Source organism: Nannobrachium achirus, assembly GCF_963921795.1.
Source record: "Nannobrachium achirus genome assembly, chromosome: 22".
Lineage (NCBI taxonomy): Eukaryota > Metazoa > Chordata > Actinopteri > Myctophiformes > Myctophidae > Nannobrachium > Nannobrachium achirus.
The window spans coordinates 47,859,111-47,931,199 of record NC_137829.1 but is presented as its reverse complement, the minus strand read 5'-3'; the positions used below and the strand labels follow the sequence as shown (position 1 = coordinate 47,931,199).

At 42.6% G+C, this 72,089-nt stretch overlaps 1 protein-coding gene across 1 annotated transcript; it reads left to right on the top strand.

Moving 5' to 3' along the window:
- Positions 1 to 47,748: 47,748 nt before the first annotated feature.
- LOC308307665 (protein mono-ADP-ribosyltransferase PARP14-like) lies at positions 47,749 to 67,418 on the top strand (the record flags this gene model as incomplete). The annotated part of the gene is made up of 9 exons (XM_080752930.1): positions 47,749 to 47,851; positions 50,374 to 50,436; positions 50,732 to 50,908; positions 54,205 to 54,381; positions 63,390 to 63,601; positions 64,050 to 64,416; positions 66,513 to 66,604; positions 66,836 to 67,010; positions 67,123 to 67,418. 9 exons carry the CDS (start codon positions 47,749 to 47,751, stop codon positions 67,416 to 67,418), a joined length of 1,662 nt encoding a protein of 553 aa, XP_080609056.1.
- Between the last annotated feature and the right edge of the window lie 4,671 nt (positions 67,419 to 72,089).

Here is a 72,089-nt window from a genome sequence, read left to right as displayed (position 1 = left end):
CCAACAATAGAAACTTGAGTGTCATTTGATAGTTAGATGTATTTATTAATGTGTCATTGTTTCATCCACCATCCTACCACTTTTTCTAGTCACGTGTTCAAATACTGGATTGTGATTGGCTTAAAACAGTGGTAAATCAGCCAACTTTAGTCGTCTGTGTGAAATACCCGGATGCAAATGAGACACATTTCCCAAATCAATGCGCCTCACAACACATCCGGGGACTTGAGAGACTTGAGAGTCCCCGGATAAGAGTCGGAACACCTTTCCCCAACGAAAACAATGACAGACTTACTGTAGAAAGAGCGGGCGTCCTATGTTTACTAGCGAACGTACTATCGTCATTTTTTGCCGATATATAAATCGGCATCCGATGCAATCCGCCCCTTTCTCTGAACCTATGCTTTTCTGAAAGAGACCAGCCTCTATTAGCGGCCGAAACTGTGCTTCTAACTAGTGTTAGCCTAGCTGTTAGCTCTGGTCCATGCGTTACCTGACCAGAAGTCATGCACCTCAGCAGGAGTTGGCGCCATCTGGTGGTGGCATTGTTGTGTTTATGGGACTATTTGCTGTGGTGCAGGAAGTGTATTCTGAAACAATTATTGTAACTAAAGATCCTTGCAAGTTACAACTGTGTTTTCTTTCATGTATATGGAAAAAGTGGTAGAAAAGCATTTTACCATTCAAGGTCGTGGGTTGTTTGTCACTCGCCTTCGGCTCGTGGCACAACCCTGAAACAGTGGTAAATCAGCCAACAACCCACTCCCTCTCATGGTAAATGGCTTACCTCTACACTTTCCCCTCTCAGACATGGAGAAGGTCTGTGCCAAGAGGTTCCATGACCATGGGATATCTGTGGCCGTCTACGATGAACAGTCTACCGAGAGCCACCTTGATCCCAGACGCTTTGTCCTGAGTGGGTTCGATGACGGCTGCATCTGCAGCCATGTGTCCGTGTACGTTGGGAGCTGCAGCCACAGGGCTCAACACATCTGGGAGACCCTTGATGATGGAGACAGAATAGTGGTCACCTTCAAACAAGACATTGGTAGGCATTCGTAATAAGTTTTATACCTAAAATAGGGTGGCTTAAGTTAAAGATGGGGTACCCAGCTAAAACACGATCAACAGGTATTATGATTATACTCTGAGCAAGATCTTTTTTCAAAAAAGTGTGTTCAAATTATGTTTTTATGTGGCCACCCCCACCTGTTCATTATGAAGAAAATGCCCATAGCTGTTATTTGATAATAAGGGGAGGGGATGATTTTATTGTGTCACTAAAGCAGTGTATTTCAAATTTTCGATTGGTCCTTTTGACTCAGGGCCTTTCAGGAAGAAACCAAAAAAGCACAGAGAAGACATATTTCCATGGGACAGTGTTTTTTGCTGGTCGTTCAGTCCGAGTGTACAATAAAAGCAACTGGGTTAAGGCAGTGAAAGCTTGTGATTGGCGGCGCGGAGGTGATGACATTTGGGGGGACGGAGATACACCTAAATCTAACCTTAGTCCTTTACCCTAACCCTAACCTCAGTAAAACTAACGCTGGTGAATGCTAACCTGGTGAAATGCTAACTGGCCGACGCTTGTGAATGCTAACCTGGTGAAAAGCTAACCTGCCGATGCCGGTGAATGCTAACCTGGTGAATGTTAACCTGGTCGGACCAACGGGAGGTTGTCTCCACCTTAACCGAGGTGCTTTTTTGATACACTTGCGATCGGACTGAGAGACCTGCAAAAAAGACTGTCCCATATTTGCATATTATAACCACACCGGGGGGTATTAATAGAGCAGTGGTTCTCAACCTTTTCAGGCTGTGAGCATTAAAACCATTAAAGACAGGGTAGCAGAATAACTACTACTTTGTCCCAATTTAAGTGTTTGGTAGTTGTGAAAATATTTGCCAATGCAACCATATAGTTGTTATGTCTCACTGACTAGTGTTCCAGTGAGTGTTCTGTTATGCATAATGATCCTCAGTTTGATCGTGCAGCCTGTTGTTGTGATGTGCGGGAATTATCTGGGCTTGATTGATAATGTACAGTTGTAGCCAGTTGACTTTGTCCCCTTTGCCAAACTGGTTACCATAGGTACCTATAGGTACCTAAATTAGGAACGCCTCCCAGATTCCTTAATAATGTATTTATTTCAAGGTGTAGTGTTTCCATTCAGCCACGGGGAGGCGTTTTTTCATAGTGAGCAGGGGTTCATGTGTTTACTCAGCAGCCAGATACCATGTGTAACTTTTCTGTTAAACTAAACTGTTTAAGTCTAGTATTTCTACATTTCAGTATTCTATATATATTGAAGTCACAAATGTGAGTACTTTTTCCCCCTCTGATAAAAAGGGATATACACTGTTAAAAAAGCAATACACATGATCTAGTATATAAAACTATGGCAACTATTTACACTAAATTTTATTGAATAAATATTATTGGATTGTAATTAAGTAAATGTAACTCATATTATATCATTAAATGTAATGCATTTAGAATGGGTTATTTAAATTGAAACGAACTAAATTAATTAACACTTAAAAACAAATATTGAGTTCATACTAATTGACTAATTGAGTTGGCATAGTTCTCTGTATAGTACTAATGCAATTTAAGTTGGTTCAACACATTTAATATGACTAAATTCAAACTGAAGCTAAGTTGCCAAAATTGGAGCGATACAGACATGATTTGCATGGTCTAGTAGATGACCATGCTAATATTATCTGACATTAAAATAAGAACAGATTGTTTTCAGGTTTTACTTCCCGGATCATACTGATCTATATGAATTGCTCCAAGTTTAGCAATATCAACATTATGGAACATATGTTCGATATGTATGCATTACTGCTGAGAATACTATAATTTAAACAGTTTGGAGAAAATTAACATGGCAATCTCAGAGTTAACATGAATTATTCTCTTTACAGTTTACAGTTTAGGCATTTAGCAGACGCTTTTAATCCAAAGCGACTTACAATAAGCAAATAAACATCACAATAATAAACAAGATTACGTGTCAGTACATCAACAGCAATATAACAAATGTGAATGAATATATATCTAGAAAAAGAAACTATATAATCCGTAAAAAAGGTTTCTAAAACCTAAAAACAAATGCTAATTAGCTTCACGTATGGTCATTGATTTTTCCAGTTGTGCTAAGGGTTTAGGTGGAGTCTGAAAAGGTGAGTCTTCAGTCCTCGGCGAAAGCTAGCAAGTGAGTCCGTTGTTAAGTGCGACAGGGAGTTTATTCCACAGCTTGGGGGCCAGGAGGGCAAACTGTCTCGGACGAGTGGATTTTTGCCCTGGGGTTTTTAGCGAGGGTTCTGTCAACATCCCTGTGTTGGTTGATCTAAGTGCACGGGTGGGGGTGTAGGGGTTGATCAGGTTTTGGAGGTATGGAGGAGCCATACCTTTGGCTGCTTTGAAGGTCAGTATCAGAGTTTTGTATTCCGTGCGGGCCGCAACCGGAAGCCAGTGGAGGCTGCGGAGAAGGGGAGAGACATGTGAGAACTTAGGCTGGTTGAAGACCAGTCGTGCCGCGGCATTTTGGATCAGTTGGAGAGGTTTAAGTGCACATGCCGGGAGACCAGTGAGGAGAGAGTTACAATAGTCAAGTTTTGATATGACAGATGTCTGTCTTTCAGACCAATTGGGGGAGGGAGCTCAACCCTAACCTAGCAGCCTAGCAGTTAGGGTTATGGTTTAGGCTCAAATACTGACAAATCAAATTCTGACATATGACAGTCAGTTTGCCATATGGATATGACACAGTTTGCATTTTTAGCTCCCGAAAGCTTAGAAAATGCCCCTGGAAACATTTTCATTGCCACAAATGGGTCCCGTCCCACTGTTGAGTCAGAACTCAGCAGATCTAAGAGAACTGCACTTCCCAGAGTGCAGCAGCAAAATGGCCGCCCACCTGATTGGAAGCACCTGAAAAGGAATGGAGGTTCTGAATTCACTAAAGCAAACCATCTCCAGGGAGCAGAAGCTCCAGAAGGGAGAAGCTTCATGAAAGAAAATCAAAGTTCCACTCAAACAAGTTCAGCCCAAAGACGCCAATGGTCGGTGAATGTTTTGATTTACTTTGCAGGTTTGCAATGCTTACATTTGTTAATGTTTAGCTGCTTAATTTAATTAAGAAACATGTTGCAGCATAAGTTCATTTTGAGGTGAAAATACCGTTAACTTAAAGGTATAAAATGTTACAATACAAATGTACAAAAATACAAATGTTATTAAGCTAATCATCTGTGGACCCCACAAAATAATTTGGGGACCCCACAGTTTGAGAACCACTGGGATAAAGTAATTAAGTATACTTATACTCTACTTAAATAGGCCTATAATTTTGAGGTATTTGTTATTTACTTAGTATTTCCAGTTTCCAATACTTTTACTCCATTACACAGTAAGCTTGTAGATCTGGTATTTTCAAAGTAATATTTTATACATTTTGAAAACATGAGATGCCTACTTCATGAGTAGGCATACTTTTACTATTTTTACTTTAAGTACATTTTGATGGAAATCTGGTTCTGAATACCAGACATTTACTAGTAACAAATATTTCTGCATTATATTATTAGTACTTTTCCCACCACTACTCTCTTCACCCTGCATAAGGGGATTATTATTAGGGTAGAATCCATGGCCTATTGCATTCAAATGTAGCCAATATTAAAGGAGTAGTTCACCCCGAAATAGTTTTTTCCCCCTATTGATTAGTCACACCATGGAGACTTGAGTTCAATAATATATATTTTTTTGTATTTGTCGCATTCCTAAGACAGTCTTGGGAATGCCATGTCAGCTAATTATAAGCGACTCTGGGCTTGATTTCCATAACGTTGCTTGTATAGCCTATATTGATAGTTGCTGGTTGCGTTTTATTTGTTGTGAGCTTGTAGTTCGGCTGTCTGTCTCAGTCACTGCATAAATAAATATTTTATAATGTAGCAGCGGTTTGCACTGACTGGACTTTTTAATCTCCATGTTATTGTCTTGAACTGAAGCACTGAAATGGCAATAAAGTATTGAATCTCTCTCTCTCTCTAAGCAAGGTAATACACCAATACATCAAAAACATAGATAATAATCTAAGAATAAAAAAAACTCGTACCCTTTTGAAGTAGCAAAAACACTTGAGACATTAAGACAAAATCAGTCTCTCAGTTTACATTACATGTGGTGGAAAGAGTTGCAGCCCTAGCCTTGAAACCTCAAAAGTCTAGTATCTCCCTCGCTCTATAAAGATATCCCTATTGGAGTGATGGTTAAGATATTGGACTTTAACGCGGGAGGCCCGGGTTCAAAGCCCAGGTGGGGAGGTTCGCATCACCTCTCTTACAATGGTGCCTTGACCCAGATGCGGGCTTCCACATAGGAGGAGGTCTAAAGGGGGGTCAGTGTGCCGGAGAGAGTTGCAGCCCTAGCCTTGAAACTAGTATCTCCCTCACCCCATAAAGATATCCCTATTGGAATGATAGTTAAGAGCCAAAGCCTGGGTGGGGAGGTTCGCATCACCTCTGTTACATACACACACTAAATCCACAGATTGTTATTTATACCTTTGAAGCTGGGAGCCACCCCTGTGTCTCATTAGTATTTGCTATACATATAAAACATAGTTTATTTTACATTTTTTAAGAGTATTTGAAGGTTTTCTGAAACCTTAAGTTTGGTTTTAGAAAGCAAATTAGAATTGCCTACAGTGAGTGTAAAGAAATAGACATTAATCTATTAAAATGTTTAATAAAATAAAAAATAAAATAGCTGATTATTTCAAGTGAGCACACTATCAAACTTATCTAAACTTATCAAGCAATCTCAACACAATGCAATTTAACGTCATCTCTAGAGGCAGCCAGCCAGTAAATAGTTGATCAGCCCTGACACTTAGTGTCCACCAATCTTATGACACAATGGGAGGCCTCCAGAGGTGTGTTTTAGCCTAAACTCCACCCTTTGAAATAACAAAGGGGTGGAGTAAAAAACAGAACTTCTAGCAAAACAAAACCTATAGGTACCTCAGAGGACAAACTCAACTGGCTACCACGGTACGTTGTCACACTGCACTTCCTTTTTTGTTGTTGCTGCTGCTACACACTTTGAAAAGTCAAGTAAAGTTTATTAGAAAAGTCTGCAATGGTCTGATCCTTTACCGACATAATATTGGCGACAAGGATGGCTGTGTTTTATCTTCCACCACCTTCCCCCTTCCTGGAATTGCCGGGCGAGCCTCCAGTGCCCTGGACTCGCTGGATACAGTCCTTTGAAACATGGATGGTAGCTATGGGACTAACCAGCGTCAGCGCGGCTCGCAAGAAGGCGCTGCTACAGCACTGTCTGGGAACGGAGGGTCAACGCGTGCTCGGGACGCTGGAAAATGGAGCCGATACCAGCTATGATGCGGCCGTGGAGCTTCTAAAAGGACACTTTGGATGAAATGATCCGTGACCAGTTGATTGAACACACAAGCAATGTTAAAGTGCGTGAGAGACTGTTACTTAAAAAAGATGAACTGTTGCTGTCCGAGGCAGTCGCTATTGCTTTTAAAGTGGAAAGTGCTGCTGAATGTGCAGCTACACTGACTGCTCGTCTGGCTAGGCAGCCTCGTCCGACCACTCTCTCAACACACCACCGCCGCCGCTGCCTCACAGCAACTCGCCGCCACCACCGGATCCTGACTCCGCAGCCGTGATGCAACTGGGACGACGTCAGCGCCCTCGGCCCCAGACACAACAGCCCTGCGGTAACTGCGGGTCCCGGTCCCATGCCTCAAGAGCCCAAACCTGCCCTGCCCGTGGCCAGTCATGCCATAACTGTCGTAAGCTAAACCATTTTGCCACTGTTTGCCGCTCTACTCCGGCCAACCCAGGGTACCACCAGGACTCTCAGTTTGGTCCCACCATTATACACAATGTGACTGCAGGCGCTGTGCCGTTTAAGTCATGTTCAGTTTACTTAAATGATGTGTGCAGCCGTCTGCTTGTGGATATTGGCGCGGGCTGGTCTCTCCTGAACATGGATACTTACAATCAGTTTTTCCGTTCACTGCCCCTCTCTGCGCCCTCTACTGCCCTGTACGGTTATGGAGGGTCGGGAATCGACCTGGTGGGGTCCCTCCAGCTGTCTGTGCGCTACGGGACTAAGACTGTGCCAAGTTTAGTTTTTCAAGTCGCCCGCCGTGGGGTTCACAGCTCTGGGGTTCTCCCTCCTGGACACAGGAGGATCGGCCATTATGACTGTTACCACGCCATGGCAGCAGAAGTGGCCTTCACTGTTTCATGGTCTGGGCTGCCTCTCTGCTTTCGCCCACCTAACCCTAATCAACCCTGCTGTCAAGCCTGGCCCTTCGTGACGGGGTCTCAGCCGAGCTACAGCAGCTGCTGGAAGCGGGTATTATTGAACCAGTGGATTCGTCGCCCTGGGTCTCAAACCTGGTGGTGGCCAAGAAGAAGTCTGGGGCCCTGCGTGTCTGTGTGGACCTGCGTGCAGTAAATAAGGCAGTGGTCCCTGATCAGTACCCCCTACCCACATCTGAGGAGCTCACGGCCCAGTTCTATGGCTCTACAGTGTTCTCCAAGCTCGACCTCAGACAGGGGTACCTGCAGGTGCCTCTTCACCCCAGCAGTAGGAACCTCACAGCCTTTGTGACACATGTCGGCGTGTTTCGCAACACCCGGATGCCGTTCGGCCTCTGCTCCGCTCCTAGCTGCTTCCAGAAGGTGATGGTCTCTGTGCTAGCTGGCATACCAGGCGTGGCCATCTACCTGGACGATATTGTCGTGCACGGGCCCACAACTGAAGTGCATGACGAACGGCTCAACAAGGTGTTTGCAGCCCTGGCCAAACGCACCCTGACTCTCAATACCGAGAAGTGTGTCCTCGCTGTTCCGGAAATTGAGTTTGTGGGGTTCCGGCTGTCTGCAGGCGGCATAACCCCGCTTCAGTCCAACGTCGATGCGATTCAGGCCATCCCAGACCCCAGCACAGCTGCTCAGGTGACCTCACTCTTGGGAATGACTGGCTACTACTTAAAATTCCTCCCACAGTATTCTGACACCACAGCCCCCCTGCGCCAGCTGCTGCGTAAAGATGAGCCGTGGGTGTGGTCTCGGGCGTGCAGTGACGCTGTACGCGCCCTCAAAACTCAACTTACTTCTCCCCCAGTGTTAGCCCACTTCGACATCGCCAGCCCCACCCTCGTGACCTGTGACGCGTCATCTGTAGCGATAGGAGCTGTGCTGTCTCAAGTTCAGAATGGGGTCGAGAGACCCATTGCCTTCGCTTCCCGAGCTCTCAACCAGACTGAGCAGCGGTACTCTGTGGGCGAGCGTGAGGCATTGGCTTGCATCTGGGCGTGTGAGAGGTGGCACCTCTATCTCTACGGCCGCCCTTTCACTCTCAGAACGGACCACCAGGCTCTTACGGCGCTGCTTTCCACATCTGGGACAGGCCACAGGCCACTCAGGCTGCACCGCTGGTATGACCGCCTCCACCAGTACAATTTTGATCTCAAGTTCACCCCAGGTAGAGATAATGTTGTGGCTGACCTGCTGTCTCGAGCTGTCCCCGCCTCAGCCCCAGCCCTGAATGTCGGCACTGACCAGTTTGAGCAGGACATTATTAACATGTTGCACAGGACCCCATCCTTTCCACACTCTGCACCTACATCCATGATGGCTGGCCTCGTGTGGTCCTCGATAAACTGGCCGCATTCTCCCGCGTGCGACGGGAGCTCTCCTGCTGGAACGACACCTGCGTGGCACGAGGGCTGTGCACAGTGATCCCTGGTGCCTTGCTTGCGCGTGTCTTATCCATGGCGCACGAGGGCCACCTGGGCATTGTGAAGCTGAAACAACGCTGCAGAGAACGAGTGTGGTGGCCAAGCATCGATAGAGACGTCGAGGCCTTGGTCAAGGACTGCGCTGCCTGCCTCGTTAGTGGCAAAACTGGCCACCAGCCGCCTCCGTCCCTGCAGCCTCTCCCCTGGCCCTCTCAGCCCTGGGATCACCTACAGCTGGACGTCTGTGGTGAGATCCATGGGGTTCCGCACCATCAGCGCTTCCTGGTGGTTGCCTACGACCTACACTCCAAGTGGCCAGAGGTCGCACCTTCCGGTTCCGTGACCTCTCAGGTCATCATTGACTTCCTGGACTCTCTGTTCTCTCGCTGGGGCCTTCCTCGGACCGTCACAATGGACAACAGTCCTCAGATGGTCTCGGCAGAGTTCACCGACTACCTCCGTAGCAAAGGTATCCGCCATGTGCGCACAGCATACTATAACCCCCAGGCCAACGGTGGCATGGAACGCTTCAATCAGTCTCTGTAGAATGGCCTCAGGGCACACATGGCCCAAGGGTGCTCTTTCTCGCTTGCCCTCCGTCACACTCTACTGCACTACAGGGCCACCAAGCACTCGGCCACGGGTGTCTCCCCTGCCTCCCTCATGCTGGGCCAGGAGCTCACCCTGCCCCTTGACTGGCTCCGTTGCCCTACGCCCCTTTCTCCGCCCCTTTCCCCGTCACCTGTTGTCAGGGCCTCAGTCACCCAGAAGCAGGCTCAGATGAAGCGCCGTTTTGACCTGTCAAAGCGGGCCAAAGTGCCTGTCATCGCCGCCTCCGACTGGGTCCGTCGGCCTCACCGGGACAATAAAATGGCCTCGTTCTGGTCCTCTCCACTTCAAGTTGCCCGCCAGCTGGGTCCTGCCACCTTCCTCCTCAGCGATGGCTCTCGTTGGCACTCCAGCCGTCTTAGGAAGGTCCCTGCCCCGCCACACGCGGCTGTTGACACGCCCCTCACTGTTCATTACCCGGTGCCCTTAGCTGCCCCTGCACAGGTCATGGACATTCCTCCACCTGCTCAGTTTCTGCCCTCTGCCTCCCCAAGCCCTACCCGAGTGCGTTCGCGCCCGGCCCACTTACAGGACTTTGTGTCAGCTATGTATGCTTGATTTTTGCCGGGGGGGGGGGGGGGGGGGATGACTAGTGTTCCAGTGAGTGTTCTGTTATGCATAATGATCCTCAGTTTGATCGTGCAGCGCTTGACTGTTTTACCTGCCCTGTTGTTGTGATGTGCGGGAATTATCTGGGCTTGATTGATAATGTATGTTGTCACACTGCACTTCCTTTTTTGTTGTTGCTGCTGCTACACGCTTTGAAAAGTCAAGTAAAGTTTATTAGAAAAGTCTGCAATGGTCTGATCCTTTACCGACATAATAATAGTTATCTTGCCTGTTTACGGAGTTGTATTCAGACGGAGATTCCAACATCCTACTTTCTCAAAACTCCTCCTCCACCAGCTCAGGAATGGCCGAGCAAAATCATGACGACTAAGCACTGATCTACATCACGTGGTTCTATAAAATCCCATTGAAATGAGTGGGGAACATTACAATATTTTACAGTATTTATAATAAAGTGAACTCATAACTTTCTTAATTGACATGACCAACAACGCCTCTGCCATACACTTGCAATTTTTTTTTAAGAATCAGTCAGCCGCTTTTTCCGTATCCATTATATAGTGAAGCATGCACCTATTTTACTAGTCTGGGGGGCGTGTCTCTTCGCGACCCTGTTCTCTAGCGAGGCACTGAGAAACAGCAAGCCCAAATGAGCGCTCGTTTCGGCCAAATGCTGGAGTTGCCTACTTTACACATGATGCGGTGATGCGGACATGTCCGTGCGTGCAACGAGCCGCGAGCACAAACAGTCACGCAATCAAACAGTCTGCATCTCTGCTACTACTGAAGTAGGCTAAAGTACACACAATCAGAACATTAAACAATTATTTCACTAATCGTTCACTCTCAGTGCAGACTGTCTATCTGTCTGCCTGTCTCACTGACTGAAACGAGCCAAGGCATTATCAGCGCTGTGATGGAACGGAACGTCACGGAGGCACCCAGGAGGCAGCACCCAGGAGGCAGCCCAGCTCCTCATTCAGACATCTGTCATATCAAAACTTGACTATTGTAACTCTCTCCTCACTGGTCTCCCGGCATGTGCACTTAAACCTCTCCAACTGATCCAAAATGCCGCGGCACGACTGGTCTTCAACCAGCCTAAGTTCTCACATGTCTCTCCCCTTCTCCGCAGCCTCCACTGGCTCCCGGTTGCGGCCCGCACTGAATACAAAACACTGATGCTGACCTTCAAAGCAGCCAAAGGTATGGCTCCTCCATACCTCCAAAACCTGATCAACCCCTACACCCCCACCCGTTCACTTAGATCAGCCAACACAGGGATGCTGACAGAACCCTCGCTAAAAACTCCAGGGCAAAAATCCACTCGTCCAAGACAGTTTGCCCTCCTGGCCCCCAAGTTGTGGAACAAACTCCCTGTCGCACTTAGAACAACGGACTCACTCGCTAGCTTTCGCCGTGGACTGAAGACTCACCTTTTCAGACTCCACCTAAACCCTTAGCCAGGGGCGTAACTACCGCTGACGCAGCCGACGCATGCGCATTAGGGCCCGTGACGTCCAGGGGCACACGCAGGTGGAGGAGAAAAAATAAATAATCTAATAATAACAATGTATACGGAGCCGCTTCTGTCCTGATCTGTTGCATCTATTTCCTGTAGTAGGCTGCTACCATTTCAAAATAAAACATGTGTTGAATGATCACTTTACAAATATCCAATACAATGACTCTTGTTTTGAAATGTCCACTGGTATGACAGGAAGCTATGACAGGGCCCCTTAGTGCTGCTGACAGAACACAGGCTGAAGAGACGTTCTGAACTTATGAAGTAAAAACAACACTCTCGGGCATTATGGAATATAAAGTTTCAACACACGACTTTGGGGAACAGTTAATATTTGCCATGCTCTCTAAAACCAAGACACTGTGGAATATGGAACAAAACGTGCCCAACTGGTCTTGTTGTTGTCATCCACCTTACTTTAGCAGGTGAGTTAAGTAATTAATATAAATAATGCTGGTTTGCAGTGATGCATCACTGTCAATTAAGCTGTGTGCTGTCATTAATGTAGGCCTAGTTGTCTTAATGGATGATATTTATAATGCTGTTTTGGAAAAACGGCGTGGTGATGTTTGTAGTGTGAAGACTAATGTCAGAGTTGTTGTGTTGGAGTGCCATAGGGAAGAGTTCATTAGCACCAGAGAGAGATGGAGACAGTGAGACACTACTTGGTTGGGCTACATATTGTCATGAATTAGATGGCGAGTGTGTAGATGTCTTCTGTTGGAGCCTGGTGTCCCGCATTTGCGCTGTCTGCATTTGCGCTGTAGAAAAAAGGTGGTTGTTGTTGTTGTTGTTGTTGTTGTTGTTGTTGTTGTTGTTGTTGTTGTGGGGCACTTGGTGAAAATCTCGCATCGGGGCACACCGGGGGCTAGTTTCGCCACTGCCCTTAGCACTACAAAAAATCAATGACCATACATGAAGCTAGTTAGCATTTGTTTTGTTTTTAGTTTTTTTTTTAGAACTTTGATTATACTGTGTTTTTTCTAGATAGATATCCACTTGCTGTACTGACATATTATCTTGTTTATTATTGTGATGTTATCTGCTTATTGTAAGTCTCTTTGGATTAAAAGCGTCTGCTAAATGCCTAAACTGTAAACTGTAAACTGTAAACGGAAGAGGCGTGGTCCCGAAGTCGAGGGAAGCAGAAGGAAGTAGAGGGTGTAGAGGGAGACACTGATTATAACTTCAAATGTGCCTATGTCTTTTGTGTATTTATTTATTTTAAATTTATTTGGACATCCTTAGGGGATCTTTGAGAGATATGCGTCATTATTTAGATAAAGAAAGATTCCTGCTCCCCCTCCTTTAAACGGGGCTTACATGAAAATGTATTTCCTTAGTAAATCTGCACAAATAAAATATATTTACCCGGTCAGATCTCTTAGCTATATCAATATTATTCATGTGAAGTAGTTTGTTTAAGCTTATTTGTTGAAATGATTTAAATCGCTATGGATTACCACCCCACTGACCACGACCCGTATCAAGATATTTGCAAATGATATTGTAACAATTGTTATGTTTCGTAATAATAATACCATTCTGTTAATGGCCGTCAATGAAGGGGTCAATAATATCAGAATGAAAGGGATCTTTTCTGTGTCTGCAGACGTGAATGACTTCATGAGGAAGTGTTCCTCAAAGAAGTTCCAGGACAAAGAGATCGAAGCCCATCGATTGGAGAAGACAGACTCTGTGTTTGTCCAAGGAGACACGAGCACAATGTCAGAAGAGGTCCTCGAACTCTACTTCTCCAGCAAGAAAAGTGGAGGTGGTGACATCAAGTCCATTCGCTGGGTCAGCAAAGACAAGAGTGCCATTATAACATTCCAGGACGGTGATGGTAAGCTGATGAAAATGATGATGGTATTATTGCTATTGTATGATGTTGTGTGTGTCCAATGCTGATCCCAATTTGATGATCCTCCATTTTGTTTAATGAAATCAGACGATTCTAAAAGTACAGTTTTGTTGCTATATACAGTAGGCCTATACACTGTCTGATAGAAAAAATTAAAACTAAAAAGGCAAGATTTTCTTAAAACTATACTGTGTAAGTTGCTAAACTAGTGGTCAGTAGCGGTATTGCTTTTTTCGGCCCACCGCCGCGGACCACCGGAGCGGCGCCGCAAACCACCGCGACGATACGAATCCGTGGAGGGGTAGAATGTAATTTTCTGGCCAGGATTTGGGGATTAAGAGGTTAAGAATCCTTCACCATGGTAAACACTGTAGCTGAGGGAAGCTACTTCCTGAAGATACGGCAGATACGCTGTGATTGGCCGGTAGTGTATCATGTGTGTATGATCCGCGATGCGATTGGCCAACGTATACACAACGTATACAGATGATGCAGATGACTTAATTTTTCGTTTTTTAATCGTCCTCAGGTCTAAATGGGTTAACCGATTAAGCCCAGGATGTGGGTTTTAGAAAATTGTGGATCATTTTTTTTAAACCTTTTGAAAATGTTCACCTAGACGTGCCCAAAATAGGGCCTGAAGTTTGAAAGTGGTTAAAACTGTTGTAATTGCTGATACTGATATAAGATCAGTTATTGTCACAGAAAGAGTCAAATAATTGCCCACGTGTTTCAATCTAAAATTAAGTGCTTCATTTTGTATCAATGAAAGGTTTCATGCAAAATATATTATGTTGTTAATCTCTACTATGTCACTCGATTACTGATCAACAGCAACTACTGTACATAAGGTTGTAATTATTTATAAATCTGATAGTATAATAGCAGCAATAATCATGTAGTCATTCCTCCACTTCAGTTACATTTATGATACTGTACTGTATTTATTCATAGTTTTGCTATGCGTTTTGTTTACCTTTGTCATTCTTTGCAGTTGCTTACAGGGTGGCAGAGCAGAAGCACTCCTATTCTTCCAAGGAGCTCAAAGCTCAGCTATACTACTGTAGCCTGCAGAAGGCTTTGACGGGAGAAATGTCCATCCAAACAAACATCACAACACACACAATCGTCCCTGTCGGTGCAGAACTCCTCAGCTTCATCAGTCGCAACGAGTCCCAAAAACAGACCTTCATGTCTGCACTTGAGAAGGTCCATGCCAGTGTCTCCATCACTATGGACACGGAGACGCCTCAGATGGAACTCAGCATGACTCTGGACGCAGACACGTTGGGCATGCTACGACATGGCCCCACCTGGGAAATGAACGCTCTGAGGGAGGCTCAGGTCCAGTTGAATAGATACTCAGAGGAACATCTGCCTGCTGAGGTTGAGGTCTGGCAAGAAATAGAAAACGGTTGCATTGAGCTCACCACTACTAGATCCTGCGTCTCTTTTAAGAGGAGCACCTCTGAGATAGTGGTCGTGGGCACGCAAGACCACATGAAGACGGTGGCAGAGAAGGTTAGAAACATGGTGAAGAAGACCGGTGATGACCTCCAAATCAAAAGAGACACCGTGGAAAGAGAGATCCACTTGGACACAAAGGAAAAACTTGACCTCATCTGGGACCTCGTCTCTGGCAAAATGGAAACCGACGTGGTGCCGTCCAAAGATGAGGAGAGTCTGTCCATTCACATTAAGGGACAGAGGAATGCGGTGAACACTGCTGAAGGAATCTTGAACAAAGTTCTGGAGAGTGTCGATTCCATAAGCCTTGACATGTCCCCTCACATGATGAACTTCATTAAGTCACTCGACTTGAAGAAGTTCCAAAGGGATCACTTTGCTCAGAACAACATAACGGCCATATTGATCCCCGGCGACAAGTCTTTTCAAATCCTTGGATTTCGTGGTGACATCATCAAAGCTGAAGACAAACTGCGCGAAGTCTTACAAAACAAAGGAATTGAAATCACTGTCAGAGGTGAACACTGGGAACAGTTTCTAGAATATATTGAAGATATTGAATCCAGACAGAACTTTAACAATATTAGCATCAAACGCACAGGGAAGAGGATTGAGGTGTGTGGATTCTCCGGCGTGGTGACAGATGTTCTGAGCAAGATAAATGACTACCTGGAGGACAAGAAGACAGTGACAAAAGACGTCCCGTTGAAATCACTGCAGGAGTTGGAGTTTGTCCAGATGATGTTCTCTGATGACACTGACCTCAAGGCTTTGGGAGCGACTATAGTGCCCTCTAAAAGCCAAGCGTCACCTTGCTTGAAAGTCGAAGCTGCAAGTGACAAAATCAATCAAGCCACGGATGTGGTGACTCGTTTAATCAGTACGATAGTACCAGAGAAGCTTATGTACTCCAAAGCGGGCGAGGCCAAGATCCTGGAGAAAAATAAGCTGATATTGATTGATCAAGCGAAACGTTTGCAGTGTAAACTCTCTCTGTCACAAGCAGCTACAAATGCCAAAGGTAATTCAATTTCTATAACATTATTAATATTATTGTTATGGAAGGCCTGTTGACGATGCTAACCAAAACTTGAAAATATTGTTCCTTCGAAACAATTGTGGGCTCGCTTCAAGCCAGAAAACAATGGCTATAAAAGTACAAAATGTCAAGATCGCAGGCAGTGCTCTCTTTGACGTTACTGACGCAATTGGATACTGCATGCATGATTTCAGGCATTTTGTTCCAAAAATGTGTTATGCAAAAGTTGACCCGCTGGTGGCTCTATAACAGGCCAATGTGAGAAGGTTGGCATCTGTTCCTTGACCTAGTGGGAATGTGCTTGAAAGTTTTCACGCACATCGCAGGCTGTGTTCATGATTTGAGGTGTTTTTAGCCACTTTATCGCTGCTTGCAGCTATATTCATTATTATTATTTTTTGTGTGCACTTCATAGGCATGTTAGATAAAGGTCCTAAGATTGTGTGTAGAATGTTTCATGCAAATTGCTAAAAAACATCCTAGAATAAAAACAGGTTTAAGTGTTTCACAAACTGCTCAAAAGGATATAGCGCCCCCCTTTGGCCAATTGGGGTAAGATGGTTTCAGTGATATTTTGACTAACACTCTACATCTTTGCCAAATGCCATGAACATGTTACTTTGCATGTATGATTTAGAGGCAGAAGAATAATTTGCATAACACTGCAATATTAATTGAATTATTAAAAAAAGCATGTTTCAATTTAAAAATAAATCCGATCCGACAGATCTTTAGATATTGGTCCAAAGTTCATGTAAAAAAAGTTTTGTGCACGTGATGCGAAGATTCCAGAATAAAAGCAGGTTTAAGCGTTTTACAAACTGCTCAAAATGGCGGAAAATCTAAGGGCGGAGCTTACTTAACAAAGACACAGATGTCTTCCGCTTGAGTCAAAGCACGCGTGTAAGAAAGTTGCATGTCTTCAAACGAAACGAGTTATGACTTATGCCCGTTTGAAGTTTGAATTTTCAAGCGCTTCATGGCTGTACCTCAAACAGAGCATGAGCTATACCTGTTCAAAGTTTGCACTTTCGAAGGCTTCCTACAGTGCCACCATTTGGCCGATTGCTGTAAAAAGTAATAGCACCTTTCAGGCGAGCCCACAATAATGACAATATCTAAAGTGTGCTCGCCTTTCAGGCGAGCCCACAACTACACTCTCGCCATTAATATTAATGGAAGAATATGGACTTTGTCCCACTGCATAACTCCGCCCCCGGTAGCAAAAGATAATGATTTTTCTGGTTGGTCAGTCAGGGACCAATCAGAAGGCTGACAAAGGGTGAATTGTCATGTCATGTCATAATGGTGACAGCCCTATCCATGTGTTCTCTGTAACAGCCCTCAACATGAGCTTCCAGATACTGCTCGGGGTGGTGATCATTTTCATGGGCCTGCTGTCCTTGGCCTTCCTGAGCAAATTGATTGGCATCCTCATCGCCCTGGGCCTGGTGCTGGTGGGCGTGGCCTACTTCTTCAGCGGCAAAAAGGACGACACGCACAAACTCAGCGACGTCATCACCGGTAAAGTGTGTGTGTTTGTGTATGTGTGTGGTGGGTTCACGTGGTTTCATCACGTGGGAATACCATCCTGGACTACTGTACTTTGAAGGTTCTCAAACCTTTTCCATGTCAGGGAACCCCAAATTTATATATATATCTGGCTGCAGTCCCCGATCTGAAAGTGCCAGGAACACCCAGAAGAGAAGATTTGTGTTTAAAGAAATAAATAAAAGTTGCAATCCTATTGGGGCAGCATCTAGATGCATGTTGAAATCACACTTTCTACCACTTTTTGTGGTCACATGTTCAGATACTGGATTCTGATTGGCTTAAAACAGTGGTAAATCAGGCTCATGGACCCCGCCCACTGTTGTGTTGCAGTTGATTGTAACTAAATAACCTGGCAAGTTACAACTGTGTTTTCTTTCATTTATATGGTAGAAGTGGTAGAAAAGCAATTTACCATTCGAGGGTTGTGGCTCCGCCTCGTGCCACAACCCTGAAACAGTGGTAAATCAGCCAACAACCCACTCCCTCGCATGGTAAATGGCTTACATATATCAGGTTTCTTGTATCATTATCTATATTACTTCTCTCCAAATCTTCACTGTACTTCAAAACAAAAACTGAAATATCTTTTGCTCTTTTTTTCTTTTTTTACTTAGACATGGGTGCTGACTGTGATGCTCTCTGAACAAACAAAAATAGCAACTTTCTTGAGGATCAAGAATAATGTCTTTTTCACAGACCCTTGAAAACCATTCAAATATCCTTGGCCATAAATGTAAGAGTGGACAGAGCCAAACAATATGTATTAATCATGTAACCCAGGGGTGCCCAAAAGATAGATCGTGATCTACCAGTAGATCACCAAGGGTGTGCAGGTACACCACATGACATGCCTCTAAAAATATATAATTTGAAATAAAAAGAAAATGTCAATATGACATCAAGAAGGGCCTGTCAGCTCCCTTCATGGCTTCTATTAGGCAAACCTCCAATGCAATACTTTGTTCAAGTGTCAGTGGCATTACAAAGAACCCCAAAACCTACCAATTCCATACAGAATGGAATGAAGACATTTCCCCCAGTATTTCCCATTTATTTCCCCCCTTACAGTAAGTGTGTTTGTCTAAAATGTAACGCCAGTGCTGCTATTCCAAAGCCCACCTCAGGCCCTCAGCCAAAACATTTTGGATGGGTAGATCATGTTGAGCCAGTCATTTTAAAAGTAGATCTCACGTCAAAAAAGTGTGGGCAACCCTGATGTAACCTCTTCTGCCTTACATCTATCACACAGAGGAGAAATTGTAGAAACATTTTTGTTTCCTTCTGTCGTGGAAACAATGGCTATAAAAGTACAAAATGTCAAGATCGCAGGCAGTGCTCTCTTTGACGTTACTGACGTAATCGGACGTTGCATGCATGATTCGAGGCATTTTGTTCCAAAAATGTGTTATGCAAAAGTTGACCCGCTGGTGGCGCTATAACAGGCCAATGTGAGAAGGGTGGCATCTGTTCCTTGACCTAGTGGGAATGTGCTTGCAAGATTTCACGCACATGGCAGGCTGTGTTCATGATTTGAGGTGTTTTTGGCCACTTTATCGCTGCTTGCAGCTATATTTATTATTATTAATATTATTTTAAAAAATTGTGCACTTCATAGGCATGTTAGATAAAGGTCTTTAGATTGTGTGTAGAATGTTTCATGCAAATTGCTAAAAAGTCCCAGGCTAAAAACAGGTTTAAGCATTTTACAAACTGCTCAAAATTATATAGCGCCCCCCTTTGGCCATTTGGGGTAAGATTGGTTTCAGTGGTATTTGAACTAACCCTCTACACTATTTTGTCATGAAAATGTGACTTAGTGTGTATGTTTTAGAGGTAGAAGAACAATTTGCATAAAACTGCAATATTCATTGAATTATTAAAAAGAATGTTTCAATTTAAAATAAATCGATCAGACAATTCTTTAGATATCGGTCCAAAATGTATGTAAAAAAAGTGCAGAGCACCTGACGCAAAAATCCCAGGCTAAAAACGGGTTTAAGCGTTTTACAAACTGCTCAAAATGGCGGAGAATCTAAGGGCGGAGCTTACTTAACAAAGACACAGATGTCTTCCGCTTGAGTCAAAGCACGCGTGTAAGCAAGTTGCATGTCTTCAAACGAAATAAGTCATGACTTATGCCCGTTTAAAGTTTGAATTTTCAAGCGCTTCGTATAGCGCCCCCCCCCCCCCCCCTTGGGCCAATTGGAATAAGATTGGTTTCAGTGATATTTTGACTATCCCTCTACATCTTTGCCAAATGCCATGAACGTGTAACTTTGCATGTATGATTTAGAGGCAGAAGAATAATTTGCATAAAACTGCAATATTCAGTGAATTATTAAAAAATAAAGTTTCACTTTAAAAAAAATCTGGTTGATCAGTTTGACCGTATTGGTCCAAAGTTCATGTAAAAAAAAGGTTTGTGGGCGTAATGCAAAAATCCCAGGAGGAGATAGATTTTTACTTTTTTTCATATAATTCAAAATGGTGGGGGATCTAAAGGTCAGAGGTCAAAAGTCAGCGTGTAAAAGTTGTTCGGCATGAGGAGACTCATAAGTGTATAGGTTTCATGGCTGTACCTCAAACAGTGCATGAGCTATACCTGTTCAAAGTTTGCACTTTCGAAGGCTTCCTACAGCGCCACCATTTGGCCGATTGCTGTAAAAAGTAATAGCACACCTTTCAGGCGAGCCCACAATAATGACAATATCTAAAGTGTGCTCACCTTTCAGGCGAGCCCACAATAATGACAATATCTAAAGTGTGCTCGCCTTTCAGGCGAGCCCACAACTACACTCTCGCCATTAATATTAATGGAAGAATATGGACTTTGTCCCACTGCATAACTCCGCCCCTGGTAGCAAAAGATAATGATTTTTCTGGTTGGTCAGTCAGGGACCAATCAGAAGGCTGACAAAGGGTGAATTGTCATGTCATGTCATGTCATGTCATGTCATGTCATGTCATGTCATAATGGTGACAGCCCTATCCATGTGTTCTCTGTAACAGTCCTCAACATGACAAGTGCCTCCAGCTTCGAGATGCTGCTCGTGATCATCTTCACGGGCCTGCTGTCCGTGGTCTTCCTGGGCGAGTGGACTGGCATCATCATCACCACCCTGGGCCTGGTGGGCATGGCCGAATTCAGCGGCAAAAAGGACGACACGCACAAACTCAGTGACGTCATCACCGGTAAAGTGTGTGTGTTTGTGTATGTGTGTGGTGGGTTCACATGGTTTCATCACGTGGGAATACCATCCTGGACTACTGTACTTCAGAGGTTCTCAAACCTTTTCCATGTCAAGGAACCCCAAATGTATACAGTATATATCTGGCTGCAGTCCCCGATCTGAAAGTGCCAGGAACACCCAGAAGAGAACATTTGTGTTTAAAGAAATAAATAAAAGTTGCAATCCTATTGGGGCAGCATCTAGATGCATGTTGAAATCACACTTTCTACCACTTTTTGTAGTCACATGTTCAGATACTGGATTCTGATTGGCTTAAAACAGTGGTAAAGCAGTCAACAACCTTGAGTTGGCTCATGGACCCCGCCCACTGTTGTGTTGCAGTTGATTGTAACTAAATAACCTGGCAAGTTACAACTGTGTTTTCTTTCATTTATATGGTAGAAGTGGTAGAAAAGCAATTTACCATTCGAGGGTCGTGGCTCCGCCTCGTGACACAACCCTGAAACAGTGGTAAATCAGCCAACAACCCACTCCCTCTCATGGTAAATGGCTTACATCAGGTTTCTTGTATCTATATCTATATTATTTCTCTCCAAATCTTCGCTGTACTTCAAAACAAAAACTGAAATATCTTTTGCTCTTTTTTTCTTTTGTTACTTAGACATGGGTGCTGACTGTGATGCTCTCTGAACAAACAAAAATAGCAACTTTCTTGAGGATCAAGAATAATGTCTTTTTCACAGACCCTTGAAAACCATTCAAATATCCTTGGCCATAAATGTAAGAGTGGACAGAGCCAAACAATATGTATTAATCATGTAACCCAGGGGTGCCCAAAAGATAGATCGTGATCTACCAGTAGATCGCCAAGGGTGTGCAGGTAGACCACATGACATGCCTCTAAAAAGATATAATTTTAAATAAAAAGAAAATGTCAATATGACATCAAGAAGGGCCTTTTAGCTCCCTTCATGGCTTCTAAAGCAGGCAAACCTCCAATGCAATAATTTGTTCAAGTGTCAGTGGCATTACAAAGAACCCAAAAACCTACCAATTCCATACATAATGGGATGAAGACATTTCCCCCAGTATTTCCCATTTATTTCCCCCTTACAGTAAGTGTGTTTGTCTAAAATGTAACGCCAGTGCTGCTATTCCAAAGCCCACCTCAGGCTCTCAGCCAAAACATTTTGGATGGGTAGATCATGTTGAGCTAGTCATTTTAAAAGTAGATCTCACGTCAAAAAAGTGTGGGCAACCCTGATGTAACCTCTTCTGCCTTACATCTATCACACAGAGGAGAAATTGTAGAAACATTTTTGTTTCCTTCTGTCGTGGAATAATGGATCCTATGCATAACTTTATGTTTTCACTAGAAAATATTGTTCCTTCGAAACAATTGTGGGCTCGCTTCAAGCCAGAAAACAATGGCTATAAAAGTGCAAAATGTCAAGATCGCAGGCAGAGCTCTCTTTGACGTTACTAACGCAATCGGACGCTGCATGCATGATTCGAGACATTTTGTTCCAAAAATGTGTTATGCAAAAGTTGAACCGCTGGTGACGCTATAACAGGCCAATGTGAGAAGGGTGGCATCTGTTCCTTGACCTAGTGGGAATGTGCTTGAAAGATTTCACGCACATCGCAGGTGTGTTCATGATTTGAGGTGTTTTTAGCCACTTTATCGCTGCTTGCAGCTATAGTCTTTATTATTAATATTATTTAAAAAAAATTGTGCACTTCATAGGCATGTTAGATAAAGGTCTTCAGATTGCATGTAGAATGTTTCATGCAAATTGTTAAAAAATCCCAGGCTAAAAACAGGTTTAAGCTTTTTACAAACTGCTCAAAATTATATAGCTACCCCCTTTGGCCATTTGGGGTAAGATTGGTTTCAGTGATATTTGAACTAACCCTCTACACTATTCTGTCATGAAAATGTGACTTTGTGTGTATGTTTTAGAGGTAGAAGAATAATTTGCATAAAACTGCAATATTCATTGAATTATTAAAAAAAGAATGTTTCATTTAAAAAAAAATCAATCAGATAGATCTTTAGATATCGGTCCAAGGTTCATGTAAAAAAAGTGCAGAGCACGTGACGCAAAAATCCCAGGATAAAAACGGGTTTAAGCGTTTTACAAACTGCTCAAAATGGTGGAGAATCTAAGGGCGGAGCTTACTTAACAAAGACACAGATGTCTTCCGCTTGAGTCAAAGCACGCGTGTAAGCAAGTTGCATGTCTTCAAACAAAACAAGTCTTGACTTATGCCCGTTTGAAATTTGAATTTTCAAGCGCTTCGTATAGCGCCCCTCTTGGACCAATTGGAATAAGATTGGTTTCAGTGATATTTTGACTATCCCTCTACATATTTGCCATGTATGATTTAGAGGCAGAAGAATAATTTGCATAAAACTGCAATATTGGGTGAATTATTACAAAATAATGTTTCACTTTAAAAAAAAATCTGGTTTATCAGTTTGACCGTATTGGTCCAAAGTTCATGTAAAAAAAGGTTTGTGGGCGTAAGGCAAAAATCCCAGGAGGAGATAGATTTGTACTTTTTTTCATATAATTCAAAATAGTGGGGGATCTAAAGGTCAGAGGTCAAAAGTCAGAGCGTAAAAGTTGTTCGGCATGAGGAGACGTGTATACAGGTTTCATGGCTGTACCTCAAACAGTGCATGAGCTATACCTGTTCAAAGTTTGCACTTTCGAAGGCTTCCTACAGCGCCACCATTTGGCCGATTGCTGTAAAAAGTAATAGCACACCTTTCAGGCGAGCCCACAATAATGACAACTAGAAAAAAGCCCCCTGCGGGGGCCTGGCTCCTTTCCTATGTGAAAGTCCCCTGTACCCAGAGATGTCTACAGTCCAGTGGGCAGCTAAGCAATACAAATTTAGGATGGCTCAACATTAAATATTAAGTTTTTTCCAAAATGCAAAATAGTGTAAATGGCAATCCATCCACATCCATCCATCCATCCATCCATCCATCCATCCATCCACATACATCCATCCATCCATCCATCCACATCCATCCATCCATCCATCCATCCATCCACATCCATCCACATCCATCCATCCATCCATCCATCCATCCATCCATCCATCCATCCACATCCATCCATCCATCCATCCATCCATCCATCCATCCATCCATCCATTCATCCACATCCATCCACATCCATCCATCCATCCACATCCATCCATTCATCCATCCATCCATCCATCCATGCATCCATCCATCCATCCACATCCATCCATCCACATCCATCCATCCACATCCATCCATCCATCCACATCCATCCATCCATCCATCCATCCATCCATCCATCCATCCATGCATCCATCCATCCACATCCATCCATCCATGCATGCATCCATCCATCCACATCCATCCATCCATCCATCCACATCCATCCATCCATCCATCCATCCACATCCATCCATCCATCCATCCATCCATCCATCCATCCATCCATCCATCTACATCCATCCATCCATCCATACTCTACTGTACTTTACTGTACCTTACTGTACCTTACTGTACTGTAATCTACTTTACCTTACTGTACTGTACTTTGCTGTACTCTACTGTACCTTGCTGTACTGTATCTTACTGTACTGTACTCTACTGTACCTTACTGTACACTACTGTATTGTTCCTTACCATACTGTACTGTACTCTACTGTACCTAACTGTACTGTACTGTACATATTCTGTGTTCTAGATCTATGTTTTTTATTCTTGTTCAAGATCCCCCCCCTCTCTCTCTCTCTCTCTCTCTGTGTGTGTGTGTGTGTGTGTGTGTGTGTGTGTGTGTGTGTGTGTGTGTGTGTGTGTGTGTGTGTGTGTGTGTGTGTGTGTGTGTGTGTGTGTGTGTGTGTGTGTGTGTGTGTGTGTGTGCGCATCTGACCCCCCCCCCCCCCCCCCCCTTCCCTCTTGTAACCTGAGACGTTGGTGATGATAATGACACTTCACTCCCAACTATGGATTGCGCAATATGCCGCCTACAGGCCAAAATTTGAGAAAAAAATCGAAACATTCTGTTATTATGAAAAGTAGAGACGCATTTGAAGGTGGAAAAGTTGATGGTCATCAAGGCATATGCGTTATTGTTTTTTGTATTATGTTTTTTAGACAACTGAACAACTGCTGAACGTGGAGTTGCAGATGCACAGATTGCGCACACACACACACTACCCCATTCCGATTAGGTTGTGAGGATATCTAAAGTGAGCTCAACTTTTAGGCGAGCCCACAATAATGACAATATCTAAAGTGTGCTCGCCTTTCAGGCGAGCCCACAACTACACTCTCGCCATTAATATTAATGGAAGAATATGGACTTTATCCCACTGCATAACTCCGCCCCTGGAAGCAAAAAAGATAATGATTTTTCTGGTTGATCAGTCAGGGACCAATCAGAAGGCTGACAAAGGGTGAATTGTCATGTCATGTCATGTCATGTCATGTCATGTCATGTCATGTCCATAATGGTGACAGCCCTATCCATGTGTTCTCTGTAACAGCCCTCAACATGACAAGTGCCTCCAGCTTCCAGATAATGCTCGTGGCGGTGATCATCTTCACGGGCTGGCTGTCCGTGGTCTTCCTGGGCAAGTGGATTGGCATCATCATCACCATCCTCATCACGCACAAACTCAGCGACGTCATCACAGGTAAAGTGTGTGTGTTTGTGTATGTGTGTGGTGGGTTCACGTGGTTTCATCACGTGGGAATACCATCCTGGACTACTGTACTTCAGAGGTTCTCAAACCTTTTCCATGTCAAGGAACCCCAAATTTATATATATCTGGCTGCAGTCCCCAATCTGAAAGTGCCAGGAACACCCAGAAGAGAAGATTTATGTTTAAAGAAATAAATAAAAGTTGCAATCCTATTGGGGCAGCATCTAGATGCATGTTGAAATCACACTTTCTACCACTTTTTGTGGTCACATGTTCAGATACTGGATTCTTGATTGGCTTAAAACAGTGGTAAATCAGTCAACAACCTTGAGTTGGCTCATGGACCCCACCCACTGTTGTGTTGCAGTTGATTGTAACTAAATAACCTGGCAAGTTACAACTGTGTTTTCTTTCATTTATATGGTAGAAGTGGTAGAAAAGCAATTTACCATTCGAGGGTCGTGGCCCCGCCTCATGTCACAACCCTGAAACAGTGGTAAATCAGCCAACAACCCACTCCCTCTCATGGTAAATGGCTAATACATATATCAGGTTTCTTGTATCTATATCTATATTATTTCTCTCCAAATCTTCACTGTACTTCAAAACAAAAAACTGAAATATCTTTTGCTCTTTTTTTCTTTTGTTACTTAGACATGGGTGCTGACTGTGATGCTCTCTGAACAAACAAAAAGAGCAACTTTCTTGAGGATCAAGAATATTGTCTTTTTCACAGACCCTTGAAAACCATTCAAATATCCTTGGCCATAAATGTAAGAGTGGACAGAGCCAAACAATATGTATTAATCATGTAACCCAGGGGTGCCCAAAAGATAGATCGTGATCTACCAGTAGATCACCAAGGGTGTAGAGGTAGACCACATGACATGCCTCTAAAAATATATAATTTTAAATAAAAAGAAAATGTCAATATGACATCAAGAAGGGCATGTCAGCTCCCTTCATGGCTTCTAAAGAAGGCAAACCTCCAATGCAATACTTTGTTCAAGTGTCAGTGGCTTTACAAAGAACCCCAAAACCTACCAATTCCATACAGAATGGGATGAAGACATTTCCCCCAGTATTTCCCATTTATTTCCCCCTTACAGTAAGTGTGTTTGTCTAAAATGTAACGCCAGTGCTGCTATTCCAAAGCCCACCTCAGGCCCTCAGCCAAAACATTTTGGATGGGTAGATCATGTTGAGCCAGTCATTTTAAAAGTAGATCTCACGTCAAAAAAGTGTGGGCACCCCTGATGTAACCTCTTCTGCCTTACATCTATCACACAGAGGAGAAATTGTAGAACATTTTTTGTTTCCTTCTGTCGTGGAATAATGGATCCTATGCATAACTTTATGTTTTCACTAGAAAATATTGTTCCTTCGAAACAATTGTGGGCTCGCTTCAAGCCAGAAAACAATGGCTATAAAAGTACAAAATGTCAAGATCGCAGGCAGTGCTCTCTTTGACGTTACTGACGTAATCGGACGTTGCATGCATGATTCGAGGCATTTTGTTCCAAAAATGTGTTATGCAAAAGTTGACCTGCTGGTGGCGCTATAACAGGCCAATGTGAGAATGGTGGCATCTGTTCCTTGACCTAGTGGGAATGTGCTTGCAAGATTTCACGCACATGGCAGGCTGTATTCATGATTTGAGGTGTTTTTGGCCACTTTATCGCTGCTTGCAGCTATATTTATTATTATTAATATTATTTAAAGAAATTGTGCACTTCATAGGCATGTTAGATAAAGGTCTTTAGATTGCGTGTAGAATGTTTCATGCAAATTGTTAAAAAATCCCCTGCTAAAAACAGGTTTAAGCATTTTACAAACTGCTCAAAATTATATAGCGCCCCCCTTTGGCCATTTGGGGTAAGATTGGTTTCAGTGATATTTGAACTAACCCTCTACACTATTTTGTCATGATAATGTGACTTTGTGTGTATGTTTTAGAGGTAGAAGAATAATTTGCATAAAACTGCAATATTCATTGAATTATAAAAAAAAAGAATGTTTAAATTAACGCTTCCAGTGCCAGCCCCTAGATGGCGCCGTTGGAATGCCAGACTTTCTCCCGTAGGCGAGCGCTTCAGCATCCAGGGGCTCACGTTGCAGTGACGCGCGTGCTCACGTTCGTGCACATCATGGAAAGGTCCCGGATGTTAATGCTAACAGAATAGCTATTCCCATCTAGTCATTTTAAAGATCATTTTTAGGCGATTTCGCCGTAAATAAACCTCGGCGCGCATCCCTAAAAACACAATCCAGAGATATGGGCCTCCAAAGATGTGGTTTTTCATTGGATTCGGCGGCGATTCGCGGCCACGTTCGCGGCTCACGGCCGGCATGGCTTCCCCAGGATTTGGACCACTGGATTTTCAATTTAGGCCGAGGCTTCAGAAGGCCTCGGATCATTTTATTCATTTAATTAAATATCCCGAACTTGTTCGGGATAGGCACACTGGATTACGTTCCGGAAGCGGCACTGAACATTTGGTGAACATTGGGGGTCTCAAAAATGTATTTTAAACCATTTTTAATGGAATATATCGTCGGACCATGTAAAATGGCTAGCTGGCTAGCGTAGGACGAGCCAGGACCACCCACGACTATACAAGCAGCTCAGGGTAAGTCAATTAATAAAAAAAAAATTGTATTGGACTGGAAAATATCCCGAACATGTTCGGGATAGGCACAGAATGAGTTAAAAAAAAAAAATCAGACAGATCTTTAGATATCGGTCCAAAGTTCATGTAAAAAAAAGTGCAGAGCATGTGACACAAAAATCCCAGGATAAAAACGGGTTTAAGCGTTTTACAAACTGCTCAAAATGGCGGAGAATCTAAGGGCGGAGCTTACTTAACAAAGACACAGATGTCTTCCGCTTGAGTCAAAGCACGCGTGTAAGCAAGTTGCATGTCTTCAAACGAAACGAGTCATGACTTATGCCCGTTTGAAGTTTGAATTTTCAAGCGCTTCGTATAGCGCCCCCTTGGGCCAATTGGAATAAGATTGGTTTCAGTGATATTTTGACTATCCCTCTACATCTTTGCCAAATGCCATGAACGTGTAACTTTGCATGTATGATTTAGAGGCAGAAGAATCATTTGCATAAAACTGCAATATTCAGTGAATTATTAAAAAATAATGTTTCACTTTAAAAGAAATCTGGTTGATCAGTTTGACCGTATTGGTCCAAAGTTCATGTAAAAAAAGGTTTGTGGGCGTAATGCAAAAATCCCAGGAGGACATAGATTTTTACTTTTTTTCATATAATTCAAAATGGTGGGGGATCTAAAGGTCAGAGGTCATAAGTCAGCGTGTAAAAGTTGTTCGGCATGAGGAGACGCATAAGTGTATACAGGTTTCATGGCTGTACCTCAAACAGTGCATGAGCTATACCTGTTCAAAGTTTGCACTTTCGAAGGCTTCCTACAGCGCCACCATTTGGCCGATTGCTGTAAAAAGTAATAGCACACATTTCAGGCGAGCCCACAATAATGACAATATCTAAAGTGTGCTCGCCTTTCAGGCGAGCCCACAACACTCTCGCCATTAATATTAATGGAAGAATATGGACTTCGTCCCACTACATAACTCCGCCCCTGGTAGCAAAAGATAATGATTTTTCTGGTTGGTCAGTCAGGGACCAATCAGAAGGCTGACAAAGGGTGAATTGTCATGTCATGTCATAATGGTGACAGCCCTATCCATGTGTTCTCTGTAACAGCCCTCAACATGACAAGTGCCTTCAGCTTCCAGGCGGTGATCATCTTCACGGGCCTGCTGTCCGTGGCCTTCCAGGGCCAGAGGATCCTCATCACCCTGGGCCTGGTGCTGGTGGGCGTGGCCGTCTTCAGCGGCAAAAAGGACGACATGCACAAACTCAGCAACGTCATCACCGGTAAAGTGTGTGTGTTTGTGTATGTGTGTGGTGGGTTCACATGGTTTCATCACGTGGGAATACCATCCTGGACTACTGTACTTCGGAGGTTCTCAAACCTTTTCCATGTCAAGGAACCCCAAATGTATACAGTATATATCTGGCTGTAGTCCCCAATCTGAAAGTGTCAGGAACACCCAGAAGAGAAGATTTGTGTTTAAAGAAATAAAAAAAAGTTGCAATCCTATTGGGGCAGCTCTAGATGCATGTTGAAATCACACTTTCTACCACTTTTTGTGGTCACATGTTCAGATACTGGATTCTAAAACAGTGGTAAATCAGTCAACAACCGTGAGTTGGCTCATGGACCCCGCCCACTGTTGTGTTGCAGTTGATTGTAACTAAATAACCTGGCAAGTTACAACTGTGTTTTCTTTCATTTATATGGTAGAAGTGGTAGAAAAGCAATTTACCATTCGAGGGTCGTGGCTCCGCCTCGTGACACAACCCTGAAACAGTGGTAAATCAGCCAACAACCCACTCCCTCTCATGGTAAATGGCTTACACATATCAGGTTTCTTGTATCTATATCTATATTATTTCTCTCCAAATAATCACTGTACTTCAAAACAAAAACTGAAATATCTTTTGCTCTTTTTTTTCTTTTGTTACTTAGACATGGGTGTTGACTGTGATGCTCTCTGAACAAACAAAAAGAGCAACTTTCTTGAGGATCAAGAATAATGTCTTTTTCACAGACCCTTGAAAACCATTCAAATATCCTTGGCCATAAATGTAAGAGTGGACAGAGCCAAACAATATGTATTAATCATGTAACCCATGGGTGCCCAAAAGGTAGAGGGTGATCTACCAGTAGATCACCAAGGGTGTGCAGGTAGACCACATGACATGCCTCTAAAAATATATAATTTTAAATAAAAAGAAAATGTCAATATGACATCAAGAAGGGCCTGTCAGCTCCCTTCATGGCTTCTAAAGTAGGCAAACCTCCAATGCAATACTTTGTTCAAGTGTCAGTGACATTACAAAGAACCCCAAAACCTACCAATTCCATACAGAATGGGATGAAGACATTTCCCCCAGTATTTCCCATTTATTTCCCCCTTACAGTAAGTGTGTTTGTCTAAAATGTAACGCCAGTGCTGCTATTCCAAAGCCCACCTCAGGCTCTCAGCCAAAACATTTTGGATGGGTAGATCATGTTGAGCCAGTCATTTTAAAAGTAGATCTCACGTCAAAAAAGTGTGGGCAGGGTTAGGGTTAGGGTTGATGTAACCTCTTCTGCCTTACATCTATCACACAGAGGAGAAATTGTAGAAACATTTTTGTTTCCTTCTGTCGTGGAATAATGGATCCTATGCATAACCTTATGTTTTCACTAGAAAATATTGTTCCTTCGAAACAATTGTGGGCTCGCTTCAAGCCAGAAAACCGGCCTCATTCATCAATCTGGTCGTAAATAGGGTGTATTTTTTTCCTTAAATTTCATCTTAAATTTCAGTAAGTCCAAACGTCAGTCAAATTCATCAAGCAGTGTGTATATCCCATTTTGTGCTTATCCACAGTTGTATGTCATGATGAATTTGGACGTAAATCTAAGTGCAAAAACAAGGGTAAAAACGAGAGAGCAGCTTCCATAGTACTTATGGCTGGACCATATATGGTAGAGAGAGTAAGCACTTTCTGCTCTGGGAACCCATTCACACCATAGGCTACTAGAAATTAATCACAACTTAAACTTGGTTATGCTGTTGAACTTAATTGTGTCTTGTCAAAAAAAAAAAAAAAAAAAGAGAGAGAAAAAAAAAAGAATAGGCTGCCTATTTTTTCTTCTCTATAGATCGGCACATTTACAAGGCTACGATTAGTCCTCAATCACAAAATAATAAACATGGGATGGATATTATAATCCTTTTCTACTGAACATTGCCAAAAAGATAATGTTGGAGGAATATACAGTATGAGCTGTGACACAGGCTGCTTTCCGATATGGACCAGACCAGGTCGCGAGCTTTATTATTTATTTATATTATACTGAGGGGAATTTTTTTCTTTGAATTAATATTTCAACACTGTCCTGTAAAGCCACCAGTATCCTTATCAGACCGAAGGTAAGAGTTATTTTGCTTTTGTGTGTAGCGTTATGTGTCGATGTGATCAATAGGCCAACAGTAGCCTAGTCTATTATAAATTAAAGCCTAATCAGTGGAGGGTCGCGACGCCCCCCATCTTCTCGCCGGCAGACGGAACTTGAACTTGGACTTGCTGCATATAAAAACTTCAACTTGTCTCGTCAAAAAACAGAGGAAAAAAAGGAAAGAAAAACATATCGGTGTCACATTGACAACATAGGATATGAATTAAAACTGTTCTGATCCCGCATATTGCAAAATGGATGCTGAACGTAATGTCGACTATAATAGAATAAAGTAGTTTACAAGGTTCAATCCATCACTGAATAATAGGCTACACTAAAAATGATGTGGAAATATCCACAAAGTGAAACGCTGCTATTCTTCATCAGAGGTAAGAATATAGGCTAGTGGCAAATACAGTAGGCCTAGGTAGTGCAGTGGGTCTCAACCAGTGGTCCAGGGACCACAGTGCTGTGCTGGGGGTTACAAGTGGTCTGGTGGTCTCCTGCTAAATGAAGGAGATTTGGTAACCAAACAGACACTTGGGCCTTTATAGATCCTTAACTCTTTAAAATGAAACCAAATGGACGAGTGCGGGTAGTCATCATGCGGTGCATGAGTGGTCCCCCATCGGCGGGTCCATTTGGTTACAAACTCAGTGACAGCTAATCCACGACTGAATATGTCATTTTTTGACAATTGACATATTCTTTAATTTTTTAAATACATGTGTTGGCACATGTTGGGCAGAATGGACTAATAAATATTTTATTTGATGTTTGGCACAATTTAAAATTGATTTTGCATGAAGAAAAAAGCATTCTAAATATGCACCGTGGGCTGATGGCTTATTTCCCAACCGAAAAAAGCATCCTAAATATATGCAAAGATTTACACCATGGTCGGAGGTGGTGTATTTTCCATCGTATTTCCAGCACAAATCCAAGACCAAAACACATTGATGAATTTGACCCCCTCTTGAGAATCGTCCTAAATGCCGGTAAGAACAAAATATCATCTTATTTTGATCTTAACTCTATCAACGCTTTGAACGTTCCCGTTCGCCCCATTTTTGACGGCGGCGCAACGCCAATTGTACGTTCTTTGGCTCGTTCTTTTGTACCTTGGTTTGATGTCTGTAAACTGATGAGGGGTCGCGCGGGTGTGTACCGTTGAAACAGCTCCCGTAAAAGTACTCTCAAAAACCCACTGGACGTTAGCATCAATGGAGTAACAAAACACTTCCATGTGATTTCCTCTGGATCTATTGCTCTGTAGCGACTGAGCAGCCTTGAGCAGCCTTGACAAACGAGAGCCTATACTGAGACCATTTTCACATTAATTCTTGCATGAGGCTGCCCCCTACTGCTGGTAGAGCCACAGTACACCTCTTTAAGGAGAAAATTTAAAAAAAATCGAACCTCTGTTCGAAGTGGAGCTGTGTGTGTGTGTGTGTGTGTGTGTGTGTGTGTGTGTGTGTGTGTGTGTGTGTGTGTGTGTGTGTGTGTGTGTGTGTGTGTGTGTGTGTGTGTGTATTGCAGTTGATGCTCAGGGCAGGCTAGACTCAACAGCACCTCTCTGGTCACCCAGGATCATGTGTACCGATTTTTGTGACATTTGAAGAAAATATGTAGGAAAAGGAGCAAAAAGTGTGTTTTGGAGAAAATTCAAGATGGCGGAAAGTCTATCCTGGCGCAAATGGGCGTGGCCTATATGGGGAGATGCGTCTTGACCCAAGGAATCCAGGGAAAAAAGAATTTGAATTTTCCGATCTACGGTTCAAGAGTTACGGGGCCGTTATAGCGCCACCATGAGGCCGAGTGATGTAATTATTTTTCGATTCATTCTTAAAATCATTATGAATCTCCTCTCCGAGATTTGAAACTGTAGCTCCTATGCTTTGCGAGAGAAAAATACTTGAATGTGATGTCTTGCATTGTCCCATTATAAGTCAATGGGGACAATTCAGCGTAGTTTTTTGCCGATTATGTCGCCATTGTAAGGCGGATCGTAAAGAAAGTTACTAGCACACCATTCCCGGCCGAGCCGCACGTTTTGATGTATATATTGCGGGGGTGGCGTAAATGGTGCGGGACTAGTAGCGTGCCGAAGTTTAGGCTACATACAGACACGGACGGACGGACGGACGGACGGACGGACGGAGACCCCCACACACGGCCACGTATAGGGAGCTTGTGTTCCACACAGCTCCAAAAAAATAATACATCTTTGTCTATAACATCGCAAAGGTAAGGTGCTTTTGCTGGCACAAAACCCAATAATAAATAACAACATCTGGCAGGGAAAAAGTTAAGTGCTTGATGAATGAGGCCCATATGACTATAAAAGTACAAAATGTCAAGATCCCAGGCAGTGCGCTCTTTGACGTTACTGACGCAATCGGATGCTGCATGCATGATTCGAGGCATTTTGTTCCAAAAAATGTGTTATGCAAAAGTTGACCCGCTGGTGGCGCTATAACAGGCCAATGTGAGAAGGGTGGCATTTGTTCCTTGACCTAGTGGGAATGTGCTTGCAAGATTTCACACACATGGCAGGCTGTGTTCATGATTTGAGATGTTTTGGCTACTTTAGCTGCTTGCAGCTATATTTATTATTATTAATATTATTTAAAAAAAAAATTGAACCTCTGTTCGAAGTGGAGCTGTGTGTGTGTGTGTGTGTGTGTGTGTGTGTGTGTGTGTGTGTGTGTGTGTGTGTGTGTGTGTGTGTGTGTGTGTGTGTGTGTGTGTGTGTGTGTGTGTGTGTGTGTGTGTGTGTGTGTGTGTGTAGCACCTCTCTGGTCACTCAGGATCATGTGTACCGATTTTTGTGACATTTGAAGAAAATATGTAGGAAAAGGTGCAAAAGTGTGTTTTGGAGAAAATTCAAGATGGCGGAAAATCTATCCTGGCGCAAATGGGCGTGGCCTATATGGGGAGATGCGTCTTGACCCAAGGAATCCAGGGAATTTTAATTTTCCGATCTACGGTTCAAGAGTTACGGGGCAAAACGCAAAGTGGGCCGTTATAGCGCCACCATGAGGCCGAGTGATGTAATTATTTTTGGATTCATTCTTAAAATCATTATGAATCTCCTCTCCGAGGTTTGAAACTGTAGCTCCTATGGTTTACGAGAGAAAAATACTTGAATGTGAGTTTTTGCAATTCCCATTATAAGTCAATGGGGAAAATTAATTCACTAATAAATTAATATCAATTAAACTATAGAACCTTTCTCTTAGCAAGTTACTAGCACACGATTCCCGAGTAAGCCGGTCGAAAAAACAAGGGTAAAAACGAGAGAGCAGCTTCCATAGTACTTATGGCAGGACCATATATGGTAGAGAGCATGACTAAGCACTTTATGATCTGGGAACCTATTCACACCATAGGCTACTAGAAATGAATCACAACTTAAACTTGGCTATGCAGTTGAACTTAATTGTCTTGTCAAAAAAAAAAAGAAAAAAAAAGAGAGGGAGAAAGAAAGAAAAAAAGAATAGGCTGCCTATTTTTTCTTCTCTATAGATCGGCACATTTACAAGGCTACAATTAGTCCTCAATCACAAAATAATAAACATGGGATGGATATTATAATCCTTTTCTACTGAACATTGCCAAAAAGATAATGTTGAAGGAATATACAGTATGAGCTGTGACACGCACTGCTTTCCGATATGGACCAGAGTCACCAGACCAGCAGGTTGCGAGCTTTATTGATTATTTATCCTATACGTATATACTGAGGGGAAATTCTTTTTTTGGATTAATATTTCAACACTATCCTGTAAAGCCACATGTATCCTTATCAGACCGAAGGTAAGACTTATTTTGCTTTTGTGTCGTTATGTGTTGATGTGATCAATAGGCCTACAGTAGCCTAGTCTATTATAAATTAAAGCCTAATCAGTGGAGGGTCGCGACGCCCCCCACCTTCTCGCCGGCAGATGGAACTTGAAATTGCTGCATATAAAAACGTCAACTTGTCTCGTCAAAAAACAGAGGAAAAAAAGGAAAGAAAAACATATCGGCGACACATTGACAACATAGGATATGAAATACAACTGTTCTGATCCCGCAGATTTCAACATGGATGCTGAACGTAATGCTCTAATGTATAGAATGTAATAGAATAAAGTGGTTTACAAGGTTCAATCCATCACGGAATAATACACAAAACAATTACTGTATGTGGAAATATCCACGAAGTGAAACGCTGCTTCATCAGAGGTAAGAATATAGGCTAGTGGCAAATACAGTAGGCCTAGGTAGTGCAGTGGGTCTCAACCAGTGGTCCAGGGACCACAGTGATGTGCTGGGTTTTTCTGGTGGTCTCTTGCCAAATAGACCTTTGGGCCTTTATAGATCCTTAACTCTTTAAAATGAAACCAAATGGACGAGTGCGGGCAGTCATCATGCGGTGCGTGAATGGTCCCCCATTGGCGGGTCCATTTGGTTACAAACTCAGTGGCAGCTAATCCACCACTGAATATGTAATTGTTTGACAATTGACATATTATTTTATTTTTTAAATACATGTGTTGGCACATGTTGGGCAGAATGGACTAATACATATTTTATTTGATGTTTGGCACAATTTAAAATTGATTTAGCATGAAGAAAAAAGCATTCTAAATATACACCGTGGGCTGATGGCTTATTTCCCGACCGAAAAAAGCATCCTAAATATAAGCAAAGATTTACACCATGGTCGGAGGTGGTGTATTTTCCATCGTATTTCCAGCACAAATCCAAGACCAAAATACAATGATGAATTTAAACCCCAACTTGAGAATCATCCTAAATGCCGGTAAGAACAAAATATGATCGTATTTTTGGTCTTAAGTGCTTGATGAATGAGGCCCCTTGTGTTCCACACAGCTCCAAAAATCGTGCACTTCATAGGCATGTTAGATAAAGGTCTTTAGATTGCGTGTAGAATGTTTCATGCAAATTGTTAAAAAATCCCAGGCTAAAAACAGGTTTAAGCATTTTACAAACTGCTCAAAATTATATAGCGCCCCCCTTTGGCCATTTGGGGTAAGATTGGTTTCAGTGATATTTGAACTAACCCTCTACACTATTTTGTCATGAAAATGTGACTTTGTGTGTATGTTTTAGAGGTAGAAGAATACTTTGCATAAAACTGCAATATTCATTGAATTATTAAAAAAGAATGTTTCAATTTAAAATCGGACAGATCTTTAGATATTGGTCCAAAGTTCATGTAAAAAAAGTTCAGAGCACGTGACGCAAAAATCCCAGGATAAAAACGGGTTTAAGCGTTTTACAAACTGCTCAAAATGGCAGAGAATCTAAGGGCGGAGCTTATTGAACAAAGACACAGATGTCTTCCGCTTGAGTCAAAACACGCGTGTAAGCAAGTTGCATGTCTTCAAACACAACGAGTCATGCCCGTTTGAAGTTTGAATTTTCAAGCGCTTCGTATAGTGCCCCCCTGGGCCAATTGGAATAAGATTGGTTTCAGTGATATTTTGACTATCCCTCTACATCTTTGCCAAATGCCATGAATGTGTAACTTTGCATGTATGATTTAGAGGCAGAAGAATAATTTGCATAAAACTGCAATATTCGGTGAATTATTACAAAATAATGTTTCACTTTAAAAAAAATCTGGTTTATCAGTTTGACCGTATTGGTCCAAAGTTGTAAATGTAAAAAAAAGGTTTGTGGGCGTAATGCAAAAATCCCAGGAGGAGATAGATTTTTACTTTTTTTCATATAATTCAAAATGGTGGGGGATCTAAAGGTCAGAGGTCAAAAGTCAGAGCGTAAAAGTTGTTCGGCATGAGGAGACGTGTATACAGGTTTCATGGCTGTACCTCAAACAGTGCATGAGCTATACCTGTTCAAAGTTTGCACTTTCGAAGGCTTCCTACAGCGCCACCATTTGGCCGATTGCTGTAAAAAGTAATAGCACACCTTTCAGGCGAGCCCACAATAATGACAATATCTAAAGTGTGCTCACCTTTCAGGCGAGCCCACAATAATGACAATATCTAAAGTGTGCTCGCCTTTCAGGCGAGCCCACAACTACACTCTCGCCCAGTGGCGGTTCTACGCGGAAGCTTTTGGTGTATTTTCCTGACTAGCACCAGTATTTTCCGGATCCAGTATTTTCCTGATCGGGGCTTGCAAAATCGGGAGAGAGACGAGACGGTCAGACGGAGAAAAGTGTGATAACCAAGTGCAGTACTACTCCTAAACAACAGGAGGCGTCGGCATGCCCCGAGGCAATAAAAAGCAGAGAAGAATATTTCAAGTCCCTTGAAGCGTCAACACGACTCGCACACAACACAACACACACACAGACAGATACATACATACCAGCCGGGCGGCATCGAGGCATGGAAAGATTCTTTGGGAAGCCCTCAACTCGGACAAAATCTGCACATACACATACAACAGACCACTGAGATGAATGTCATTTAGACAGACATCTCAACTACTCTACTCACTATATACTAGTCTAGGCTCATAACAGCAGTGGGATGAGGAGCTTAGTGACTATAGTGCAGTGGTGGGGAGGGGATTGATGGCTAACTTAAGTATAGTATTTGACATGTGGTGATATTATAGTGTATATATATTGTTGCTTTAACCACAACGTAGTGAACCATGTTAATATGTAAAAGAAATCAAATAGTGTATAAACCTGTTATATTTTAAATGAGTTATTATGACTGACTAAGGCATAATCTGAGCAGTGAACTCTGCTGATAAGTTAGAAAAGCAGCAACCATCCAAAAGCGAGTGTCACTCACTCACTGCATACCTGATTCCCTGCTCTCAGTTGGGGCAAAATTTACCTAAAGCGAGTGGGCGGGTTTATGAGCAACAACAGGAAGTGAACTGGTCTGGGACCACTGCATGCAACATGTTTGTGTTGTTAACTCATTTGCTGCGATGGCCGTGAATCCCGTAAAAATCCCGCTGTACGTCCCTGCCACGCCCGTGAATCCCGCCAATGTGCTTTTAAATTATGTAATGCTAAATTAGACTCTCCCACAGCTCCTCAAAAAGTTTTAGCCTTCTATCTTATAAGGAAACCAAAATATCACACATCAAAGTGAGTGTGTTTGAAAACAAGAGTGTAATAAATGTATAAATCTCAATAAAATCAACAGAGAAGGAACAGTGCTGGCAACCGCTGCAGCCTCCAGCACACAGAATGCGTCTTTTTTTTTCCAGGCTCTTTTTTTTTTTTTTTTTTTTTCCTCACTCCAACATGCATCCATTCACACACACCCCCATTCCAACACCAATGCCCTTGCCCTACAATGGAAGTGTTGCCAGAAGTCAATCTGAATGGCACCATGTAGGAAGCCCCCCAAGCGGAGGCTAGCCAGCCTAGCCTATAGCAACAACTAAACAGTTCAGCTCGATGAGACCGTTCTTCATAAATCAAACAAAATCCTGTGACATTTTCACTTCAAAAACCATAATCTGCTATGGGCCTCCACAACCCACAGCTTCATAACCCCACACACCACACTATTGTCCAGATTTGCAGCCAACTAGAGAGAGTTGGAAGCATCTCTGCCTCATGACTGCCTGAACCAAAATAAACCATCACAACAAATAGATAACACATCTGCACCTCACCTCACGTCAGCGGGGGTCCCCTCGACTACATCCCGATCACAAGGCACTGCTCGCGGCAGAGTATATGTCCCCCCGTGTCCTGGACTCCTGGTCAAGCAACCATGTCGTGTCCGGAGGCTGATTTGACCACAAACAACATCTCTATTCGCGTCGGTAAAACTTATAAGACATCCTCGTCGAGCGTTAGCCTTGTCTTCTCCGTGTCTGCACGCTAACAGATGGATCCCATCGGGAACAGTGGAGTAAGCAATCGCGACGATTCATTGAAAGTAAGTTGCTTTGTTTTCATCCAAAGTTTCTGTGCTTCCCGTGTCGGTGTCCCGTTCCCTGCACGCAACGTGCAGACTGAAAAGAAAGTGAATATCGATCCATCGTGGCGCTCCTGCATCTCCCCCTGAGTGTGATCAGCTGCAGCATGTGTATCGCACACAGCATTGTAATGTTGTAATGCGTTCTTCTTGATGTGATCAATAACTCTATGCTTGTGATCCGTTCTAATATCCGGTTATTTACACAATCACATACATAAACGTTTCCGCATCCGGTATAGAAACGGACCTGATCAGCAACTACATATGGCAACTGTACAGGGGCGTCAATTGGGTATGGCAGGGGTATGCAGCTGCCATGCCTTGGCTACAGGGGGAAATAATAAAATGTACTTTTCATTGTGCCTGTTGCTAAGGTATGGCAACATGTCATGTTGCCATACCTTACCTTTTTCTGAACTGACGCCACTGCAACTGCACACTAACGGATCCCAACAGATTCAATTCGGTGGAGCTTTATTGACATGAGAAAACGCAAGTGGTTTGTACTCGCCAAAGCAAGTGTCACAAATAAAATAAAAACATTTGAAAATGGGTAACATAATACAGTTGGAGGGGGTACCATTCCCACCTGCTTAGCAATATATATTTATATATATATATATAGATCTGCTATTATGTACATGTATGTGTATAGCCTACAGTATAGTTAGTGTGAGTGTGTGTGTGTGTGTGTGTGTGTGTGTGTGTGTGTGTGTGTGTGTGCGTGCGTGTGCGTGTGCGTGTGTGTGCATGTGTGTGTGAGGAGGTACTGCAGACCATCGTGGGCCAGTCCAATATAAAAAGCGTATTTCTCTTTGTGTGAAGTAAGACGCCCTAAGGGCAAGATGTGGCCTATTACAGCACTATTACACAATTCCAGTTATACACAATTACACTTATTACACTAGTACACTCATCTGATAAGTGCCTGAAGCCATAAAGACAGATATCAAGTGAGTTATTTCCTTGAAAAGAGAACATTCACAAAAACTTAAATAACTCCTTTTCATTTGATTTTCAAGCTCGGAAAATCAAAAAACAAGGTTTTTGAAATGGCTATAACTATAGAATGGTACATCGTAAATGCAAGATTATATTTTTTTCGTGAAACTACAGCTTGTCCTCTTCCATTTCCAGTAATGTATGACATGGTCGTGCAAACACAGAATTTAGGAAAAATCTAAATATAAAAAAAAATATTCATTATACAAAATGGCAGTAAAGCCATACAGTGCAATGTTAAAATGGCAGCAAATGAGTTAAGAGAGAGGGGCTTTGTTTTCATCAATCTTTTTCCAAAAACTGGGACAAAAAAATGGATAAACAGGATAAAATATGCTACTCTGCTGTTGATTGTTGCTTCTGGTTTTGGAATCTAATTCTTCTGAATGGTGAGTACACTTGACTGCTGCTGCAGCTTGCCTAACTCTTTTCTTGATGTCAAAAGTTGTCCGCTGAGACAAATGTTACTTAAATCATCAGTTGTTTTGCTTAACCTAAGGGGTGGGTGGGGACTGGGAGAGGTGAATAGGGCAAAATGGCTGCAAAACTTAAAAAATAAATTAATAAAACTGCGGTATAGTATAGACTATCTTGCTGGCTGGTGCATGTGGAGACTGAGAGGCAAAGGGAAAGTGTAGTGTCCCGTTCCCGATTGTTTAGCAAAGAAATAAACCGCGGAAATCCGAATAAAACGCGTTCAAATCCGCGAAAAACCGCCAATTACAGCGCGCGCGCGAGACGTGCACGCGCGGGCGCATAAAGCTCCCTGTAGCACCCCCTACTGCTCAGGGCTAGAACCGCGCCTGCTCTCGCCATTAATATTAATGGAAGAATATGGACTTTGTCCCACTGCATAACTCCGCCCCCGGTAGCAAAAGATAATGATTTTTCTGGTTGGTCAGTCAGGGACCAATCAGAAGGCTGACAAAGGGTGAATTGTCATGTCATGTCATAATGGTGACAGCCCTATCCATGTGTTCTCTGTAACAGCCCTCAACATGACAAGTGCCTCCAGATCCCAGATGCTGCTCGTGGCGGTGATCATCTTCACGGGCCTGCTGTCCGTGGTCTTCCTGGGCAAGTGGATTGGCATCATCATCACCATCCTCATCATGCACAAACTCAGCAACGTCATCACCGGTAAAGTGTGTGTGTTTGTGTATGTGTGTGGTGGGTTCACGTGGTTTCATCACGTGGGAATACCATCCTGGACTACTGTACTTCGGAGGTTCTCAAACCTTTTCCATGTCAAGGAACCCCAAATGTATACAGTATATATCTGGCTGCAGTCCCCGATCTGAAAGTGCCAGGAACACCCAGAAGAGAAGATTTGTGTTTAAAGAAATAAATAAAAGTTGCAATCCTATTGGGGCAGCATCTAGATGCATGTTGAAATCACACTTTCTACCACTTTTTGTGGTCACATGTTCAGATACTGGATTAGGATTGGCTTAAAACAGTGGTAAATCAGTCAACAACCTTGAGTTGGCTCATGGACCCCGCCCACTGTTGTGTTGCAGTTGATTGTAACTAAATAACCTGGCAATTTATAACTGTGTTTTATAACTTTTTTTTTTTTGTGTCTTTCATTTATATGGTAGAAGTGGTAGAAAAGCAATTTACCATTCAAGGGTCGTGGCTCCGCCTCGTGCCACAACCCTGAAACAGTGGTAAATCAGCCAACAACCCACTCCCTCTCATGGTAAATGGCTTACTTCTAAAACGGCTAGTTCCATTCCTTGATTCTGATTGGCTGGTTGCCATGGTATACCTGAGACTGTAACCCATACCTTGAATCAGTTTATATCAAAGCCAGGTGCGTTATTTCTTTCCACTGTGCCGTGAGGCTGAACTAAAGAAGCGAGCGTTTGATTTCCTCTCAAATCCTGCCGTGCGGGTGCTTCTAAGCACCGCCCGCATGCATAGGACAGTGACTGAATGGCTCCGGGCGGGGCTTGTAAAGGCAACAAGCGCCCTCTATTCTCCAGGCACCACTCGGCTGTTTAGCTTAGGTTGCTATGCTAGCGTTTTGATGTGATGTTCACCCACATAGCAGCTAAATCTGGATGAAAATAAACATGTCTATGGATTGAATATGGTTCTTAACTTCTTAACATGAGACTGATCTAACATAAGTGTTGTTTCCCTATTTCTTTTGGCAAAAAGAATGACGTGACTTTGTAAACACTGGCTTCCGTAAGTCCCTTTCCTGTATGTGGCTGGTAAACGCAAGGAAATGTCTCTTCCTGGTGGCGGAGAAGTGTACTTCTTTCTTTAAATGATGCAATGCTATGATTTTCATGTTGCAATATTGTGACCGTTTTAGAAAAGCAATAAGCCACGCGAGGCTTGTGGTTACCGGGGGAGTATACACCGGCTGAGAGGGTCGGAAACACTCGGCTGCGCCTCGTGTTTCCCAACGCCTCTCAGCCGGTGTATACTCCCCCGGTAACCACTCGCCTCTTGTGGCTTATTGCTTTAATATATCAGGTTTCTTGTATCTATATCTATATTATTTCTCTCCAAATCTTCACTGTACTTCAAAACAAAAACTGAAATATCTTTTGCTCTTTTTTTCTTTTGTTACTTAGACATGGGTGCTGACTGTGATGCTCTCTGAACAAACAAAAATAGCAACTTTCTTGAGGATCAAGAATAATGTCTTTTTCACAGACCCTTGAAAACCATTCAAATATCCTTGGCCATAAATGTAAGAGTGGACAGAGCCAAACAATATGTATTAATCATGTAACCTCTTCTGCCTTACATCTATCACACAGAGGATAAATTGTAGACACATTTTTGTTTCCTCCTGTCGTGGAATAATGGATCCTATGCATAACCTTATGTTTTCACTAGAAAATATCGTTCCTTCCAGGCCAGTTCAGATCAATAACACACAACGAGACACAAAACCATCTAAGAACACTGCAGAGGAGAATTGCTGCAGTGTGGAGTAGACTGTCTCTTAAACACAGACAGCCTACCAAGGTCGCCTCTGCTTGGCCCCATCCTTTTTTCCCTCCACACAAAATCTCTTAATAGCAGCCGTTCTACAGCTGTAGAGGTGTATGGCAGGTAGACCAAGCAAGAGAGCAGAGTTAACTTCTAGTTCTTATTCTTTACTTTTTATTTCTCCTATCTTTCCACTACTGTATGTAATTTCAATTCCAGCCACCAACACGGAAGCCATGGTGGGACCGGTGAAGGTCAAGGTGTTCAGTGGTGACATCACTCGGGAGAAGACGGATGCTGTCGTCAGCAGCACCAACGACTCCCTCGATCACAGTTCAGGTACAGTGATGCAGCTTTATGGTGAGGCCAGGACTCGGAAGACACAATGGTTTTATAATATCTTAATTTCTTTTACATAAATTATTTGATCATAGTCAATCCAACAAGTGTTGGATTCAAATAAAAATTATCATCATACATGACGGTTCTACGAAATATGCTACTCGTTAGGTTCACATTAAGTTACAGTTACAGATTGCTGAGTGCAATCTTTCTAGTTCTGTTGTGGGTATAATACTAGTAAGACACCTCAGGGTGACTTGCGACGCGCCAATTCTTGGCCATCTGGCCAACCACAGCGTGTCTCTGACGATTCTAGTTGTTGTCATTCTGGAGGGAGTTTGTTCATGTTTTTGTGAAGGTATCAACCCTAGGAGACACGGGGAGAACATGCAAATTCCACACAGAAAGGCCCTATCGCCAACCCCACCTACTGTAGGGTGTGGGCACTGATGATGCGGAGGGAGGAACACGCCGCCCATACATGTCCTTAATATTGATAACATAATATCCTTAATAATGTCCTTAATATTGACAATATATGAATCTCCATATATGGGCATAAAACGTACATAAGTAATGCCAAGCAGGGCCTTGGTGAGTTAGGGCCTTGGTTTGATGCCTGTGGATCTCCATATATGGGCATAAGGGGGTACCCTAACATTCTCATTTTCGGCCTGGGATTTATGACATCAGAAATCTCCATGTATGGGCATAAAAGGTTTTTTCTGGGAATGACCATATATGGATTAATTATAATTAATAATAATATGTATCCATATAAATACAATATATGTTATGCCCATACATGGAGACGGGCATAAAAAACGTATGTTAATTAGTAATGCCAAGCAGGGCCTTGGTGAGTTAGGGCCTTGTTTTGATGCCTGTGGATCTCCATATATGGGCCATATATGGTACCCTAACATTCTCATTTTCAACCTGGAATTTATGACATCAGGGATCTCCATATACCTGTATATATGGCATAACAGGGATTCTGTTAGAGTGGTTCCCATGACATCACAACATACAATATATTATATGCCCATACATGGAGATCCCTATCTGAACCAGCCACACAGATATATGCCATGTCTTGGCCATCTGGCCAGTGATATATACCGATGACATCAGGGATCTTCATATATGGGCACAAAAGGGATTCTGGGGAATACCCATATATGGACTTTTACATAGGTGATGTCACCTGTGCTATCACCTGTGATGTCACAGTGATGTCTCAAGGGAACCACAGTGTCAAGATGTGCTGGCCATCACAGTGACATCAGAGCATGATGTCAGAGCAGCAAACCCATGACTGTAAAAATGTGTACAAATCTACACACGGACAAGGTGTGATGTTTCTCATAGTAAACAAATAAATACAGTAAGCCTGTTGGGCAGATTCGCTTTTGTGATGAAAAATCACCATCTACCATTCTCATTGAGGGTGATGTACTGTACTGTATGCCAGAGATGAGTGGGGAAATGATTGTGAAGATGGATTTTTGACTTTGTAACATTCTACCGTATGTTTCTGTGTGTAGGTGTGTCAGGAGCCATTCTGAAAGCTGCTGGGAAGAGCGTGGTTGATGAATGCACCGCTCTAGGTAAGATGTTTAACAGGAATTATAGGATTCATCGCAATACGATTTCTAGGCCCTCAACGGTTGACCACCCAATTATTTTTTCTTATTCTTTATCCTCACTTGGACAAGTCATCTAACTATTAATTTACTGAATGTCTGTCTGTCTGTCTGTCTGTCTGTCTGTCTGTCTGTCTGTCTGTCTGTCTGTCATATTATTCTGCCCAACGTTAATTTTTTAATTAAATTCTTCTACCTGCAGGCTGTCAACTCCTAATCCAAATAATCTTAAAGGGCTGATAATATTAAAGGGGTTTATTATTAATGCATGTGTATTTCTGCTCTGATCCCATAAGGAACCCAACCCAGCGATGGCGTCGTCATCACCAAACCTGGCAACCTCTCCACTAAGCACATCATTCACATGGTGGGACAGACCAAGGAGACGACGATCACCAGCTCCATGCGGAAGGTCTTACAGATGTGTGAAGACCACAAGCTTCAGTCTGTCTCCTTTCCAGCACTCGGTACAGGTAGGGTGCACCTGTGTTATTTATCCCACAACGGTATGAACCACAATGTACAGTGTACAGTCTATGAATGTACAGTACAGCCTATGTTATTTATTAAAGGACGACTCCACCACTATTTATCCCACAACGGTATGAACCACAATGTACAGTTTACAGTCTATGAATGTACTGTACAGCCTATATTATTTATTAAAGGACGACTCCACAACTTTTCGACCTATCTTCATATAATTCGTCATGTTCAAGATAAAATGGCACCATTTTTTTCTACTCGTCTGTCTTTTAGGAGAGCTTTGGGCAGTTCAAAAACCCATCTGCCAGTGACATCGTTAGGCAGATCATTTAAAAAATATATATTAAAAATATAGATATATATAATAAAAAACATTATCACAAGAACAATGGCTTCCATTATAACATCGTAACTTTTCTGGAATAGAAAGCCTGCAGTTTCTTGGATTTCCCATCAATGATGTCACTAGTAGACGGGTCTCTGAACTGCCCACATGAGGCAGATTAGAAAAAAGGTGCTATTTTTTCATGAACATTAGTAAGGGCCTATTACATTAAGATAGGTTGAAAAGTGGTGAAGTCGTCTTTTAAATCTGTATAGCTGACTTGGTCTCCCGCGCGAGTGCCAACTACTGGTCAGCTAAGATGGTGAGCCAAGTTGAGGCCTGGACAGCTAGGGTAGTGGTCTGGGCACCTAGGCTGCTGATGCCTGGCAGCGTATCGCTGGTTCGACTCCCAATCTCAACAAACTTTGTTGCGTGTCACTCCCCTTCTCTCTCTCCCCATTTCAGTGTCAGTCTACTGTAATCTATCGATAAAGGCAAAAAGAAATGCCACCTCGGATTTTTCATATCAGCTTCATGGTGGTGCTATAACAGGCCAATTAGTGTTTTTACCTAAACTCTGCCAATCAGTGTAAAACCTTGTATGCACACTCCCTAGAGGAAGGAAGGAAGGAAAAGCCTTTGCCCTATATTTTTCACATCGGCCGACTTATGTAATCACGCAAATCAGTACGCACAGTATCTCTATAGTCATGTGATCAAGACGGATCTGTCCAATATTTCATATTCCATCCTAGTTGGCTAATATTGGCTTCTAAAGTTTGCAGGATTGGTCCGTTTTGAACAAAAGGCTGAAAATCATGAACGCAGCTTGTGATTTCCATGACATTTTTCACACACAGAGACAGGATAGAAGAGTGAGAGCAAATGGAAGATAGAAAACAAGTTAAATAGGAGAAATAGCTGTATACCGATCAGCGAGTGTGAAAGCAGACTATATACATGATATTTTGGATGTTAGCGCCATATGCAGGTGTGTACAGGTTATATTGAAACGTTAGCATCATATGTATTGATTGATTGATTGATTGAATGTTTTAGCAAGTTTAGCAAACAGTGCTACAATACAGATTATTTACTAAACCATTATGGATTTCCACTTTAGAAACAAATAAAGATAGGATCCAGTCTTTGTGCAAGGATGGTTAAAGGGTATTTATTTTTACAGGAGCTGGGAATCTGGGGGCCCTGCAGGTTGGAAATGCAATGATGGCAGCAGTGGAAGAACACATAAAAAGCACCAAAACCACAACTCTTAAAACCGTTCACATTGTGATATTCCAAGCCAAGATGCTTCAGGACTTTGAGGAGGTCCTGAAGAGATTCAAGAAACCTGGTAAGCAATAAACATCGAGCCTAAAGGCCAGTTCAGATCAAAAACACACAACGAGACACAAAGCCATCTTAGAACGCTACAGAGGAGAATTGCAGCAGTTTGGAGTAGACTGTCTCTTAAACACAGACAGTCTACCCAGGTGGCCTCTACTTGGCCCCATCCTTTTTTCCCTCCACACAAAATCTCTTAATAGCAGCCGTTCTACAGCTGTAGAGGTGGATGGCAGGTAGACCAAGCAAGAGAGCAGAGTTAACTTCTAGTTCTTATTCTTTACTTTTTATTTCTCCTATCTTTCTACTACTGTATGTAATTTCAATTCCAGCCACCAACACGGAAGCCATGGTGGGACTGGTGAAGGTCAAGGTGTTCAGTGGCGACATCACTCGGGAGAAGACGGATGCTGTCGTCAGCAGCACCAACACCTCCCTCGATCACAGTTCAGGTACAGTGATGCAGCTTTATGGTGAGGCCAGGACTCGGAAGACACAATGGTTTTATAATATCTTAATTTCTTTTACATAAATTATTTGATCATAGTCAATCCAACAAAGCGTTAAGCAAGCGTGCTGATTCAAAGTTACTAGCCATTGAAAGAATGATAGCAAAGTGTGTTTACAAACAAATGCACGTTGTACTTTTACAACTATTGAAACCGGAGAAGAACAATGGAACGTATGTAAACATGTGGAGGAATGTTCCAGCCCCCAAATAACCACGGAAATTCTTTAAAACAAGAGACATTTACACAAGCTAAGTATAACCATTTTATGGACCTAAGACGGCTATTTGTTGTTATAAAAACCTTCATCAACATTCAAACTGTGTTATTATGCCTAGAAACAAAAAAACAAAAAAAATAAATCGAATGCATTTTGTTCTATTGTAGAAATCCATTACCCCCGAGTTGTGTCTGAAAACTCTGTGAGTGGTCACAAATATGCTACTTGTTAGGTTCACATTAAGTTACAGTTACAGACTGCTGAGTGCAATCTTTCTAGTTCTGTTGTGGGTAGAATACTAGTAAGACACCTCAGGGTGACTTGCGACCTCGAGGTCGCGCCAATTTTTGGCCATCTGGCCAACCACAGCGTTTCTCTGACGATTCTAGTTGTTGTCATTCTGGGGGGAGTTTGTTCATGTTTTTGTGAGGGTATCAACCCTAGGAGACATGGGGAGAACATGCAAACTCCACACAGAAAGGCCCTATCGCCAACCCCACCTAGGGTGTGGGCGCTGATGACACGGAGGGAGGAACACGCCGCCCATATATGTCCTTAATATTGATAACATAATATCCTTAATAATGTCCTTAATATTGACAATATAGGAATCTCCATTTATGGGCATAAAACGTACGTAAGTAATGCCAAGCAGGGCCTTGGTGAGTTAGGGCCTTAGTTTGATGCCTGTGGATCTCCATATATGGGCATAAGGGGGTACCCTAACGTTCTAATTTTCGGCCTGGGATTTTGACATCAGAAATCTCCATGTATGGGCATAAAAGGTTTTTTTCTTTTTCTGGAAATGACCATATATGGACTTTTTATTTTATTTTATCCTTTATTAATAATAATATGTATCCATATAAATACAATATATATTATGCCCATACATGGAGATGGGCATAAAAATAACGTATGTTAATTAGTAATGCCACGCAGGGCCTTGGTGAGTTAGGGCCTTGTTTTGATGCCTGTGGATCTCCATATATGGGCCATAATGGTACCCTAACATTCTCATTTTCGACCTGGAATTTATGACATCAGGGATCTCCATATACCTGTATATATGGCATAAAAGGGATTCTGTTAGAGTGGTTCCCATGACATCACAACATACAATATATTGTATGCCCATACATGGAGATCCCTATCTGAACCAGCCACACAGCCATGTCTTGGCCATCTGGCCAGTGATAGATGACATCGGGATCTTCATATGGGCACAAAAGGGATTCTGGGGAATACCCATACATGGACTTTTACATAGGTGGTGTCACCTGTGCTATCACCTGTGATGTCACAGTGTCAAGGGAACTACAGTGTCAAGATGTGCCGGACATCACAGTGACATCAGAGCATGATGTCAGAGCAGCAAACCATGACTTTTAAATGTGTACAAATCTACACGTGGACAAGGTGTGATGTTTCTCATAGTAAACCAACCAGTAAGACTCCCTAAGCGACCGTCAGGTGGCAGCGTGATTTTAGGGCAAAATGTGTAGGAGCAGTGTCCAAAAATGGGTTTGAAAAAATCAGCCTGTTGGTGGCGCTATATGGGACAGATGCATGTTGATGAGAAGAGTGTAGCCATACTGTGTACCGATTTGCGTGATTTTAGGGGAAAATCTGTAGGAGTAGTGTCCAAAAATATGTTTCAAAAAAATCGGCCTGAAGGTGGCGCTAAGTGGGACAGATCCATGTTGATGAGATGAGTGTAGACATACTGTGTACTGATTTGCGTGACTTTAGGGCAAAAATTGTAGGAGCAGTGTCCAAAAATGTGTCTTGCAAGAATCGGCCTCACGGTGGCGCTAGAAGAGGGCCATGTGAGAATTGATGGAGGTGGAGGTTGTGGTGGAGGTTGTGGTTTGGCAGGCAAGGAGTGTGTGTGGAAAATTTCACATGGATAGGGGCAACGATGGCGGAAATACGAGCAGACTGACGGACAGACGGACGGACGGACGGACGGACGGACGGACGGACGGACGGACGGACGGACGGACGGACTGACAGACAGACAGACAGACAGACAGCCGGTGGAGGTTCTGATAGTAAATGCGACCTGACGGTCGCAATAAATTCAGTAAGCCTGTTGGGCAGATTCGCTTTTGTGATGAGAAATCACCATCTACCATTCTCATTGAGGGTGATGTACTGTCTGTATGCCAGAGATGAGTGGGGAAATGATTGTGAAGATGGATTTTTGACTTTGTAACATTCTACCGTATGTTTCTGTGTGTAGGTGTGTCAGGAGCCATTCTGAAAGCTGCTGGGAAGAGCGTGGTTGATGAATGCACCGCTCTAGGTAAGATGTTTAACAGGAATTATAGGATTCATCGCAATACGATTTCTAGGCCCTCAGCGCCTGACCCCCCAATAATTTTTTCTTATTCTTTATTCTTTATCCTCACTTGGACAAGTCATCTAACTATTAATTTACTGAATGTCTGTCTGTCATATTATTCTGCCCAACGTTAGGTTTTTAATTAAATTCTTCTACCTGCAGGCTGTCAACTCCTAATCCAAATCATCTTAAAGGGCTGATGATATTAAAGGGGTTTATTATTAATGCATGTGTATTTCTGCTCTGATCCCATAAGGAACCCAACCCAGCGATGGCGTTGTCATCACCAAACCTGGCAACCTCTCCACTAAGCACATCATTCACATGGTGGGACAGACCAAGGAGACGACGATCACCAGCTCCATGCGGAAGGTCTTACAGATGTGTGAAGACCACAAGCTTCAGTCTGTCTCCTTTCCAGCACTCGGTACAGGTAGGGTGCACCTGTGTTATTTATCCCACAACGGTATGAACCACAATGTACAGTGTACAGTCTATGAATGTACAGTACAGCCTATGTTATTTATTAAAGGACGACTCCACCACTTTAAGACCTATCTTCATATAATTCGTCATGTTCAAGATAAAATGGCACAATTTTTTTCAACTCGTCTGTCTTTTAGGAGCACTTTGGGCAGTTCAAAAACCCATCTGCCAGTGACATCGTTAGGCAGATCATTTAAAGAATATATATTAAAAAATATAGATATATATAATAAAAACATTATCACAAGAACAATGGCTTCCATTATAACATCGTAACTTTTCTGGAATAGAAAGCCTGCAGTTTCTTGGATTTCCCATCAATGATGTCACTAGTAGACGGGTCTCTGAACTGCCCACATGAGGCAGATTAGAAAAAAGGTGCTATTTTATCATGAACATTAGTAAGGCCCTATTACATTAACACATGGGAAGCCAAGGTTTCTAACATTTCTAGCTGTTGCTGCTACCGCCGTTCACTCACGCTTTATTTTGAAGAGCCTCGGAAGCTTTGTGCGTGTGCACTAGGGCATTCACGAATAGTGATTTTTAGAATTCAAATTATTCAACCTCAAAGTATGTGAATATTCGGGTATTCGACGGGTGAAATATCATATTTTTGTAGTCTAATAAATCATTAAAACGCTCCTTTGCGAGCCTTAAAAACAACCAGCAATTAACGGGTTAACCTTTGTAGACGGGACAAAATGCGGGGTTCGTGAAATAACAGCCATCGATTGGCTGTGAGAGGTTTTCACTGGTGGATGCGGAACTCAAGCAGCAGAGAGAGAACAGACCTACAATGCACAGTGCGTCGCGGATAGACGCGTTGTGAGCTTGTAGATCTGCTATTTTTGACACGCTTCACTGTCTTACGACTGAACATAGCATAAACATGCTGATGAAACTTGCGACGAAAAACGAGTTCGTTTTACTAGGAAAACTCAGAAAATAACTGTTCAAGCCTATCCTAACTATGTTCAACAACAACCACATGTATACTGTCCATCCTTTGTTTAGAATTGTTTAGCCTCGGGATTCAGGCATTTAGTGATTATTTGATGGGATATGCACGCTATGTTAATGACTTCACACACATGTCGTTAACACCTACGCTACTTAGCAGGCCATTAATATGTACCGATACTCATTCCAATGTTAATGAAGGCTGGTGTGACTCGAGTCTCGACCAGTACAACAGACAAGGCTAAGATGGGTTATGATTACATGCTAAATAGTATAGAAGTATACACACAAGCTTTACAAGATCATCAATTCCACTCCAATCCGTGTCGCGAAACTCTCGACCCGTTATCATAAATAAAACGCCGGACGCTTGTACCTTTATGGTTTAAGATGAGATACATTTGAATATGAAGCATGACATCAACGCGGTTGCGGTGAAGCGCGGTCCGAAAGAGCTACTGTAAAGAGAAGGGTGTCCTCTAAACTGGATATACTCGGCAAGAGGAACGAAACTCAGCATCAATAAAGTAAAGTAGCCTAATGTATTACACACTTTTGTTTTGTCAGCAACAAGCATTGAGCTTGCTTGTTCTGGAGCGCCCCTCCCCTCCTACACTGACTGTCTCATCTACAGTGACGGGCCAGCCGTGTATGTCGGCAGTCGGCACATCGATCACATAGGCTAGCCACTACAGTGGGGTTGGATTTGACAACAATCAAACATGAATGGATTAGGAGAAATACTAACACCAGAGCTCACAGCTGCATGTCTGCTGTAGAAATATTGTAACGGCAAAAAAAAGGAAAAAAAAATAAATAAGAAAATAATATTAAAATTAATTTCGGCGAAAATTCGAATAGTGATTACAGTAATCGAATAGTGTTTTGATATTCGAATATTCGAATATTCGGTGAATGCCCTAGTGTGCACGTGAGTGACGATTGAGGAAGAAAATCCATTTGTTTACAAACGTTCGCGAAATTAAAATCCAAACCGGGGCCGACCTTCGCGGTAAAGTGTCGCCGTGAAAACAATCAGATCTCTGCTTCCCTGGCGTTCTTTGCACCTCATTCATAGATAAAGCCCTTTTTATGTTTCAGCCTAGAATGGAAATCGATGCAACCAGGTCGCGCCATTTTCTCTCTCTCTACGAGCCACGGTGTGAAGTATGGACTAGGGTCATTCACAGGGCACACAGCATGCGCGCAGAGCTGTACAGTTAACCCTTTGTTGTCTCGTTGAGGAACGAGACAACTCCTTTTGACAGAGTGACCCCTAGTGGCCTTATCTCGTTACTGAACGAGTTTGGCCTGTTGGGTGTTAAGATAGGTTGAAAAGTGGTGAAGTCGTCTTTTAAATCTGTATAGCTGACTTGGTCTCCCGCGCGAGTGCCAACTACTGGTCAGCTAAGATGGTGAGCCAAGTTGAGGCCTGGACAGCTAGGGTACTAGGGTAGTGGTCTGGGCACCTAGGCTGCTGATGCCTGACAGCGTATCGCTGGTTCGACTCCCAATCTCAACAAACTTTGTTGCGTGTCACTCCCCTTCTCTCTCTCCCCATTTCAGTGTCAGTCTACTGTAATCTATCGATAAAGGCAAAAAGAAATGCCACCTTTCAAAACAGCCTCATGGTGGCGCTATAACAGGCCAATTAGTGTAAAACTTTGTATGCACACTCCCTAGCTAGAGGAAGAAGGAAGGAAAAGCCTTTGCCCTATATTTTTCACATCTGCCATTTATAGTGCCACCACAGGAGGCCGACTTATGTAATCACGCAAATCAGTACGCACAGTATCTCTATAGTCATGTGATCAAGACGGATCTGTCCAATATTTCATATTCCATCCTAGTTGGCTAACATTGGCTTCCAAAGTTTGCAGGATTGGTCCGTTTTGAACAAAATGCCTAAAATCATGAACGCAGCTTGTGATTTCCGTGACATTTTTCACACACAGAGACAGGATAGAAGAGTGAGAGCAAATGGAAGATAGAAAACAGGTTAAATAGGAGAAATAGCTGTATACCGATCAGCGAGTGTGAAAGCAGATTATATAAATGATATTTTGGATGTTAGCGCCATATGCAGGTGTGTACAGTTATTTTGAAACGTTAGCATCATATGTATTGATTGATTGATTGATTGAATGTTTTAGCAAGTTTAGTAAACAGTGCTACAATACAGATTATTTACTAAACCATTATGGATTTCCACTTTAGAAACAAATAAAGATAGGATCCAGTCTTTGTGCAAGGATGGTTAAAGGGTATTTATTTTTACAGGAGCTGGGAATCTGGGGGGCCTGCAGGTTGGAAATGCAATGATGGCAGCAGTGGAAGAACACATAAAAAGCACCAAAACCACAACTCTTACAACCGTTCACATTGTGATATTCCAAGCCAAGATGCTTCAGGACTTTGAGGAGGTCCTGAAGAGATTCAAGACTCCCAAGAAACCTGGTAAGTAATAATCATGGAGCCTAAAGGCCAGTTCAGATCAAAAACACACAACGAGACACAAAACCATCTTAGGACACTACAGAGGAGAATTGCAGCAGTGTGGAGTAGACTGTCTCTTAAACACAGACAGCCTACCCAGGTGGCCTCTGCTTGGCCCCATCCTTTTTTCCTCCACACAAAATCTCTTAATAGCAGCCGTTCTACAGCTGTAGAGGTGGATGGCAGTTAGACCAAGCAAGAGAGCAGAGTTAAAGGAGCTATAGTCAACTTCTTCTTGAAAAACGGATGCTAAAATAAAAATGTTTCGAAAATATTTTATAAAAAGATAAGATTCATATATGTGTTTCTATTAAAAAATGACCACAAAAAGTGTAAAATAATGATAAAATAATCATTTTGGCCATTGTCAGACCGACACTTTGTTTACATTCTAGTCTATAGACTAGGATGTAAACAAAGTGTTGGCCCTACAATGAAAAAGTTGACTATAGCTCCTTTAACTTCTAGTTCTTATTCTTTACTTTTTATTTCTCCTATCTTTCTACTACTGTATGTAATTTCCTTTCTACAAACCACAACAACACTGCAAGAGGAAAGTGGACAGTACTACAACTAAAATGAATACTGAGGAGGACACAACCATGTGATAGTGCACTGGTTCTCAACCTTTTCAGGCCGCGACCACAACCACTGTGATAGTGGACCGTACAGTAACTACATTCTCCCAAGTCCCGGAAAAGACGTGCTGTGATTGGCCACTTGTCACTTTGAGGCACCTTCAGTGACAGTTGGGGCAAACGCTCACTCCCAAACATGATTTACTATTCTGTCCCTATCCGGACGTAACTCGAAAGAGTCGGCTCAAGCGACCTTCACAGCGTTCAGCACGGCAACTCGCTCGCTTTAGCTCACTCGGCGGTGACTCTCAAGGTGCTTAAACAGAGTTTTTGTCTCCTGTATTAGAATGTGACAACGCCCCCACTGTTTGATCTGGGGGCGTGCATCCTTATTTTCTCAGTCTTGCATTCAGCAAATCGAACGCAGGCAAGGCAGCACTTGGGAGAATGTAGTTACGATCCACTATTATGTATTATGTGGACACAAGTCATGATGATGCTGAATGTTCACCTCAGAATAGGGACACTAGGATTCATGTGGTTAAGCCAGGGCTGCCAAGTCTCACGCTTTGAGCGTGAGAGTCACGCAATTTAACCTCTTCTCACGCCACACGCCACACATGCCATTTCTCACGCATTTTTACAGCCATCCCACCGACCTCTCCCGAAAGTTGCGGGGGTTTTCTCACTCGGTAAAAGTCGCACGGAGAATTCTAAGCGCAGTGAATGCAGCTGCTCTGCTCCTCCACTCTCTCTCCCCTCTACACGTGGGTCAGTGACGTGACGCCCCAAAAAATGTGTTTTTAAAAAAACTTTAAATTGCAGGCATAAAAGTTATTTACTTTTGTTCTACTCACTCTCAACCTTATGGAAATACATTTTGTTTTTAGATATTTTATTGGAATCAGACTTTATTCAGCAGTTTGTTGTACTTGTGCCTAAAATCGTCATATGGTGTGACATGAAAATAATTGTTCATAAAATGAAAATGGAGTACATCTTTCTTAAGTTACTCACTTTATCAAAGTCCTTTATCATAACTAACCAGTGATCCACTATAGTTTTTTGAAAATTAATTATATCTGTATATTTTTTTCATAATCGACACTCTGTGTGAGGCCCATGTTCATGATCTTACAACATATTTTAAATGTATTCTGTCAAAACTTTCTCTAAAATTACACAAATATTTGTGACTCTTCCTGATAATATTCTCTATGTAATCCATAAACATTTTTTTGGTTTAATTATTAATAAAGGTATGATTTTTCACTATTTGGAATGTCACACCAAATGATTTAGTGTCACACCGTATGATCATATCTTCATGTGTCAAAGCAAACTGTGTTTTAACCTACCTATTAGTGAGTACTGAACTTTACTGATTGATTAAACAATTACCCAGGATAACATGGCCTTAATATTTCTGAACAGGATATTATTGTAGGGCTTTAACATGGGATAAGAAAGAATTGTAGTAGTAGATGGATGATGAGGATGTGCACAGGAATGTTACACACACCTAAGTCTTCTGCCGGCCCACGGCAGAAGGATCCTAAAGAGACAATAAGGCGCATAGCCACACTTGGAGCCAAGGCAACATTTTATTAACACCAATTAGTGGAAACAGAACTCAGCATTCAGGTAAATTGCTTTTTTCCGAAGTCTCCTGAACTTGAACACAGCATTTTGTGTTGAACAAATATAATTAGGAATCATGACATTACACCACATCTCCACTAGCTAAAGAGTGCTGGGTTGCGCAACTCCGAAAATAGCTGATCTACAAGCTCTCGCAGCACAACGTGTTGAGAGCTTGTAGATCAGCTATTTTCGCTAGTTTTGTCTCGGGTCCTACCTTAACACTGTCCACTGTCCAGTCCAGTGAGTGAAAGTACAAAAGTATTAGATCAGATTAGATTATACATTTAGACTGTATTGTACATCAGCCAGTCGTATTTGGTGAGGGTAGCAAACCGGCTGCCTTGTTGCGGTTCTGCTATGCCACAGACAACCTCCTGCTCTTCGTAGAAAATGCAGTCTCGCCCCTTTGGCTCCTCTCTCCTTGCTGGGTCATTGTTTAGTTTCTCCCTGTACTTTCTCGTTCTCTCAGCACTTGTCATTTTCCAGCTGACAAAAGAAAATGGAATGTATAGTTTAAGACAAAGAGAAAATATTGTTTAGATTGAAACAATATGTTAAGGTTTCTGTGAAGGGGTTTCTGCTCTGTCTGATGAATTTGAAGTATCACTGAATGAAGCTAAATTACATTTTATGTAAAAATGTTTAAAACAAATGTTTAAATGTACAAAAGAAAAATGGAACTTTGTTATTTATTGTTATATCTGTAGTTAAATACAGTATAAATCATATGGTGTGACAATCAAGTCATATGGCGTGACAAGCAGACATGTCACACCATTATGATTAAGTGTCACACCATATTACGTTTTCTGCATTTAGGTTTACCTTGAGGCTACTATGTACACATTAGCATGCTAACAGCATGCTAGCTATAACAAAGCAACCTAGATCTACATGGAAATATGACCAAAACTTCAAATAACTTAAGCTTTTTTTAATGAAAAGGTGTCACACCAACAGACATCCAAAGTGGTGAGTTTGTCAAAGTTTCAACAAGATGGCATTTCATGAAAATGTTAAAATCATAACTCACCTCAGACACCTGTCTTGCAGTTGTGCTGGGAGTGCTGAATAGCCTTACAGAAGAAGGACCTCTCTAGCCAATAGGTGTCCAAATAATTGCCTGTTTAATTTCTCCAAACTAGTGTCACACCAAATGATTTTGGTTTGGGGGACAAAATGTTTTTGATCAGAAATTACTGAAAACATTATGCTTTGACTTTGAAAAGATATAGGCTCACAAATAGACATTTTTTTAGCCTAAATTCATTTTCAAATGATTTTTAGCAATTCTTTTTCTTAGTTTTATTCAAGTTCCCACTTTGAGAAACAAGGTCAGGACAGTCACACCATATGAGTTTTGCCATGTTTGGTTGAAAATTCTGAAGAAATGAGGAATGAAATGTTTTAATCTTGAGTAAGTTCACTTAAAGCTTAATGTCCTGCACAATATTCAGAAGGTTTTTGACAAATATATCTTTTATTTATACATGTTTGACACCGAGGACAGCGAAAACGTTACGTCACGTCACCCACCTTACACACATGCAGGCGACGCAGCGAGACGGAGAGCCCTACAGACAGCTGCGATGCTTTCTCGCTTTGATCTGCAGGGCCGGGGATCGCGCCGCCCCCGCGGTGGAGAAACACACTCGCTCCGGGACAAAACGCCGGGCGATATTTCACAAAGATGACCACAATCCAGCTCTTGCCTCCCACGAGCGCATGCACGAAAGAGCCCACACGCAATAATTTCATGGGTTACTATTAGGGTGGCCATACGTCCGGATTTTGGCCGGACAGTCCGGTTTTTGACCCTGCTGTCCTCCTCCCAGCTCAATCTGTGGCCGGACGCATTATTGTCCGGCTTTTGTAAATCTCCCGTTAGAATACAGGTCTGTGCAGCCAGTGCAGTGCCACTAATCAGCCAGCCAGCCTGCTGGCTTACATTTGCATATCACGGTGATTCATAGGTAGAAAAATAGCAGATATATAAGCTTACGGTCACAGTGCGACACCGCACCGCACTGTTTAATGCTCGTTCCTAACTGTTACACTGGACGCTAGAGTCGCTCCCCCCACGCTTTGTTTAGATGAAACCGACGTCAAGGTTTGCCCAAAGACGCCGAAATGAAACTAAATTTAGCCAACAATGGAGCAAGGTCAATACGTTAATAAAGAAGCACAGAATTGACGACAAGCATCATGCACTTAGTTTGCACTGCTGTGTGTAACAGGTTGATGTCAGCAAAGGGAAGGTAGGACGCAATGACATGCTTTGACTGACTGACAGGCAATGACTCAACGTGCTGAAGGTTTTCCTCTTGTCTTCTTTCCCCCCGTCGTATCCCTAGCCTATTCCCCAATTGTGAACAAAATAACTGCAGCTGAGCTATGCAGTACCCATATATCCACAAGTCTCCCCTTCTCTTCCCCTCTCTCTGTTTTATTATTTCTGATATGCCAGTCACGTGGGTTAGATTTCGAATGGACAATTTAACCCAACAAAAGAATATTAATTGCAAAAAACTATTTACGGTGTAGGCCCATCATAAAATAAAATAATTGCGACCGTAGGTAGCATTTACGACCATTTACTACCAAAACCTCCACAGACTGTCCGTCCGTCCGTCCGTCCGTCTGTCTGTGAGTCAGTCACACTTTTGCCCTGATCATATCTCCACAACCGTTGCCCCCATCCATGCCAAATTTTTCACACATACTCCTTACCTGCCAAACTACAAACTCCAAGCACCCCCAGAGCTCCAGGGACCCCCAGGTCCCTGGGGGACCCCCAGGTGTAAAAAAATATCCCTCCGTGAGTGACACGTCACACGTCACACTTTTGCCCTGCTCATATCTCCACAACCGTTGCCCCCATCCATGGCACATTTGGCACACACACTCCTTACCTGCCAAACTACAACCTCCAAGGACCCCCGGAGCTCCAGGGACTCCCAGGTCCCTGAGGGACCCACAGGTGTAAAAAATTACCACATGTGCAAAAATGACCAAATGACCACCCCAACGGGGCTGCTCACGGGGAATTCCTGGGGATCACCCACTCCTGGTGCTCCAGAACGGATGCAAAAGTGGTGGCGCCCCCAGTGGAGGACCCCCTCCACTGCAGCTCACATCAAATGCCGTAACTCGGGCTAGGAGCGTCCGGGAGAGCCGGGGCCGGTACCTATTCATCCGCCAAGGCAACGCGGAGACCCCACCCCTCATTTCTCACATGGCCCTCTTCTAGCGCCACCTGCAGGCCGATTTTTAAAACACATTTTTGGACACTGCTCCTACAGTTTTGGCCCTAAAATCACGCAAATCGCTACACAGTATGTCTACACTCATCCCATCAACATGAATCTGTCCCATATAGCGCCACCTTCAGGCCGATTTTTAAAAACACATTTTTGGACACTGCTCCTACAGATTTTGCCCTAAAATCACGGAAATCACTACACAGCATGTCTACACTCATGTCATCAACATGGATCAGGAAGATTTTGGAAAAAAACATTTTTGCCCTATTTGTGGAGATAAGCAACCTACGGTCGCTTATCTCCCGATTAGGGAGTCTTACTGGTTAATGAAGAGTCTTTGGGTGCATAAACAAGGGAGGTATAGGCTTAATTTAAACCACTTTACACCTATTTTGCACTATAGGCTATTCGAAATAGCCGATCTACAAGCTATGAGCTTGATCTAGTTTTTTTCAAAAAGTGTACAAATCTGGAATAATATGTGGGTCCCTAATATTTTGAGAAGGGGGTCCGTGACTAAATTGGCCTACATATCATTTTCGGGGTCCCATACAGCACGCCCCGGAAAAGTGTCCTCCTTTCTGAGGTCCTACTGGTGGCCACCCTAGTTACTATATCCACTTGTATTGAACCCTAATCTATCCCCATATTCTGAGGAGGACTTTAGAAGAGATAGGGTGGTTTGCACTAACACTACCAACACTACTCTACTAGAGGGAAGAATACCAGTAGCCCAGTGGTTCTCAACCTGTGGGTCGGGACCCCGAGGGGGGTCCCCAAATTATTTTGTGGGGGTCGCCATGATTAACATAGGGTGCGTTCGGAAATGCGCACTCAACGCACTGGTGTGCCATGTTGTCGTTCGTTTATTCGGTGCAATTGGTGCGTTGTCGTTCGGAAATCCAGTGCGCGGCGCACTGGTGTGTTGAGTGCACGCACTGACCAACCCTACTTAGAAGATGGGGTTCGGCGGTGTGGTGCGGTGTTCTGATTGGTTGGTTTTCTTGGCCGTGTCTCGAATGCTTCTCAGCTGTGAACAATGGAGGAAATAACCGCAAATACAGCACTTGCAGCTTAATTGGTCGTTTGAGCTTGATAGTTTCACACACATCAACGTGTAAACTAACAGCAGGTATGCCAATGCTATGAATTACATCTCCTTTCAATATCAACGTTACGTTAGCCTGTTAAAACTGGTCGTTCGTAAATAAGCCACACTGAACGCACTCTCCAACGTCACGACCCCTGCACTCACTACATTGAGCACACACCCGGTGCGGGTTTCCGAACGCACCCTTAATGTGCAACATTGTTTTCTCACTCATCAGTAAACAAACCAACATAAAGTTTAAGTGTATAGAGGGTATCTGCACATTTCTAAAGTGACAATTTAAGGGCTTTTTAATAGCTCTAAAATGACAAATTAAACTGATAGTAAAATATGTTATTGTTGTTTAACATGGTATAGATACCATTTTCAGTGTCATGATGTTTTCGAACAACTAACTAACGCAGGAGAATGACCACTGAGAGATGCCAATCAGGTCATTATGTACAGGACACGGGATAATGAAAAGCCAAAACATTCTACATCCTTGGCTTCTGAGTCCACGAGACTCAGTCACAACAACATCCCATCAAATCCATGTTATGTTTAATTGTCCAATCAGAATGTGACTAATGTATTCTGTAAACTCCATATATCTGTGAATCATTATGCTTTGTACTCAGAGATACTATGGGTGGCAATGCTCTCTACTGTACTTATACAGTACCTACAATTTGAACTCTGACTAAACTTCAACACAAAACGGATTTACGCTGTGTGGTCTCATTTCTTGTGTGGAGTATTTTATTATGATTGGGGAAAACTGTTTATCCATATGGAATATGATTTTAAATCCCATCATAAACATTGGCCAAATTGTCAAGTATTAGAGGCAGACATTGTGAAAATAGCAGATCTACATGCTCACATGTATCTGCTATTTTCACAGTAGAACCGTGTTATACAAAATGTTGCCTGAACTCTTATCCCCAGTTAAAATATGATTATTTTGGGCAGAGTCTGAAAAGGTTGAGAACCACTGATGAGAGTTTTAACTCATTTAGTGCCAGCGCCCTCTAGGGGCCATAGAATGCCAGAGTATCTCTCATAGGCGAGCGCTTTAGCTTCCAGGACCTCACCTTCCAGGACCTCACGTGCTCACGTTCATGCACGTCATGGAAAGGTCCCGGATGATAATGCTAACAGAATGGCTATTCCCATTTTGTCATCTAAAAGATCATTTTTGGGCGATTTCGCCATAAATAAACCTCGCGCCGCTTCCCTAAAGACACAATCCAGAGATATAAGCCTTCAAAGATGTGGTCTTTCATTGGATTAGGCGGAGATTGGCGATTTCGTTCGCAAATAACGGCCGGCCGGGAGGTTGCTAGCTTTCGGCTAGTAGCTAGAAAAATCAGGCCAGGCTTCAGAAGGCCTCTTATCATTTTATTCATTTCATTAAATATCCCGGACTAGTTCGGGATAGGCACCCTGGAATACGCCTACAATGAACATTGGGTGAACATTGGGGGGGTCTAAACTTTATTTTAAACCATTTTCAATGGAATATATCGTCGGACAGAGTAGAATGGCTAGCTGGCTAGCGGCTAGCGAGCCGGGACCACCCACGTTGCTCCAAGCAGCTCGGGGTAAGTAAAATAGTAAATAAAAAATTGTTTTTGATCCCGAATATCCCGAACTAGTTCGGGATAGGCACTAAAAGGGTTAAATGTTTGATAAATACACAGTGCTGTCAAACAAGTCTATGTATCTATGACATCTATTAAGATTTCATTTGCAACAGAATTTTGATACAATATGTAGTGGGGGTCCTGCTTCATCTCCCTTTAGCTAAGGGGTCCTTGACTTGAAAACATCTTCTTGCCTGCAGTGCCTGCCTGGCAAACAGCCAGTAGCCACAAATCACAATATAAAAATAGAAATGATTGCCCAGGATATTTTATCAGCTGTTATAGTAACAACAACAACAACAACAATAATTATTATAATAATTATAATTAATTAAGAATATGTTTAAAATGGGACGTTGGTTTGTCTGGAGCCCTGCATAGCAGCAGAGAGACAGCCGCTGCTGGAGCAGCAGTGTTCACTGTTCAGCCTGTAGGTTAGCTGCACTTCATCAACCATTCCAGCCCAAGGACCGCAGGTAAAAATAAATAAATAAATAAATAAATAAACCATAGAAACCCGGGAAAAACATCGAAAAACCCGAGAAAAAAAAAACGATTTATTTCGCCCACGCGGGCTTTGCCCGGGTGGGCATGAGGGTACCCCCGAGCCCCCCCCCCCCCCCCCCCCAATGTCTCACTCCTAACTTTTTCTGAAACTTGGCAGCCCTGGGATAAGCAAATCCTATTTTAACTTTTTTGTAATTAGCCGATCTATCATTCATAACACATATTTGCCTATTGACAGATCGCCTGTGGAGCGCCTGCAGCGCCGTGTCCTTCCCCACCATGGAGGCAGAGGTGATGGGCTGCTCTGCTGCCAGCCTGGCCCAGGTCAAGAAGATCCTGGACGACCTGATATCAGATGAGAGCCACAGTGAGGAGTGGTCCTCCAGCCAGCTGCCCCTGCTGCTGGAGGCAGAGAAGCAGGCCATCGTGGATCTCAGCCACAAGAGCCAGGTTAGTTAGTGGTTTATTTATTTTGGTCATGATTTTTTTTAACATAGCAGTTTTGAACATAGTAGAGTACAATAAAGGCAACAAGCTTCTTATTACAGTTTACATTTAATCAAAGTAGCATGAGGAAAACGTAAGAGCAAACAGAAGACAATTAAGTATCAACAAAGCTCCCAAATATTACACTTCAGAACAAGCGAAAAACAATAGGAAACAAAATTTCGCTTAACATCAATTATACAGAAGAAACAATTTAGTGTAGGCTATACCTTATACTAAATCATATTATAACGATATTTCATATTACTAGTAGAATGTGTACCATCACTATTACAGTGATTATGTAAACATTTTATATTTATATATTTATATTTTTATGTCAATGTTTATTACAATAAGAATGAACATATAATGCTAACCACTGTATTACACAAAATCACTGTTCTGTTAGGTGAGAGTGCTGGTGTCGTCGGCCCAGGACAAAGTCAGCGTCTCGGGGAAGAAGGATGACGCTCTGGCCGCCGTCATGCAGATCAGAGAGTTCCTCCAGAAGGCCAAAGACAGAGAGAGCAGGCGGGAGGAGGAGAAGAGGCTGAGTGAGACGGTGCGTTGGGAGGAGGCGGTGGGCGAGAGCTGGAGAAAGATGGACCCGAGCGTGAGCCTGGACCTGGAACATGCATATTTTAACAAAGATCGCAATTTCAGCTACCAGCACCGGGGTCAAACGTACACCGTGGACCTGAAGAGCATGCAGTGCAAAGATGCTAAAGGAACCATCACACGGGTCAAAAGAACCCTAAAGGCTGATTCTGAGACAGGTACATCGTATTTCTAATTATAATGAATTATAATTATTAATAGTTAATTATAATTATTACAAAGTTTTATTTACCGTATATTTCCAAATGGCTGCCGAGAACCAAATAGCCTACCCACCGCGGGTTGCACATCGACCATTCAAATGGACGCAAATAAGTATCGCAAATGGTCGCCCGGTTCTTTTAAACGCCGGGGATCAGAGCTGCCAACCCTCACGCAATGAGCGTGAGACTCACGCAAATGACCCTCTTCTCACACTCTCACGCCACACATCGTATTTCTTACGCCGTCATATCACCAGCCGTCACAAAGTGGAAAACTGCGTCAACTTAAGCGTCACTGAGACATCCACTTCGGCCGCGATTTGAGCAATTAGAGGGCTTCAAATACTGTATCTGAATCTGAAGTAATTGATTAGATGCGTTGCGATGTGTGCGTGAGCGTCTGGTGTGAGGAAGGCTGCGTGCACGTTCCCCGCGCACATCATTCTCTACAGTAAGATCGACAGGCGACAGGAAGATCTACAACATTAATTCAACACGTCCAAAATGCCCATTGCTTACTAGCACTAGCAGGCAGTTTAAATGAGGAGGGACTTTGGATGGATGTGTGTGCAAAAAGAACAGATCTTCAAGCAAAAGACGTGTTACTTGCAGCTTAATGTAAACATTTATCCATAATTTTCCCATCCTAGTAAAGCCTGATAAAAGTATCAAACTCCCTGTAAAATGCAACAGAATACAGGAAATAACATCACATTTTTCCCCCCACCAGAATGAGCCACAGTAGGCTATAACTACGTTTCTGCCTCAAAATTACATATTCATTGGGTTAGATTTGGAGAATTAAATAACACCCTCCAGTGCAACAATACTGTACCTTGACGTAATAGTGACTCCAAGGGTCGAATACAATTATAATAACAAAAAAATATTGTAATATTTGTTGAACATAGGCTATATTATAGTATCATTTTTTTATATATATATTTTGTGGCACCAAAGAAAGTTGGCAGCCCTGCCGGGGATTCGAATTGATTTTGCGAATTAAACACCCGGGCTGCTATTTGGAAATTATATTAACATACTGAGTGCCCTTGATTAAACAATGATTGAATCGTCATGACACGGTATTTTGTAGATTTTATAGAGTATTTCCTGATTATTATTTTTTTCACTCAGAACAGACAAATGACAATCACGGTCATCAGTGCTTTTGTAACGGCCAGTATAGAGGGACTTGTTTTAAACATAAATGTGATCTGCTTAGATTACGAGATAAATCCAATTTTGTGAATCTTATAACACTGGCTTGTTTTGGGCAACCGGGCTTCCTGGTCACGTTATCTTCCGTTGCATTTTGGGAATTGGAGTGTTTCTCGTCAGCCGCGGCTGCCTCGTACATTAAGCTACAGTTTGATATAACGTAAAACCTTATCTGAATCGCTGAACGCGCAGTGGGCACTCGGAGACATGAACGAGTTTAATGGGTGGGCGTGTTGTGGGCATCCGATGTGTTAAATGTACACAATGTATGTATATTTAGTTAATATTTAAGTAATGCTACTTTTAATTGTAGTGCCTTTCATACAGAATGTTCTCTTTGTACCAGGCCTGGAATTTCTTCATTCTAGGGGCAAGGCCACTTGGCCTTTAGTGTCAATTTCTTTAGGGCACAAATGCCAGGGCAGGAAGGCCATCAAATAAAACAAGATCTTAGTCCTTTGAAAGAATTCATTGAATTTAAGGGTTAAGGATGATTTAATATCTAGACTATCTGTAGTGAAATAGATAATATTTACAATCTGATCCATGCTAATTGCTAAGCCAATCAAAGTCAGTGGATTGGTTTAGAGATGGGAACTTGAGGGAGTTATGAATTATGAATCTTAACAAAAGACACTGGTGTCTACATGACCAGACAGTGTAGACAGTGGTACAGTCAGCTGGGGCATTAAGGCCATTGTGGCCTCAGGTCATGCCATTGGTTTGAGGGGCACAAGGCCAAACTGAGGAGCAACAGCGGCCATGGCCTTCATGGCTTCCCTGAAATTCCTGCCCTGCTTTGTACTAAAATGTCCCTCTCTCTCTCTCAGCTGTCATAGAGTCTCCACCAACCTGGTCCCAGATGCACAACAAGGACATGGACATAGTTGACGTTGCTCCAACCTCAGGGGAGTACAAGACAGTTGTGACAGAATTTATCAATACATCTACAGATCCACGTGATGGTGTCAAGCTGACCATTCAAGTTGTCAAGGTATATATTTAAGTTAGGTCTGTAGGTGGGTGTGGTTGGTGTGCTGTACATGTATGTCTTGGCCAATTTACACCCTTGTGTTGTCTAAACATATATAATTCACAAGAGTCACATTGACACTAATAAAATTGAACAATATCCCTCTGGCAATGTCCACAGGTCCAGAGGATCCAGAATAAAGACCAGTGGCAGAGGTATGCTGTCAGGAAACAGATGCTGGATAAGAGATATCCCACCAACAGGAATGAGATCAACCTCTACCACGGCACCAACTCAGCCATCTGCCAGAAGATCAACGTCTATGGCTTCAACAGGAGCTTCTGTGGTAGAAATGGTGGGTACAGTAGGGGTGTACTTTAGTACTGTGGACCTGCCCTGATGGCACCTTTTTTCCACACATAAGATTCATCACTATAATGAGTTTCCTCTTGATTCTGTGTTCTCAGCCACTGTGTATGGTAATGGCACCTATTTCGCCCAAAAATCCTGGTATTCATTACAACCCATCTACGCCAACCCTGATGCCAATGGCAACAAGTACATCTACCGTGCTCGAGTCCTGGTTGGGAAACCCTGCCAAGGGGCCAGCGGCATGTTGGAGCCATCACCTCTCAACCCCGCTGACCTGGAAGCAGGCCTGCATGACTGTGCCGTGGACGACCCACTGAATCCTTTCATCTACGTGGTGTTCTGCGATGCAGGCGCTTATCCTGACTATCTGATCACCTTCAAGACGTCATGAGGAACACTGGGAAACAATCATACAAGTGCAATGTGAAGGTTTGCACTAAAATAAATATGGCCTCATGATGAACCAGTTTGTTCTCTTATCAATCCCTCGTAAAAAGGATTTAAAGTTAATCACATTTTGGCTGTCTTGTTTTGTTTTTGTTTTTTATTGCACACTTTTAAATTGTTTATACTGTGAGCACCCTGGTGACTCTCACTTTATGTCTTGAGCACAACCAAACTTTTAATGATTAGTTTTTGACAAATTGTCAATATATTTTCACTCCGTTATGGCTACACTGTGGGAGTGTTTTATGACCAAAGATAATGTGCCTTATCCCTGCAAGGCCCGAATTAATTTCTACTGGCCTAAACATTTTAAAAAAATCAGATGGTGTTGTAGCAGTCCTAATCACAGGATAATGTAATGTTAAAAAATTAATAATGTTTTTGTAAGGTTTTATAGCCATAAATCATAAATCATGCTCTAATTTGCATTTTGGGGATATTTTTCACAATATTAACATATGTACATGTTCTAGACATTCTAATGATCACGAAAAACAATATTACAGGCATTTTACTTATGTTTTAGTGAGGAATAGCTTCAGTTAAAAAGTGAGATGTTGTTCGTCCAGACTCTGTAATTTCAACTTCTCTGGGAGGTGTGAATGTGAGCCCCTGTGGGGGGTATTTATATGCAAATATCGTGGCCAATGGCATTGTAATACTAAACAATAGGATTTAATGGTGATGTTAATGTGAAAAAAGAACAGGAAAACTAATTATAACATTTTTTTAAAAATGATTTAAAAAAACGTAGACAAAAAGCAACGCTGGGCCTTGCAGGGTTATGGGCTGTATTTACACTGTGAGTCATATCCAAAATCTGATGCTGTTAAAATAATTGTTTAACTTGTTTGCTTTTATAATTGAATTGACAAAATTGTCTAAACTACAGTAGTAAAACGTGTGATACTGTTGGTAAACAATTATTGACTTCTTTAATAAAGTTCATACCTTTGCTACTGTAATGTTGTTGTTTTTCTGCACTGCCAAAATGTCATACCAAAGAAACAATTTTATGAATAAAGTTAAACCATACTGTAGTTTAAAAGATGGATGTGTTTTGTTCCTTCATTTCCATGGACCACTTTAGAAGTAACACCGATATAATTGCTCCTGCTTGCATCATTTATTTGGCAACGTTTCAAGCCACGCAGCTCTTAAGGAAGATTGAAACGTTGCCCAATAAATGGTGCAAGTGGAGGCAAAATATTGGTGTGAGGATTTAATTCTTTTTCACCACATGCTGAACTTTGCGTGCGTGGTGCGTGGACTCCACACCCGAACCATGGTGCGTTCGGAAACCCGCACCGGGTGTGTGCTCAGTGGAGTGCAGTGGGCGTGACGTTGAAGAGTGCGTTCAGTGTGGATTGTTTACGATCGACCAGTTAAGAGGCAGCTTTTTCACTCTGAAGGTAAACTTTCTGAAAAGCAGCAGTTGCTAACGTAACGTTGATATTGAACGGAGATGTAATTCATAACATTGGTAAACCTGCTGTTAGTTTACACGTTGATGCGTGTGAAAGTGAAACTATCAAGCCCAAACGACCAACGAAGCTGCAAATGCTGCATTTTGCGGTCATTTCCTCCATTGTTCACAGCTGAGAAGCGCGAGACATGGCCATGAAAACGAACCAATCAAAACACCGCACTGACGCACCACACCGTCAAACCCCATCTTCTGAGTAGGGTCGCTCAGTGCGTGCACTCAGCACACCGGTGCGCCGCGCACTGGATTTCCGAACGACAACGCACCAAGTGCACCGAATAAACGAACGACAACATGGCACACCAGTGCGTTGAATGCGCTTTTCCGAACGCACCCATATGTTGTAACCAACATACGTACATAGAACTTTTGAGGTCCAACCACCTTCACTTAACCGAAGTGGTGTCACTATCACAATTGTTGGCGTGAATTTTTAGGTGCTTTGTGTCTATAAAGCCACAGGGGGCCGTCACAGAGCATATTATGTTAATACAATAATTGCAGCTTTTAATATGGACTAAAGACATTACCTAGCCTACCTATTAGCCTACCTAATAAGATACTGTATAGCCTATAGTTAAACTTAAATCACCCTTACCGTGCTGTGAGTGCAGCATAACTTGTTGAGATCTGCCATGGCTTCAGGCTGTTTTTACTAAAATGAAACGTACACATCAACCTTTCTGAATATTTTATATATTAAATCATTATTTCAAGTAGCCTAACAGCACCAACAGGCGATTACAAGTAGTCTTACCTGTGGTGGTTTGCCAAATAGAACCAGCAGAAATCAAATAAATGGTGCATTTACAGTATATTTCATGAAGCCTTTATTATTACGCATTACATTCACCCATTCATGCACCGATGGCGGAGGAAACTATGCAAGGCACCAACCTGCTTATTGGGAGCAACAAGGGGTTCGGATTCTTGCTCAAGGACACTTCGACACTAAGCCTGGGGGAGCCCGGGACCGAACTGGGAACCCTTCCCTTTTCCCTTTACCACAGAATGTACAGTAATATGTGAGAATTGAGGAAGTAACAAACATACTTTTCTTCTTAAGAAGTACATGTGGTCAGCTGACACAGTTAAAACCGTAACCAACAGGCATTTAGCAAAATATGTATGCTCCGGTTTACAAGGTAGGGCCTGGGGAACTCTAGGGGTCCTTGAGGTGGTTCCAGGGGGTCCCCAGTTAAAGGAGGAATAACTGAAATTCAAAAGTGAAAGTAAAATATTGGTGGGTGTTTTCAAGCAGTGACAATCACGACACGCAGAGACAGGGGTAGGCCTACAAAGTTACAACCACCCTGTCCTGTTTAGAGACAGTCAGACAGTGTGTGTACAGTAGCCTACTACTGTCATCTGTCAACATGTCCAGTAGAACTCTCCTTGTGGAGGGTCTGCCTGACCAACTGGACAAAAAAAGACTGGACAGAAAAAAACTAGAACTCTACTTCAACAACAAAAGGCATTCTGGTGGCGAGATGTCAGAATTAAACTTGCTGCTCACACACTAATGTATCCCCTTGCAGACCTATTCAACCTTTCTGTCTACCTGCTCATTTCCATCAATATGGAAATGTGGTAGAGTTACTCCCATTTTTAAAAATGGGGACCCATCCATCCAAATAACTATCTTTCCATTTCTATAATCTAAAATCTAATTAATCTTTAATCAGTTCTCACAGTATTTGAGTCTCTTCAACATCTTATCCCCAGTCCAATCAGGTTTTAGACAACATTTTCCACCACCACAGCCTTATTAAAATTCACCAATGATGAATGAATGAATGATATCCTCTGGCAAAGGCCTTCTCACTGGAGCAATTTTTATAGACTTGTCCAAGGCCTTTTACCTACTCCTTGATAAGCTCCATTCAGGGACATGCTGGGCCCCTGATTGAGCCCGGGAAAAAGAGTTGTAGAGGCCCTCATTGTGCGTATAGAGTGAGATCTCTCTCTATAGCGCTGCTGCTACTTAAAGATTTGCCATTTCAGATCATGACAATTGACAAGCCAGTGGGCCAATTACATGAGTTATATTTCGTCGTTGTCACCCGACAACGTCCAAAACCATTGTCCAAAATGTCCAAAACCATTTTAAAAATGATTTAAACTAGTGAAAACAGCCGATCTACGGTGCGAGGCGTTGTGTGCTTGTAGATCTGCTGTTTTCACTACTATTGTGCGATAGCCTTGTATGATGAAGCAGGGCTTTGCTTTGAGAAAAAAATTACAAATTTGAAACTTGGAGATACAAGGTTTCTGCCTGACAGTGACAATTTACTTTGTTGGCCGCCCAACAAAGTAAATTGTCACTTTTGTCACCATGGCATTTTCCTAATGGCCTGCCTGGACCGGCCGGGAATGAACCGGCCGTTCGGGAGATGTCCCGCTTTTCCCAATGGCCAGCACGTCCCTGGACCAAACCAGAAAGGCAGAGTGCAGCAGAAGTATCTCTCTGCTGGCCGGACTGTTCGAATGACATTTATACCATATTGTACTGTGTAATATAATTGATCAAACTGATGTATAGTCACATAAATGTACTGCCCTAACATGACAATATGGGCAGCTCACGATACAATAACTGTGGCGATATGTGGCCCAAGATTACGATAATATCACAATACCTGCGATAGGCCTATCAACGATAATGTCACAATATCTCTAACTGAAAAATACAAAAATATCCATAAAAGGCAAAAATCTTCACATTTTGTACTTTTATAGCCATTGTTTTTTGGCTTGAAGTGAGCCCACAATTGTTTCGAAGGAACAATATTTTCTAGTTCCTGCCCGCATGTGATTATTCCTGTTCCTAAGAAGTCCAGAAGTCCATACTGTCAGTGTGAACGATTATAGGCCTGTCGCCTTGACTTCTGTTGTTAAGAAGGTATTTGAGCGTATTGTCTGTAATCACCTGTCCAATGTCGAGATGGACAGCTTTCAGTTTGCCTATCGTGCCAATAGGTCTGTTGAGGATGCTGTGTCTATGTGCCTACACAGCACTTAGAGGCCCCTGCCAGACACCATCACTGGAGACTATCTCTCTATACATTAGCCAAATCTCTGTCTGTCTGTCTGTCTGTCTGTCTGTCTGTCTGTCTGTCTGTCTGTCTG